Source organism: Pistacia vera, unplaced genomic scaffold (genome assembly GCF_008641045.1).
Source record: "Pistacia vera cultivar Batoury unplaced genomic scaffold, PisVer_v2 Contig174, whole genome shotgun sequence".
In the NCBI taxonomy this organism is placed as follows: domain Eukaryota; kingdom Viridiplantae; phylum Streptophyta; class Magnoliopsida; order Sapindales; family Anacardiaceae; genus Pistacia; species Pistacia vera.
Window position 1 is genome coordinate 1,814 of NW_022195833.1, and position 70,535 is coordinate 72,348.

General features: G+C 34.8%; 7 protein-coding genes, 1 non-coding gene and 3 pseudogenes across 15 annotated transcripts; 2 read left to right on the plus strand and 9 right to left on the minus strand.

The window, feature by feature from the left end:
• Nucleotides 1-3,429: 3,429 nt before the first annotated feature.
• Nucleotides 3,430-5,920, minus strand: LOC116126093 (annotated as a pseudogene).
• A 769-nt stretch (nt 5,921-6,689) lies between these two features.
• On the minus strand, nt 6,690-8,032 carry LOC116126068 (annotated as a pseudogene).
• Nucleotides 8,033-9,466: 1,434 nt separating this feature from the next.
• LOC116126066 (cationic peroxidase 1-like) lies at nt 9,467-10,925 on the minus strand. The gene is made up of 3 exons (XM_031411777.1): nt 10,682-10,925; nt 10,384-10,578; nt 9,467-10,168 (listed from the first exon to the last, which is right to left on the minus strand). The coding sequence occupies exons 1-3, from the start codon at nt 10,892-10,894 to the stop codon at nt 9,617-9,619; spliced, it is 960 nt and encodes a 319-aa protein (XP_031267637.1). The 5' UTR covers nt 10,895-10,925; the 3' UTR covers nt 9,467-9,616.
• A 3,239-nt stretch (nt 10,926-14,164) lies between these two features.
• LOC116126050 (peroxidase 70-like) lies at nt 14,165-15,831 on the minus strand. Its single transcript, XM_031411746.1, has 3 exons — nt 15,532-15,831; nt 15,218-15,412; nt 14,165-14,930 (listed from the first exon to the last, which is right to left on the minus strand). The coding sequence occupies exons 1-3, from the start codon at nt 15,742-15,744 to the stop codon at nt 14,373-14,375; spliced, it is 966 nt and encodes a 321-aa protein (XP_031267606.1). The 5' UTR covers nt 15,745-15,831; the 3' UTR covers nt 14,165-14,372.
• An 825-nt stretch (nt 15,832-16,656) lies between these two features.
• On the minus strand, nt 16,657-18,097 carry LOC116126051 (annotated as a pseudogene).
• Nucleotides 18,098-29,705: 11,608 nt separating this feature from the next.
• Nucleotides 29,706-30,953, minus strand: LOC116126072 (peroxidase 2-like). The gene is made up of 3 exons (XM_031411781.1): nt 30,741-30,953; nt 30,431-30,625; nt 29,706-30,254 (listed from the first exon to the last, which is right to left on the minus strand). The coding sequence occupies exons 1-3, from the start codon at nt 30,951-30,953 to the stop codon at nt 29,706-29,708; spliced, it is 957 nt and encodes a 318-aa protein (XP_031267641.1).
• A 3,019-nt stretch (nt 30,954-33,972) lies between these two features.
• On the minus strand, nt 33,973-35,922 carry LOC116126041 (cationic peroxidase 1-like). Its single transcript, XM_031411734.1, has 3 exons — nt 35,635-35,922; nt 34,795-34,986; nt 33,973-34,708 (listed from the first exon to the last, which is right to left on the minus strand). Exons 1-3 carry the CDS (start codon nt 35,863-35,865, stop codon nt 34,157-34,159), a joined length of 975 nt encoding a protein of 324 aa, XP_031267594.1. The 5' UTR covers nt 35,866-35,922; the 3' UTR covers nt 33,973-34,156.
• A 12,526-nt stretch (nt 35,923-48,448) lies between these two features.
• LOC116126087 (transcription factor bHLH61-like) lies at nt 48,449-50,065 on the minus strand. Of its 4 annotated transcripts, none has more exons than XM_031411798.1 (4): nt 49,882-50,065; nt 49,460-49,564; nt 49,122-49,292; nt 48,449-48,771 (listed from the first exon to the last, which is right to left on the minus strand). In XM_031411798.1, the coding sequence occupies exons 1-4, from the start codon at nt 49,957-49,959 to the stop codon at nt 48,688-48,690; spliced, it is 438 nt and encodes a 145-aa protein (XP_031267658.1). In that variant the 5' UTR covers nt 49,960-50,065; the 3' UTR covers nt 48,449-48,687. The 4 variants fall into 4 exon arrangements, with proteins under 4 accessions (XP_031267658.1, XP_031267657.1, XP_031267656.1 ...); XM_031411797.1 differs by having other exon boundaries at nt 49,439-49,564; XM_031411796.1 differs by having other exon boundaries at nt 49,122-49,295; nt 49,439-49,564.
• A 9,485-nt stretch (nt 50,066-59,550) lies between these two features.
• On the plus strand, nt 59,551-59,640 carry LOC116126097. The gene has a single exon (XR_004127434.1). It is a non-coding gene; the product is annotated as a small nucleolar RNA snoR114 (small nucleolar RNA).
• Nucleotides 59,641-59,840: 200 nt separating this feature from the next.
• Nucleotides 59,841-61,500, minus strand: LOC116126089 (G-type lectin S-receptor-like serine/threonine-protein kinase At5g24080). Its single transcript, XM_031411800.1, has 2 exons — nt 60,959-61,500; nt 59,841-60,872 (listed from the first exon to the last, which is right to left on the minus strand). Exons 1-2 carry the CDS (start codon nt 61,394-61,396, stop codon nt 59,874-59,876), a joined length of 1,437 nt encoding a protein of 478 aa, XP_031267660.1. The 5' UTR covers nt 61,397-61,500; the 3' UTR covers nt 59,841-59,873.
• A 5,911-nt stretch (nt 61,501-67,411) lies between these two features.
• Nucleotides 67,412-69,859, plus strand: LOC116126061. Of its 5 annotated transcripts, XM_031411770.1 has the most exons (5): nt 67,412-67,498; nt 67,635-67,765; nt 68,022-68,624; nt 68,810-69,151; nt 69,329-69,859. In XM_031411770.1, the coding sequence occupies exons 2-5, from the start codon at nt 67,637-67,639 to the stop codon at nt 69,602-69,604; spliced, it is 1,350 nt and encodes a 449-aa protein (XP_031267630.1). In that variant the 5' UTR covers nt 67,412-67,498; nt 67,635-67,636; the 3' UTR covers nt 69,605-69,859. The 5 variants fall into 5 exon arrangements, with proteins under 5 accessions (XP_031267630.1, XP_031267627.1, XP_031267629.1 ...); XM_031411767.1 differs by having other exon boundaries at nt 67,413-67,765; XM_031411769.1 differs by having other exon boundaries at nt 67,413-67,765; nt 68,061-68,624.
• Nucleotides 69,860-70,535: the final 676 nt, after the last annotated feature.

Below are 70,535 nucleotides of genomic sequence, written 5' to 3' on the forward strand. Positions count from 1 at the left end.
CAATAAATTTTTGACCTGTATAAACTTCCACTACCCTTCCTTCGAATTAAGTATGTAGTATCGAGAAGATAATGGAAGATATTATAGAAAGAGATTCAATTCCCATGACAAAATGATTTTGTTTTTGCCCACTTATGCTTCAATGAGAATCACGTTGGGAAGAAATGGAGTTCCTGATGGAAGAAATAGGACCACTGGTGGGTCTTATATTTTAATTTCCGCTAGTTTTGTTTGCAGAGAACCATGGATGGATGGTTCACTGGTTCTGTATATTTATGTCTGGTTTGGTTGGTTCATATCAGCATCAAATGGCGTGGCCCTACTGAGCCCTTGTCAGTCCAGTGGAGTTGTGTTGTATTCATTCTTCGTGGAAGATGCATGGAGCCATGGACCATGTGATGAAAGCTTAAATATTTGCCCTTTCATCAAATTTTAATATATATTAAGAATTGCCTTTAGAAGTTTTTTAAATATAACAAAAATATAACCTATATTCTTTAGGATGTGAAGGACCTACACCAAATTAAACCTTTTAAAAGGATGAGGGATCAGATCAAGTATATGAATTTTTTTTTTAACCTATGAAGTTAAAAAATTAGGTGATGGGCTATTGATTGAGGCCACTAGTTAAAATATAATTTTTAACTTTCTGTATAGCTCTACTTGCGTAGAGAGCATGAGATGCAGGTTAAAAGTATGAGAACAACACTGCAGATTCTCCCAAAACAGTTAAATTAATAGCAAATGGGAAATGGTCAAAATGGGAGATACAAAATCTAGGTAGTTTTGTAAGTAAAGGTTTACTAAGGGATGCCATATTATCAGAAATTTTTTATAAGAGTCAAAAATCAATATAATATCTATGCATTTTCGCCGCTCTATATAATATATTCTCTGACTTCAATGGCTGGTTCCTCAGTGTAGTCTAAAGCTCTCTCTTCTTCACAATCGACAATAACTTTCAATAATTCAAGTGTTTAGTAAGAGCACAGAGGTTTCACAAAATTCTATTCAGATAAAAGAAGATAACAAGTTCTTCTCCAGGCTTGTCCAAAGACACTCCATGGCAACCCTTCTTTTAGGTCTACTGGAGAGTTTCTGTGCAGTTCCTTTCTTGTGGGAGTCTCAACCGGGCACACCCAAATGTAAAATGTTAGTGAAACAACTCTCCCTCCTCTCAAACTCCTCCTTCTTATATTCTAAAATAAATAGATCAAAAACTGTCAAGAAACACCACTCGAGACCTTAGTTTCATAATCTCTGATCTCGTTCCCAAGATGATGCAAGAAAACCAAAATGTATCATCATCCTCTTATCTTCATCTTATCATCCATCCTCTTTGGTCATCTTCTTCCGCTTTTCAATAGGGGTTTCAATAAATAGTCCTCTAAAAAAATATCGCATGCAAGGAGCCGGTTTTCGAGCAGAAGTCACGTTATTGATTCAGGAATAGAGATGAAGAACCAGCTTTTGGATCACCAACTTCAACTCTACGCTTAAGCTTCGAGGTGCTATGGATGTGAGGTGACTATAAAGAAAAGGTCTTTATATTATAGTTACCTCTCCAGTTTGGCCGTGGATCTGGGAAATTATTCTAGCTTTCAGATCTCTCTCGTATAATTTGCTTTTTTTTTTTTTTTTAATTTAATTACAGAGGGTTCTATTGTTCTTTGTCTCTTCTCTGGTTGTGACTTGAACTAGCTGCAGAAATATGAAATTTGTCTGGTGTGTGTATGATGTTCGTCCACAGAAAACAACTAGAGGTCTGCGTTAAGTTTGGGTAATTTAGTCCAATATTACTTTCTCTTTTTTTTTTTTTTTTTTTTCTTTTAGGGTCAAAAAGAAAAATGCTTACTTAATTTCTTTTCTGCAACTGGTAGCTATTCACAGTTAAAATCAAAAGATCGGCTTGATAAAGAGAGAGAAGCCCTGTTCTTGTACTGCTAAGTCTATCTCATCAAAAGCAATAACAGATAATATTACGGTGAGCCATGCCAATTATTTGTAAGTTTCTGAAAGCAGAGCTGCATTTGTCAGTGCCTGACAAAAGAGATACTCTAAAGGACACTGGAAAATTTATGTGAGTAGTTAAATTTCTTTGAAAGGAACAAAAATTTTGTTAGGTGCAAAAGCTTTAAACAACTGGTTTTTGATTGAGGAAAAACAATGCCCACAATTGTTTAGTTTTAATGTTCCCTCCTAAGTTATGATTTTTATTTAATGCAAAAACGAAAGGCAGGTAGAAGTCTTAATATTAATATGGGGTTATCACCCTTTGCCGTTGATATCCTTTATGGCCCCTGCCCTGTTCTCATCACGGATTCAATGCTTGTATATTCAATTCTTTGTGAACATATTAGGAGTTGTCCCCATCAATCTCTGTCGCATTATAATAGAGTAAATGGATATATTTTTTATGTAATTTAACACTCTAAATAAATTAAAGGGGAATTAACCAGTCAAAGTCTCAAAGATTTGGGGACTTCCCTTTGACTGCAAAAAGTTGAGAAAAACAAAGGGGAAATGTACCAAAAGATCTCATTCTTTTACTTTGAATGAATCAGAAAGAAGCATAAGAAGGTAGCTTTACCAGAAGACGAGATGATGCCTCGTTTTTAATCCCGTTTGTCGGCAGTCTGACCTGAGGCGTGTGTGCATAGCTGCTCCACATGCACATGGGTCGTCATTGGATGGTAATTTTAATCAAATAATACGTCCTCACTGAGTTTCAGAATTTTTATTTCAATCACTCAACTAATTCTGGACTGCAAAAAGTAAAGTTCCATGGAGGTGGTGGTGACAGATTGCCCATTCTTGATCATCAAAACAACATATATATGAAAGCTTTAGGATTTAACTATCTTTGATATTTAAATGTAATATTGTGCCAGATCTGCCAACGAAGAGTAATGAAACTTGAAAGAAACGTGGGATTTTCGTGATACTTCAAATCCAAACAAGGGATTCATTTATGAAATCACTAAAGCTATGTACATGTTTGAGTTGTTAAGGTTTGAATTTCTGCTACAAGTGCATTGGATGATAATATAAGTAGTGTGTAAACAACTACGTAGTTTTCTATGTCTTCGTATACGATGTTGGCGGGACAATATGCATCTAAAACTTTCGGCATCAGATAAAATGATTTGCTAGCACCAATGTTGCAAGATCTTGGTTTCTTCTTTACCAGATCGGTGACTCATGTTATGGCATTGCTAGATAATGACATTGCCTGTAGTCACACACAGACCATGCTGCCCACACCGCACCACAGTTCTAGTTTAGTATAAGTCATTTCAGAGTATACTAGCAGTTTACGAACAAAAAGGGAAACCAAATCTTGATTCTTGTGGTTCTAAAATTAATCATGGTCGTAATAAATTAACCCTTATACAGCCATCACGAGTCATGGTATATGGAATTCCCTCGCTAGCTGCTCAACCTGATTCGGGTTAAGCCAGAGAAGAAAAATAAGCCAACCTGCAATGTCAATAAATGAATTTTGTATAGTTATGTTAGTGCTCCACTGTTTAATCCATTTCAGGGTGGTTGAAGCAGTATGAACAAAAATTCAATGTTAACTACAAACCTGCTTAGTTATATTTTCCCAATTAAGAGGAGAATCCAAATTCAAGATTCCTGTAGGGTTGTCCGCATTTTTTGTATGCGATATACAATCACTGATAACAGGGGGGTAAATTGAAACAATCAGGATCAAAAAAGATATTATAATATATCATAATGAAGAAGAGGAAAAATGTATATATACCTTCACTTCTTCAATCCAAAGTGACTAATACTGGATTAATCAGGATTGTTGAGACACAGTAACACACCATGAACAGGAGGACTGCCATACATTGCACTGGCAATCTGCTGCAACTGGTTCTAACGCAGCCCCTTGCTTTGAATGTTGCAAAGAATGCTGAAATCACAAATGTGGGGTTTGAAAAAAAAAAAAATCATTCATTGCCTTTTAGGTTAAACTTCTTCTAAATACAATTAATCAACTACCAGAAACAATTGGGGATAAATATAGGAGCCTTTCAATAAAATTATCCCAATTTTCAGTTTTAAATGAAAGTGCAATACATACATGTTCTCCATGACTAAACAGTAAAGCTAGATCACATGATATTTCTTACCTGAGACAGCCAACTGGTGTCCATACAATACCATGTTCTTTGCAAAGGACTGCGCACATCCTATAAATGTTCATCTTCAAGAAAAATCTTATTGCTCGGGCATCTTTCTCGAGATCCCCACTGGCGAAACCTTGATAAGCCATGTCAAAGAAGGGGAAATGATTTTTCACCTAAAAAATTACCAGATAATAATTAAAATTGATTCAACAATGGGAAAAAATGCAGCAAAACAGTACACATATCCCAATCACCTTGCATTGATATAGATTCTTTCCACTGATCCTCAGTAGGATCACCCAGTGGGTTTTGGGCACAAGGATGGAGTAAGAAAAAAGAACCATCTGGGCATTCTACAGAAACCATCAAACAAAAAGAAAACAAGACAGTAAAATATCTTAATGTTATACTGGCTTGGTTTAATATATAGATGCTCATATGATCAGCAATAATGATCAGGTATCATGGTTTCTACGAGTAGAATGCATATGCATATGTCTGTGCCTTCTTATATATTCAGAGTAAAAATATTTGAGGGAATTAGAAAAACAGAGTCAGAAAGGAAACTATTTCATTGGACATTGCAGTGGCAGGGCATTGATATTCCTTAGGACCGTTTGAAATCATAATTCTGTATTCAGAGAGTCACTGAGCCTAAGGCGTGAAGACTTTCATACCTTAATACATCTATGAGCGTGAAAAGTTTAAACCCTTCGAATCAGGATGGTAGTAGTGATATTTTTGCTGGAACTTGGGCATCCCTCAGATGTTGTGGTGGTGTACAACATACATTTGAATTTCAGTACAAGAAAGAAGAGATTCATACAGCAATCTCAGTATATCCAAAACATTTCAAGATTACAAAACCTGGACTATAAACTGTAAGGAACTAAAAGGATGAAGAACAAACATACTTGACCAAGTCGGATCAGGCAGATAATGCGTGATTCAGATGGAAACGCCTTTGAAACTCAGCAAACAGGCGGCATGCACAGTGCCAGATAGAGCTTGAACCCAGCAAAACTCCTTCATTAACAACATCTGAATCCTGTCCATAACAATTTTCACCTCTCCTCGACCATTTTGAACTAACTGCAGCAGAATTGGACTCCTGCTCAAAGATAGTTTAGAATTATCAGTACTTTTACAAGAAAAATAATATGGTTACAGAATCCAGTGCAATTCCAGGGCGTTCTATAGAAGTCAATCAAATAATTATAGAAGTCACAACTATTTCTTAACATTTTAATCGAATCCTAAAATCGCACCACTTAAATGACCTCCGGTCTCTTCTAAAGAAACAATAGCCCATAATTTCTAATTAAAGAAGGGATCTAATACACGAAGTGAAGAAACTAGAACTTACAAGAACCGACTTCCCGCAATCTGGCTCTGCTTCTCTAACACATGAAGCACAACAGGCCTGCCTTCATCATCCTGTAAGTCCCTAGAAAAAATAAAATAATAAATAGAGTAAATTAAAAGGTTTGACCAATATTAGTGACAAAGATTAGAAGAAGAAGCAAAAATACCACGCCAAGATTGATCTTGTTGGGAGAAGAATCAGCTGATATGCTTCAGTGACACAACAATGGGGTCCTTAGGAGCAGGAAGGACATGATCCACACGCAATGTTTTGGTGCTGCATCTTCTTCTTGCTGTGCTTGTAAAAAACTCCTCATTATTTGATCAGTCAATTTCTTACTCTCCGGCGACGTGAAAACCTGCTGGCTTTCTTTTGATTGACGAGACGAACTTAAAAAGTCCTTTGCTTCCATTCCAAAGGCGGTACTGAATCATTCTGTTATTTTCCAGTGGTACTGCACTGGTTTTATTTTATTCTCACCTAAGACAAACCGCTTTCCCTCCTTTTTGTACTTCATTCAACAGAAACGAGGTTTGACTCTTATTATCTGTTTCAACTTTCAAGATGGTTGAATTGAATCAGACGACTCAGTGAAACAGCCACAGTTTTTCTCTTCAAAGGCCAGTTTCTGTGGTATGAAAGAGCTGTGGTAAAGTGGGTCAAATTCTCAAATTGGGCTAAAGTAATTGCTCCAAGCATTGTGGCCCAAAACATTATATTTAAAAAAATTGTTATGAATCACAAAAATTGTAAGTTATAATAATGATATTGCTAAATGAGAAATTGGCCTATAACCACGAAATGTTAGAATTTGAATTAAGCCATGTCTTTATCTTAGTTATTGGAAAATTTGAGTTTGGCAATTTACAATCACTGTTAAATCTTAGGAGTAAGAAGGATATGAACTTGATCTGCTAATCTAACATCTAGAATTCATCTACCCGTTGAGCTATTTAAGACTTAAGAGGTGGATAAACCTTATTATAAGTGATTAGTAATTTTTTTAAATACTATTATACGTGTAATAAATTGAAGATCAGTACTTGATTTCATCGAATAGAAAATCATGTAGACACAATTTGAAAGACAATTCACAAATAAGGCAACGAAAATCTTCCATAGATACAACAAGACTTATTTCCAAAGCAATTTCAGTCATTCAAACTCAATTACAAACAGAATCAGTAGTTCACCTTCCTGCAGTTCTTACGATTTGACCTTGCTTCCAGTCAACACTTGTATGTTTCCCATCTTAATCATAGAGTTTGCAAAATCAGCTGAGAAGACCCTGGGGTTATAGCTATAAGTCTTAACGAGCCCATCAGTTGAGCCGCCACTGAAAAGTGCTTGATCAGATACTAGAAGCCCCTTCTCCTTTATCAAATAGGAGAAATATGCAGTGTCGAAGCATACAGGAGTTGGGTCTAGAGGAGCAAGGTTGCTGTCACCTCCTTCAGGTGGGCAGGTATTTCGTAGCTCTTTTGCAAAGCCAGTATTAATGTTCGTTCCGTTATAAATTCTGTCTCTGAAGAAACGACACTGTGAGAAACCAAGGGTGTGACCACCAGAGAGCGCCACTAAGTCTCTCTTGTCGAGGCCTTGCCTTCTGAAGTTGTCAATTAGTGCAGGGAGGTCCATGAATGGCGATGGAATGTCTCTGTTGGCTAACTCCCTGCTTGCTGTGGTTGAGTCTCTCCTTCCTAATGGCACCTTCCATGTTGGCCCTCCAAGCTGCGAAATTTTTAATATATATAAAATTAGCCATATGTAAAGAAGATTTAATTGTTAATCAAAGTTTCATGCATATTATATATCTCATTCCCCACTAATCTCCAACTAATTTTTTGGTAATTTTTCGTGTATCTTGAGATACATATTAGTCTATATTGCTGGACCAAAAAAGAAAAATATACCAAAAACAAGAAACGTTAGAAATGATACAAAGAGATAAGAGAAGGTTTACTGATATATACATACCGCAACGACAGAATCACGAGCTGCAACAGCCAAAATATCTGCACAAGAAACCAGAGGGCGTCCACAAATTTTGTCAACCTTGTTTTTAATCTTGTCGATGACTTCAAACCCTCTGATGGAATTTATATTGGGAAACGCATTCTTTTCACTATCGATGGTGGGTGTAGGATCCAGAAGAATGGAAGCATCACAGCCCTACGTTGCAAACACCAAGTATATAAGAGTGCATGCAAAGCTACTTAATTATAAATTAAAAGTACATGCATGAATGAAAAAACAAGAAAAGATATACAGCTCAGTTGGTGTTGTACTTGAACGAAACAATCATGGAAGTGTAGACGTAGTAAAGAAGCACCCATGCGGCGTTCTTCGTAAACAGCAGCTTCGACTATTCGTTTGATAGTTGGCAAAGCTTTGGGGCAAACTTTCTCATAGTAATAAGGAGACAGTGTTTTTGAAAAAGTTGTTGTTGCAAGGGCCAATATCAGAAAGACATGAAGCTGCAGGAATATGCTACGTGAAGCCATTGCCGGTAACTCTAATAAGTTTTAGGTCTATTACAGTATAGGTTATGACCTTACCTTCCGCTCATTTATATTAAAAATTTGAAGAGTGTGCAAAGTAATTAATTGATTATTTCAGGATTTGTCACTCTATTTGACCTGGCCAACATGACAACTTCTCAGAAGCTCACTTTTTACAGCTATCCTTATAGCCCGGCGAGGCAAGAAATCTCTGTAAGCAATGTACATTTCATTAATTTATGTACTTTTAAATGAATTTGAGGTTGACTAAAAGGGATTGAACATCACTTTGAGGGCTAAATAAATGCAAGTTAATCTATGTTCAATATTCAGCCAAATTGTATATATAAAAGATTAAAATAAAATGTAATATATATGATCCCAGCTGCATCATATTTGATTCATTCAAAATGGTTAGATATATATATCTTGACTGCTGTCTCTAGGTATTATTAATTAATCTTGATTTGATATCCTATCCACATCACAATTTGATCTAAAATTAATATCTAGATAGGAAGCTTTGTTGGATATCGACAATGGAAGAAAACTAAGATTGTGATTGGCCAGAGTAAGTAGTACGCTTTTGTTTTAAGTTTCTTCAAGCACGTTGCCGCTGAAGCGGTCCATTTCTTGCTCATCGTTGTAGCTGATCCTTTTGCACCTCTGACCTGTTCTTTTCTACATTGAGTTGATTCGATCAACTCTGCAAAAATTTAAGCTATTATTTACTGAAATAATTCTTGTATTTATTCAGTGCAGTGACAACCGACTAGATGGTGGCTTGACAATTGGCATAGTGTGGTTATTTGTTTAAGAAAGAATTGTAGTTAATTATGTTTAACAGCTTGAATTTTCTTTCACGCGAAAATGTGTTCATATCCTGAAGAATAAATCTTACCAAATGCCCAAGTCTAAAGATTCAGGAGATTAATCCTAGGTATAATATTATGTCACGCTTGGATAGTTCTAATAATAGGACACACGGTCTCAAGTCATTTACTTGAATTAGTTGAAATACATATAAACCGATTCAGATATCCTGTTTAAAAAAAAAAAATATACGTATTATATATATTTTTAAATTAAGATTGTTGATATGACTTTCAATAAATAACTTCTTTAGACTTTATATATTTTCATTAATACAACATTTTATGAGATGATGTGACAAATCATATAGAGATAATAATATTACAAATCATATAGCTATGTTTAATCAAGTACGGGCACAGTTGTATTATTTAGGATGCAAATTAATTGAGATATATATATATATATTTTTTTTCTTTTTATAAATATACATTAGTAAAATTATTTGGAACCACATTACTGATATGTTCATAATACAGCGTATTCAGAAAGGGTGAATTATTTTTTATATATAAACTATTATAATTTAATCGTTTCATATTTAAAGCAAGCAAACATCATTTAAAAATAACTAACAACCAGCATATTTCGGCTCAAAATCGAGCCTACGAAAAAATAAGCATTTTATTCAACAAGACATTGCTCCCAAACAATTTCACTCACTCAATTTTTTTTTTACACTTGCAAATGAGAATAAATGAATTGAACACAGAAATACAAGAACTATAACCACTCTAGTGATTCACCTTCCTGCAGTTTGAACGAATTTGACCCCGCTTTCCTGTCAATACTTTTATGTTCCCCATCTTAATCATAGAGTAGGCAAAATCAGCAGAGAAAGCCTTTGGGTTATAGTTATAAGTCTTTACGAGTTTATCAGTTGAGCCACCGCTGAAAAGGGCTTGATCTGATTCAAGAAGCCCCTTCTTCTTTATCAAGTTGGAGAAATATGCAGTATCAAAGCGTGCAAATGTTGGGTCTAGAGGAGAAAGTTTGGCGTCCCCTCCTGTACGTGGACATGTCTTTCTTCGCTCTTTTGCGAAGTCAGAATCAATGTTTGTTCCGTTGTAAATTCTCTCTTTAAAGAGAACACACTGTGAGAAACCAAGAGTGTGGCCACCAGAGAGCGCCACTAAGTCTCTCTCGTTGAGGCCTTGGTTTTTGAAGTTTTCGATTAGTGCTGGGAGGTCCATGAATGGCGATGGAAGGTTGCTATTGGCTAAGTTCCTGCTAGCTGTGGTTGAGTCTCTTCTGCCCAGTGGTACCTTCCATGATGGTCCTCCAAGCTGCACATTATCAATATACAAATTAGCCGTAGAAATTTGTTAAAATGTATAAAGACTTTTGGAAAAGTATAAGAAGAAAATTCATTCTCATTTCAGTTTCTTTCATTGGTGGGTGATTGCGTGAATCTTTTAGATACATATTAGTCTATTGCTTGACAATATACCCAAAAAAAATAAAAATGAAAAATGATAGAGAAGGATTACTAAGTACATACCGCAACAACAGAATCACGAGCTGCAACAGCCAAAATGTCTGCACAAGAAACAACTGGGAATCCACAAATTTTGTCAACCTCTTTCTTAATCTGGTCGATGACTTCAAATCCTCTGATGGAATTTAGGTTCGGACGTGCATTCTTTTCACTGTCGATGGTGGATGTAGCATCCAGGAGAATTGATGCATCGCAACCCTGAATAATGAAGACAAAAGTATATGAGAATGCATGACACTTATAAAAACCAAGATTATTACTTGAGTTAGAATGAGAAAAAGTTAACAGTTGGGTATTTTACTTGAACAAAACAGTCATGGAAGTGCAGACGTAGAAGAGAGCCACCCATGCGGCGTTCCTTGTAAACAGCAGCTTCCACTATTCGTTTGATAGTTGGCAAGGCTTTTGGACACACTTTCTCATAGTAATAAGGAGACAATACTGATGAGAAAGCTGTTGTTGCAAGAGCAAAGATGAGAAAAACCTGAAGCTGGAATATGCTACGTGAAACCATTAATGCTATAGTTATTAGCTTATAACTCTAAGTTTCAAGTCTGTTGTGGTGTAAGCTATGTTTGCCCTTCTTATTTACAGGGAGGAATTGAAAAGGCTAGCCATTGGAGAAGTAATTACTTAATTAATTTATGGCTTTGTCAAATCTTTGACCTGGCCGGGCAGCCAGCACTACTATTTCTCAGAAGCTCAAGTTTTACAGCTCAAAACAGTGTGACCAGATAACCCATCAGCCAAGAAATCTATGAGAAAACATATTATATATTAATTTATACATATTATATATTAATTTATGTAATATTAAAATGAGATTGGATTTGAGGGAATGAAAATCATTAGCTAGTGATGTATTAGTATAATAGAAAAATAGGTGCAAAACTCAACGTTCTACTATTTCGAATTACAAATCGATTAATAATTTAAAGTCAACCGAATTATATATAGAGAAAAATATGTTTCGTCATGTATATGCGATTTACCTATCATCGGTAGATTCAAAAGGAGGTGAGTTATATATATGTTATACTTTGTCAAACCATTAATTTAACTTTGTTTTTGATTCTGTCAACACAGCGCTCTGTATTAATATATATAAAAATTAAAATAATGCTCTTCTTTCAAGTTCTTGAGCAAGTCGATTTCTGAACCTGTCAATTGCTTTGTTATTATTGGTCGAATACTTTTTGCAGCCCTGGCTTGTTCATATTTACATTCAGTTGATTCACTGACTTTGCCGACTTTTGTACTTTATTTCCTCGATGAACTTCTCATCATAAATTTTGTGTAGTTATTTGGGGTGGGCAAAATTTGAGGGTAGAACGGAACCAACGGGTGACCGGTGTCAGTATGGATTTTTATTTGAACCGATCGTAATAATATAAGTTTCAGTTCTAAAAAATTAGTATTGATAGTGTGTGATTCCGGTTTTAGTTTCAAATTAAAAGAATCAGACCAAAACCAATATTAATAACCGAGACTAAATTGATATAATATTAAAGAATATAATTTTTTTTTGGTATTTTGTGTATAGGGCTTTTTTGATATTTTATATGTCATATAAATATATAAGAAAATTTTAGTTTTTTTCTATGTATCAAAAATCTTATTAATTTTCATTTTCAAAATATTTTTATTAAAATTTAAGCTTAACTTATTATTTGATTAATAAATTAATATATATTAAGATATTTATGTTAAATAATAACTTTTAAATGTTTATTATGGATGAAAATAAATAATTAAATATTTATAATCAAACATAAAATATCAAATAAATATAAATAAATATATTATTTAATGTTTGACTTAATTATTACATGTGTAATTATAATTTTATAAGGGTTTATCTATATTTTTTTCAAAAATAATATTATAAATCATTAATTTAACTTTGTTTTTGATCCTGTTATATATAAAAATTAAAATAATGCTCTTCTTTCAAGTTTCTTGAGCACGTCGATTTCTGAGCCTGTCATTTTCTTTGTTATTTATTGGTCGAATACTTTTTCCGGCCCTGACTTGTTCATATTTACATTCAGTTGATTCACTCAACTTTGCCGACTTATATCCTTTATTTCCACGATGAACTCTCAGATATTTTGTGTAGTTAATCGATATTCACAGGACGATGGGCTTGGGTTAGGTCCTGACATATTGATCTTTCATGCAAGCATAATGGAAAACTGTTTTGCATCGGCAGATAGGCCCGACCCCGGCACCTAGCTAGCTTCGATGCACTCACCATACTTTTCTTGTTCATGATTGGTTTGTTAGATTTTTTTTTTTATAGTAAGTTATATTGAAAATCTAATTTTTAAAACTCGTAAAATACATCTTTAAAAAAAATTTAATAAAATAATAGTTTTTTTCTTCTAAAAATTAATATCATCCACGTGATTAATTAATAAATTTTATGGTATTATTAGTCTTAAATTATAGTATTATATAATCAAAATTAATCGTAAAATTAAGAATTTATATTTTTTCCTCTCAACCATTCATATCATTTCTAAGATCAATATCAATATTTATATCTCTATTTGTGTTGTTATTATCATGCAAAATGGGTAATACATCTTCCTTTTTACTTTCTCCATATAAAATTGGTAAATTTGGGTAGGTTTTAGTGAATTGAGTTGGGTGACTCGGATCCGACCTGAAATTTTTTGTGGGCCTTTGGCCCAAATTAATAAAATCATATCGATTTGTATCGATATTACGAACGGATATATATCGTATCGTAAGATACATATCAACGTATCGAAAAGTTTAGGATACACTCTCTGATACGTATTGTTGGTGACTCGTATCGTAGGATATGTATTGCGTATCATAGGATACTAATAACCATTGTTCTGATTATTGTTTTTGTATATGTTTACGATGTTACACCCCCTCTCGGGTAGTCCCTATCCCATCGAATCTAGGCGCTCCGAGGGACCTGAGAGGAAGGTGAATAAATCAAAAAGTCATTCATTAAATCCATTTATTATAAAATAAATTAAGTGAAACAGTTATCCATGTGCATAAAAGTAGTCTTTGGAAATGTAAATACAGAAAGTCAGTTACAAAACATAGTATCAGAGTACACTAAATGAACACACATCATGAGGTAGAACATGCATCCGTAGGCCAACCTAGAGCGTACAAGTAGCTCCACACGAACCTTGTAGTAAACCGTAGGGGGAGAAAACATAAAATAGTGAGTTGGGAAGCCCAATGAGTGGATAATACATTTATAAAGAAAAATACTTGTAAGAGAAAAATATATTTCATGTAAAAGCTTGATAAATGTCACACAACCACCGATCCATATACGTACTCATACTCACTACCACCATACTAGTACCCAGGGGACCTGGATTACAACTCTAAAGTATAGGTCCTTAATACATACAATCCACTAGACCACTCATATTCTATCCTCGGGGTGGCACCATCCACTGTCTATCCTCAAGGTGACCAAAAATTTATTAGAAAAAAACTAAAAACTGTCACTTAAGGGTTGTGAGAAAAAATTTATGAGATTGGATTGTGAGTATAATATTACCTCTTCGGAAATGGGTTTCTTTAGTACATTAATGTGGTGCTAATAGCTTCACTCTTTCTCTTTAAAGACCAATTTCTTTGGCACAAAAGAGCTGTGAAAAATTGGGTCCGACTTTGATATTGGGCTAAAAATAATTGGTCCAGCCATGATGACCCCAAAAAGATGTTATTTGATGAACTATAATGACCATTATGATTTAAAAGAGTAAATATTATTACACAAGATTTTAATTGATTAATAAAAAGAAAAGAGAAAAGCATGTTTAGATACAATTAAACTGAGTACTTATTCTCACAGTTCACGATGAGGCTATGAATATCTTCCGTGCACACTTATTACGGAACATACAGAAGCCTCTTATTTAACAAATTCTTTCCAAAGCAGTTTCACTCATTGAAAACAAAAACCGAAAACGACGAGTGCCAGTGCCTCAGTAGTAGCTGTTCACCTTCCTGCAGTTCTTACGAATTTGACCACGCTTTCCTGTCAACACTTTTATGTTCCCCATCTTAATCATAGATTTTACAAAATCAGTGGAGAAAGCCTTTGGGTTGTAGCTATAAGTCTTAACGAGGCCATCAGTTGAGCCATTACTGAAAAGTGCTTGATCAGATACAAAAAGCCCCTTCTCCTTTAACAAATTGGAGAAATATGAATTGTCGAAGCGTGCAGGAGTTGGGTCTATAGGAGCAAGTTTGGTGTCTCCTCCTTTACGTGGGCATGTCTTTCTTCGCTTTTTTGCGAAGTCAGAGTTAATGTTTGTTCCACTGTAAATTCTTTCTCTAACGTTACGACAATGCGCGAAACCAAGAGTGTGACCACCAGAGAGCGCCACTAAATCTCTCTCGCCGAGGCCATGCTTTTTGAAGTTGTCAATTAGTGCAGGGAGGTCCATGAATGGCGATGGAATGTCACTGTTGGCTAAGGTCCTGTTTGCTGTGTTTGAGTCTCTCCTTCCTAATGGCACCTTCCATGTTGGCCCTCCAAGCTGCGAAATTTTTAATATAAAATTAGCCATATCATATATAATAACTTTTATCGATAATCACGAAGACTCTTGTCCCACAAATAAAAAGAAGATTCAATTGTTAATTAGAGCTAATTTCATGCATATTATATATCCTATTTCCCACTACTCTCCAACTAATTTTTGGTAATTTTGTGTGTATCTTAAGATACATATTAGTCTTTTGCTGGATCAAAAAGCAAAATACCAAAAACAAGAAACGTTAAAAATGAGACAAAGAGATAAGAGAAGGTTTACTAGATACACACCGCAACGACAGAATCACGAGCTGCAACAGCTAAAATATCTGCACAAGAAACCACAGGGCGTCCACAAATTTTGTCAATCTTTTTTTTGATCTTGTCGATAACTTCGAATCCTCTGGCGGAATTTATGTTGGAAAATGCATTCTTCTCACTGTCGATGGTGGATGTAGCATCCAGAAGAATGGAAGCATCACAACCCTACGTTAAAATGACCAAGTAAATGAGAATGCATGCAGAGTACGTTAATTATAAATCAAAAGTACATACATGAAATGAAAAAAAGTTAAAACAGTTAAAAGTTTTATTTTTTGTTGTACTTGGACGAAACAATCATGATTGTGTAGACGTAGTAAAGAAGCACCCATGCGGCGTTCTTTGGAAACAGCAGCTTCGACTATTCGTTTGATAGTTGGCAAAGCTTTGGGGCAAACTTTCTCATAATAATAAGGAGACAGTGCTTTTGAAAAAGCTGTTGTTGCCAGAGCCAATATGAGAAAGACATGAGCCTGGAATATGCTACGTGAAGCCATGGCTGAAAATTAGCTAGTAACTGTATCCTGTAACACGTTTTTGGTCTATTGTGCTGTAGGTTGTGTTTTCCTTCCGCTTATTTATAGGAGAAATTGAAGAGCTATCGAAGTAATTAATTGATTAAGGGTTTCTCAATTTGGACCTGGCCGAAATGAATTCTTCTCAGAAGGTCACTTTTTACAGCTAACCGTGTAGCCCATTTTACAACTTTTTGTACTTTTAAACGAGTTTGAGACTTAAAAAAAGAAGGTAATGAACATCATTGTGAGGGCTAAAACCACTACCTTCTCCACTTTAATATAGTTATTAGTATATTAGTATAAGAGCTAGTGAAAGCCTTAACTTTATATATATACACATAGTAAGTGCAAATAAAAAAAAAAGGTCATATATTTGATCCCGGCTGCATTATTGATTTATTCAAAAGGCTGATATATATATATATATATATTGGCTACTTTCACATTGCAAATTGTTCTAAAATTAAATATTGTTAAGAAAAAGGATTGTTGAATATCAACGATTTGGGCGGAAATCTATGAAATAAAAACTAAGAATATGATGGGTCAGAGCTAGTATTATGCTTTTCTTTCAAGTTTCTTGAATCACATTACTACTGAACCAGTCTATTAATTTCTTGCCTATCACCGTCGCCGATTGTTTTGCACCTGTTCGTTTTTACATTGAGTTGATCCGATCAACTTTGCTGAAATTTATATATTTAATGAAATACTTCTTATTGAGTATAGTGACGAATGATGATCGGCTAGATGGTGAATTGCTTTTTATGTATAAACTATTATCATTTAATGGGGAAAATTTAAATGATGTAATCTTATACTTCTATGTTTATGGTTTACTATTCTTTGAAATGTTTATTTAAAGCAAACAGACATCATTTAGAAATAACTGAGGTTAATATCAAATTTGTGTCCAACAATTTCGATTGGCTGGAAGGACTAACAACAAACCTATTTCGGCGAAAATTTAATAGAATAAGCTTTTTTTTACACTTGTAAATGAAATAAATGAATTGAACCCAGAAATACAAGAACGGCAACAGCCACTCTAGTGATTCACCTTCCTGCAGTTCGAACGAATTTGACCCCGCTTTCCTGTCAACACTTTTATGTTCCCCATCTTAATCATAGAGTTGGCAAAATCCGCAGAGAAAGCCTTTGGGTTATAGCTATAAGTCTTTACGAGTTTATCAGTTGAGCCACCGCTGAAAAGTGCTTGATCTGACTCAAGAAGCCCCTTCTTCTTTATCAAGTTGGAGAAATATGCAGTATCAAAGCGTGCAAATGTCGGGTCCAGAGGAGAAAGTTTGGTGTCTCCTCCTGTACGTGGGCATGTCTTTCTTCGCTCTTTTGCGAAGCCAGAATCAATGTTTGTTCCGTTGTAAATTCTCTCTTTAAAGAGACCCACTGTGACAAACCAGAGTGTGGCCACCAGAGAGCGCCACTAATCTCTCTCGTTGAGGCCTTGGTTTTGAAGTTTTTGATTAGAGCTGGAAGTCCTGATTGGCGATGGAAGGTTGTCATTGGCTAAGTTCCTGCTAGCTGTGGTTGAGTCTCTTCTCCCACTGTACCTTCCACGATGGTCCTCCGAGCTGCACATTTTCAATATACAAATTAGCCATAGAAAATTGTTGATATATATAAAGAAAATTCATTCTTATTTAAGTTTCATGCATTGGTTGGTGATTGCGTGTATATTCGGATACGTAATCGTCTAACACTTGACCAGAAAGGAAGATACCCAGGAAAAAAATAATAATAAAAGATATGATAAAGAAAGGATTTCTAAGTACACACCGCAACAACAGAATCACGAGCTGCAAGAGCCAAAATGTCTGCACAAGAAACAACTGGGCGTCCACAAATTTTGTCAGCCTCTTTTTTAATCTGGTCGATGACTTCGAATCCTCTGGTGGAATTTAGGTTCGGACGTGCATTCTTTTCACTGTCGATGGTGGATGTAGCATCCAGGAGAAGCGATGCATCGCAACCCTGCATATTAACAATGACAAAGTATATGAGAATGAATAACACTTATAAAATCCAAATGAGAATGAGAAAAGAGTTAACAGTTTGGTATTTTACTTGAACGAAACAATCATGGAAGTGAAGACGTAGAAGAGAGCCACCCATGCGGCGTTCTTTGTAAACAGCAACTTCGACTATTCGTTTGATAGTTGGCAAAGCTTTAGGACACACTTTCTCATAGTAATAAGGAGATAACACGGATGAGAAAGCTGTTGTTGCAAGAGCAAAGATGAGAAAAACCTGAAGCTGGAATATGCTACGTGAAGCCATTAATGCTAGTTATTATTAGCTTGTAACTCTTAATAAGTTTTGAGTCTTTTTTGGTATAGCTTTGTTTTCCCCCCTTCTTATTTATAGGGAGAAATTGAGAAGGCTGAAGTAATTAATTAATTAAGGCTTTGTCAAATCTTTGACCTGGCCACGCAGCCAGCAATACATACTTCTCAGAAGCTGACGTTGTACACCTCCAAACGGTGTTACCGTGTAGCTCAGCAGCCAAGAAATTTATAAGAAAACATATAATATATAATTTATGTAATACCATACTGAGATTGGATCCCAGAGAATGAAATTAATTAGCCAGTGCCTTATTTAATTAGTTTGATATAGTCAGTGATTTATTAGTATAACAATAGGTGCAGAATTAAGTCAACGTTTTACTATTTTTATTTATTTAATTACTTTGATATAATCAGTGATTTATTAGTATAACAATAGGTGCAAAATTAACTCAACGTTCTACTATTTTTATTTTTATTTATTGTCATGTGAATTCGATTTACTCCTCATTGATACATTCAAAAGGTGCATGTATGTTCTAGTTTGTCAAATCATTTATTAGAACTAATTTGATATGACTATATCAACATCCCGCTCTGTATTAACACATCTAAGAATTAAAATTATGTTCTCCTTTCAAGTTTCTTGAGCAAGTCGATTATTGAACCTGTCAATTTCTATGTTGTTATTGGTCGATACTTTTTGCGCGCAGCCATGACTTGTTGTATTACATTGAGTTGATTCACTCAACTTTGCCGAATTTTAGGCTCTACTTCCTCCTACATTTTGTGAAGACGATTGACGATTGATATTCACTAGACGATGGGCTTTCTTAGCGAGTTCAGGCAAAGGATTCGTGTGAGATTGTGAAATATGATGTTGAATTTGTAATCGTAAAAGATAATAAAAATAATGCTTGAACGAAAATAAAAGAATAGACAAGAACAATTTTTAAAGTGGCTCGAATGCAAGGCGCAATTCCTACGTCAACTATTATTTTATTGATGTGTTTATAGAAGATATTTGCTCAAGAGAGATAATTGCTCTATAGCTATTGAGAAAAATGAAATTCCAAACCCCTGATTTGGGATGGGAGAATCTTATTTATAGTGTTGCATCGGTGGTCTTGCTCATGTCTTATCGCATGATGCCTGACAAATTGCCTTGATTTGAGACTTAATAGTGAAGCCGTTCTCTTATAAGGTGTCATGTAATCTGAATATCAGCTCAGTTGTGGCCTGTGAATCTTACTGTTGAAGCAAACCCTAGCAATCTTACAGAGAAAGTCATCCTTTCTTGATATAACACACGACCCAAACATTTGCATGGTCACAGGACACGTGGCAGGAGTTTATATACTAATTGCTCAGTCATTGGACTTGTGTTGAGATTTCATTCCTTGCGAATTTAATGTATAACATAGGTTTTGGCTAACCCCTTGATACAAACAGATTGAATTTTAGCCCATTGATATAAATAAGTTCAATTTTCTATTATTCCAGACATATTGTTGATGATATTAAACACTATATATTGTCTTCCGTTGAGAGAATCATATTATAGTGTTGCATCGGTGGTCTTGCTCATGAAGCAACGTTTTTATCGCATGACGCCTCACAAATCACCCTGATTGGAGACTTAATAGTGAAACATTCTTCTTATAAGGTGTCACGTGATCTGAATGACCTCTCAACTGTGAATCTTACTATTAAGGCAAACTATGGCAGTCTTACAGAGAAAGCCATCCTTTCTTGATATAATACACGGCCCAAAAACTTGCATGGTCACAAGACACGTGGAAAGAGTTTATACAGTAATTGCTCAGTCATAGGACACGCGTTGAGATTTCATTCCTCACGAATTTAATGTATAACGTAGGTTATTTGGCTAGCCCATTGATACAAATAGATTGAATTTTAGTCCATTGGTATAAACAGGTTGAATTTTCTATTATTCTAGACATATTGTTGATGATATAAAATATTTTATATATTTGTCTTCTCTTGATTGAACATTAATTACAAGTTATGGGGGACTAAAAATGAAAAAAAAAAAAAATGGATGAATGGTCTAATCTACTAAACCAATTTAGAAAAGGTCAAATTGTAATTTATTTTAAAAAAGCCCTTTTAAATAGTTTTTCCTAATTATTTACCTCTAACCCAGGTTGTACTGGGAAAATATCGGAATATGGATAATTTTTTATTAAAAATTTTAATTAGACATAATCAATTTTATATGATTGTCGGACATAATTGACACTATTACACATTGTGGATAAACATAGTGTTACTTCTCAGAAGCTGACGTTGTACAGCTCCAAACGGTGTTACCGAGTAGCTCAGCTGCCAAGAAATTTATAAAAACATATAATATATAATTTATGTAATACTATACGGAGATTGGATTCCAGAGAATGAAATTAATTAGCCAGTGCCTTATTTAATTAGTTTGATATAGTCAGTGATTTATTAGTATAGCAATAGGTGCAGAATTAACTCAACGTTCTACTATTTTTATTTATTTAATTACTTTGATATAATCAGTGATTTATTAGAATAACAATAGGTGCAAAATTAACTCAACATTCTATTATTTTTATTTATTGAATTACTTTGATATAGTCAGTGATTTATTAGTATAACAGTAGGTGCAAAATTAACTCAAAGTTCTACTATTTTTATTTTTATTTATTGTCATGTGAATTCAATTTACTCCTCATTGATACATTCAAACGGTGAGTTACCTGTATGTTCTAGTTTGTCAAACCATTTATTAGAACTAACTTGATTTTATTATATCAACATTCCGCTCTGTATTAACTTATCTAAGAATTAAAATTATGTTCTCCTTTCAAGTTTCTTGAGCAAGTCGATTATTGAACCTGTCAATTTCTATGTTGTTATTTGTCGATACTTTTTGCGCGCAGCCATGACTTGTTCATGTATTACATTGAGTTGATTCACTCAACTTTGCCGAATTTTATGCTCTAGCTATTTCCTCCTACATTTTGTGAAGACGATTGACGATTGATATTCACTAGACGATGGGCTTTCTTAGCGAGTTCGGGCAAAGGATTCGCGTGAGATTATGAAATATGATGTTGAACCTGTAATCTTAACGGATAATAAAAATAATGCATGTACGAAAATAAAGAATAGAAAAGAACATTTTTTAAAATGGTTCGGAAGTAAGGCGCAACTCCTACGTTAATTGTTACGTAAAGTCTGCTCTGTATGAGTGAACACTACCTCCCAAAAATAAAGAGAAAGAAGAGAGAATAAAGGGAAAGAAGAGGCTTTTATTAATTGACTGATAAATCACTTTCCAGACCTCTACTCTATTAAATACCCAACAAACCACGACTTCCTAATGAAGTTAGGAATCCTATTTAATGTAAACTACAGATAAAACATAATCATCCTTCCTAATACTAAAGAATTCCTACTTAACTACTAGTCTGATCAGAATCCAAAAACAACTAAACTACTTCCATTGCTGCATAATCCTTGGACCACATTGGAGGCTGCCGAACTCTTCTTGAAACTCTTCTTTCATTGTCAGCCTTGTCATTTGCATCTTCCTCTGGTCTCCTAACATTGCCCATCCCATTCGGCACAACCTTGTCCTCAAGGTTGGAAGGCAACCCCCTAGAATCAATAACCAAATTTGCAGCATCTTCCCAGGACGCATCCTCCAAGGGTAGTCCATTCCATTGCACCAATAGCTGCTCCACCAACCTACCTTTATGTCGCACCACACGACGGCCAACCACTACCAAAGGCGAAACCAGAGGTTGTCCTTGATACGTCGAAGGCGGCAGCCGTACTGTATCCTACGGTGGCACAGCATGACAGGGTTTCAATAAGGATATGTGAAATACAGGATGAATCCGAGAGTCCGGTGGTAACTCCAGCTTATAGGCAACCTTCCCCACCTGCTTGAGAATCTTAAATGGACCATAGAACCGTCTCCCTAGCTTGGAATATGTAGCACCATGAACCGAGAGCTGCCGGTATGGTTGCAGCTTCAAATAGACCAAATCTCCCTCCTAAAACTCTAAGAAACGCCTGTGCTTGTCGGCTGACTGTGCCATCCGTTGTTGTGTGTGAAGCAAATTGGATTTCAATTCCCGTAGAATGCTATCACGAGTGGGAAGAATACTTTCCACTACATCCAACTTAGATTCCCCTGCAGCATACGGACGGATCCAAGGTCATGACCATATACTAACTTCAATGGCATAGTGCCCGCAGCTGAATGGAAGGAGGTGTTTTAGGAAAGCTCCACCCAAGGTAAGAAGTCAAACCATGTTAGACCGATCGTCACAGTCTAAAAAATTAAACCTAAATACCGTAGTAGCGGTAAGCAGGATCGAATCCACAGGGAGCAAGACTAACAACCTAACGTATTTTAAGTAGCGAAAATGAAATTGACAATGGATTAATGAAACTAAATAGACTAAATGCAAATAATGAAATAGTGCAATTAAAACTAATAAAGAGTTTATAATAAAAATGTTGCCGTTACGGTTTTGGTTCGACACGAGACCGACTCACACAATTTCTCCTCCACCCTCTACGATCCCTAAACCTACAAGGCAAGGTAAATCAATGAAATGGTTTCCCGACACTCTAGGTATAATCTATCCTGTCTCACCCGATCACTCAAGTTCGATGGGCTAAAGACTATCTTGAACGTCGATAAACGCTACAAGCAATACCACTAGTTGGTACCATCAACAATACAATCTGTCAACACGTAATATCCAATCAACCACTTCACAATAAACGCAACAATAGTGAAATTAAATTAATCCAAACACAACTCAATTAACATCGATGCGAAGTAATGTAAGCAATATTCATCATTTAATTATTTCAAACCAACGTTTATCATTCAGCAAGTTCCATGAAACATTAAATCACAATGGACAACAATATCATCACAAGTATCCCAAACATATTAAAGTATCGAAATCATCATGACGAAAACAATATAATCCGAAGCACAATACTACCAATGTCCTATAATCGGGCTCATCCAACTAGTCAGAGCTGATGAGGGAGTCGTGGAGTCATCCGATCTCGCCTATGCCGTAACAGACAACCGAGCTTAGCCGCTCATGATGGTGATGACGGAGGCCGAAGCGGTGGAAACGAGCTGACCATGGCGGAGAGGAGGTAACCGACAGCGATATGGTGCGAAAAAGGGGCGAAAACGACCAACGGACAGCCCGGAATACGAACAGCCGCGGTTCGCCGAAAACGTTAATTTTCCGCGGGTCTCGAAAACGGTGGCGGAAATGGATCCGAAGGTACCGTGGAAAGCTCTGGTGTGAGGGAGTCAGATCAGTCCCGGGGAGGTGAGAAGTCGCCGAAATGAGCAGGATCTGGCCTGGAAATGAAGAGTCGCGGCGGCTAAATCACGGATTCCGGCGGTTTTCGCGGCGGCTGAAGCTAGGGAAGTGTAGATCCGGCTGTGGGGAAGTGAGATCTACCCTTGGGGACTGGAACGTCACCGGAAAATGGCCAAAACTGGCTGGGAAGACGAAGAGTCGCGGTGGAAGACGAAACGCCGCGGTGGTGCTTGGTTCACGGTGTGATGGAGGGATGATGGTGACCGGAGCAAGGGGGAGGTGAATCGTCGCCCGGAAAAATGAAGATGAACACCCCTGGACGCGATCTGCACTTTGTTCTTTTATAGCACATATTGCAAAATTTCAGTTTAGTCCCTGAACAATTAAAAAGTGACAAAATCAGCCCTTTAAAACATGACATTTTACCCCCTAAACAGCATAAATGAGACAAAATCACCCTTAATCCATAAACCACAACCTAATATCAACTCATATACTTTCCTAAATCATTCCAAACATGTTAAATTCATAAGAAAAATATTAGGAAGTGATTTTCATGAATAAATTCATAAATTCTTTAATTGTCTCAATATACCTCAATTTAATCACAAATGGGGTATTTTTATCACCAAAATAGAGTCACTTTCATGACTCTAACAAACCACCTCTTTGGCTGGTCCATAGTGAAACAACAGAGGTACTGCTCTAACATGCGGTTGGTAACTTCAGTTATGCCATCCGTCTGTGGATGATACGTTGAACTATGGCTAAGTGTAGTACCGCTGAGCCGAAATAAATCCTGCCAAAAATTACTTAGAAAAACAGGATCACGATCACTCAATATGGACTTGGGTAGGCCATGTAATTTGTAGACCATATGTAAGAATCAATCAGCAGCTTTGGTTGATGTAAACCCCTTGCGCAGTGGGCCAAAATGTGCATACTTTGACAATCTATCAATCACTACCATGATCACTGTGTAACTTGCCGATATCGGTAACCCAGTGATAAAATCCATCGCAACATCATCCCAAACTTGAGCCAAAATTGGCAGGGGTTGAAGAATGCCGGCTGGAGAGAGAGCCTGATGTTTTGCTTGTTGACAAATGTGGCAATTTTGAATGAAATATTTAACGTCACGGCCTAATCCTTTCCAATAAAAATTTAAGGCAATCCTGCTTTCCATCTTGCGAATGCCACTGTGACCTCCTATGGGGAAGAGTGAAACTCCTCTAGTAACTGCTGCCGTAAGTCGTCTTGAGGTGGCACCATAATATGCCCCTGGTAAAACAACAATTTATCATGAACAGAATACCCCAGGTGCAAGCTTGGATCTCTTTTTACTTGCTTGATCAACTCGACACATGTGGTATCTTGAAGAAGGGCCTCTCGAATCTGCTGTAAAATGTCAAAAACCAAGACTGTTAAAGCAAGTACTTTCGGTTCCTCAGTTTCTTCATGCTAGCGAGACAAGGGATCGACGGCAACATTGTCTTTTCCTGGTTTGTAAGTGACGGTAAAATCAAAGCCGAGCAACTTGATAAGGTAGTTGTGTTGTTCGGGTGTCTAGATCACTTGTGAGAGAAGATTTCATAAACTCTACTGATCAGTGCGGATGAGAAAATTACGCCTTAAAAGATATTGATGCCAACGCGTCACAGCCTCTGTTACCGCGAATAACTCTCTCACATATGTGGAAGCTCGTTGCAATCACAGCGACAATTTCTTACTAAAGAAAACAATCGGGTGGCCTTGTTGCATGAGAACAGTCCCTATGCCTGTGCCCGAGGCATCAATTTCAACCACGAACATGTCTTGAAAATTCGATAAGGCCAAAACGGGCGCTTTAGTCATTGCCAATTTTAGATTATCAAAAGCATTATGAGCATCCATGGACCATGTAAACTTGTTCTTCTGCAATAGGGAGGTAAGGGGTGCCGCCAACGTAGCATAAGACTTTACGAAACGCCAATAATACCCTGTTAACCCCAGGAAGCCACGCAATTGTCGTATTGTGCTTGGGATAGGCCAATCGGATATGGCTTGAATCTTTGCTAGGTCAGCTTCTACTCCTTCAGCCGAAACAATATACCTAGGTACTCCAAACGATTGATGCCAAATACACACTTTTCCATTTTAGCAAACAACTGATTTTCCCTCAAACACTGTAGTACCATTGAAAGATGGTGCACATGATCCTCCAGCCCAAGACTGTACACCAAGATGTCGTCAAAGAAAATAATAACAAACTTACGCAGAAACAGACAAAATTCGTCATTCATTGTGCTCTGAAATGTTGCGGGAGCGTTAGTGAGACCAAACAGCATCACCACAAACTCATAATGGCCCTCATGGGTGCAAAAAGCTGCTTTGAAAATGTCATCCTCTGCCATTCTGCTTTGATGCTACCCAGAATGAAGATCAATTTTAGAGAATATAGTCGCACCAAATAATTTGTCTAGAAGCTCATCCACCGTAGGAATGGAAAATTTGTCAGGAATGGTATTTTTATTCAAAGCCCTGTAATCCACATAGAAACGCAATGAACCATCGCGTTTTTTAACCAATAATATCGATGAGGAAAACGGACTTCAACTTAGGCGAATAAACCCGCTATCTAGCATTTCGCGCACCATGCGCTCTAACTCACCCTTCTGAAAATGGGGTTACCGGTATGGCCTAACCTGAACAGGTGGAGCAACAGCAGGAAGAGGAATCCGATGATCACTACGGCGTTGAAGAGACAACTCTGTAGGGATGTTAAAGACTTATCCATATTGTTTTAAAATGCTGTTGATGGCTAGTGCAGGAGCATGATTTTGTAGTTGTGTACAGGACGAAAAGGAACCTAAAATATCAAAACATTGGAAAGATTCATCAATGGAATTCATATTGAACAAACGTTCCAATCGATGGAACTGAATTGGGGTAACGCGTTGAGGTTGTTGGCCTTGCAAAGTCAAAGATTTGCCCTGCCAATCAAAGAAAATGGTTAAAGCCTTGTAATCCATAAGAATAGGACCCAAAGTCGCCAGCCACTGCTCTCCCAAAACAAGATCTATGCCACGGATTGGGGGGGACAAATAAATCCACTGGAAATTCATGGCCATCCAGTTGCAGAGAAGCATTTGCACACACCCCAGAACAACACATGTGATCTCCATTGCCAATCATTACGTTAAAGTTGGTAGAAGCCACTATAGGGAGACCCAAATGAATAGCGACTCTTTCCTGTATGAAATTATGGGTAGAGCCGCCATCAATTAACACTTCTACTTGCTGGCCCTGAAGACGCCCACTCATCCGGATGGTACTTGGATTGCGCTGTCCCAGTAAGGCATGCTGACTAATTGCCGCCATCTCTGGATCCCCTAGATTGTCAGCCTCTTCGTGGTTTCAATCTCAGGTAACATCTCTGTATCCTCTCAACAGTGTGTAAGTATAACTTGAACTTACAGCGATGTCTAGGATGAAAACGTTCCTCACAATTAAAACACAGTCCTTTTTCGCGGCGCACCTAGATTTCAGCTGGGGTTAAACGCTTAATGGGAAGCGAAGTGGTATGCCCATTCGATGAGACCTCTGAATGTCGAAACGGCTATGGTGTGGGTAGAAGGGGCGGTAGCCCGAATGATGGAGTATATCCTGGTCTCTGAGAATCCCAACTACGCGAACCCGCCATACGTAACTGTTGTCTTAATAAACCCAATTTATCCTCTTGAAGCCGAGCCAATCCCATTGCTTGCGTTAAAGAAGTCTACTGAAACGAGCGAACCTCATGCTGAATATCAGATTTGAGTCCCGAAATAAAACAACTAAGGAGAAAGGAATCAGAAACACCTGCAACTTTATTAGACAACTCTTCAAATTGATTCTAATACTCACCAACTGACCCTCTTTGTGAAATCTTGGCTAACTGCCCCTAGTAATCCACAAAAGCCGATGGACCAAATCGAGTTTGTAAATCTTGTAGAAAGGATCGCCATGACCACAGTTGTCCATTGGCGTGCATCCAACGATACCAAGACAAGGCCGGTCTCTCCATATGGAAGGAAGCGATGGTTAAGCGCTGCATATGTGGAGTATCATGATGATCAAAAAATTGTTTAGCCTGAAACTGCCAACCGTTAGGGTTTGTACCATTAAAGCGAGGAACTTCCAACCAAAAAGGCTTGAAAGGAATGTCCCTAAGTTCGTGTGTTGGGATCCTGAAGCAGAAGAAGAAGTAGCATCACCTGTCTGATTACCATTCGTACCTCCTATCAGCGTTTGCGCACTTTGCTGCCTGTCCACGCATTCTGCATCCAAAACAGAAACCTTCCCACCAAGTTCTTTTAAAAATTGCCCCAAGGACTCCAATTGTTCAACCATAGCGGCTTGACTTGTCACCAGTTGACTAACCTGTGCATCAAGAGTTTTCAAACGAGTATCGTCAGCCATTGGACGAAAGCACCAATTGTTATGTAAAGTCTACTCTGTATGAGTGAACAGTACCTCCCAAGAATAAAGAGAAAAAAGAGAGAATAAAGGGAAAGAAGAGATTTTTATTAATTGACTGATAACTCACTTTCCAGACCTCTACTCTATTAAATACCGAGCAAACCACGACTTCCTAATGAAGTTAGGAATCCTATTTAATGTAAACTACAAATAAAACATAATCATCCTTCCTAATACTAAAGAATTCCTACTTAACTACTAGTCTGATCAGAATCCAAAAACAACTAAACTACTTCCATTGCCGCATAATCCTTGGACCACATTGGAGGCTACCAAACTCTTCTTGAAACTCTTCTTTCATTGTCAATCTTGTCATATGCATCTTCCTCCGGTCTCTTAGCATTAACTATTATTTTATTGACGTGTTTATAGAAGATATTTGCTCAAGAGAGATAACTACTCTATAGCTATTGAGAAAAATGAAATTCTAAATCCCTGATTTGGGATGGGAGAATTCTATTTATATTGTTGCATCGGTGGTCTTGCTCATATCTTATCGCATGATTCATGACAAATTGCCTTGATTGGAGACTTAATAGTGAAGCCATCCTCTTATAAGGTGCCACGTAATCTGAATGTCAGCTCTGCTGTGGCCTATGAATCTTACTGTTGAAACAAACTTTAGCAATCTTACAGAGAAAGCCATCCTTTCTTGATATAACATGAGGCCCAAACACTTGCATGGTCACAAGACACGTGGCAGGAGTTTATACACTAATTGTTCAATCATAGGACCCATGTCTAGATTTCATTCCTTGTGAATTTAATGTATAACATAGGTTTTGACTGACCCATTGATACAAACAGATTGAATTTTAGCCCATTGATATAAACAAGTTAAATTTTCTATTATTCCAGACGTATTGTTGATGATATAAAATATTTTATATACTTGTCTTCTGTTGAGAGAATCATAATTATAGTGTTGCATCGGTGGTGGTCTTGCTCATGAAGCAAAGTTCTTATCGGATGACGCCTCACAAATCACCCTGATTGGAAACTTAATAGTGAAACAGTCTTCCGCTCAATTGCGAATCTTACTGTTAAAGCAAACTCTGGCAGTCTTACAAAGAAAGCTATCCTTTCTTGATATAATATGTGGCCCAAAAACTTGCATGGTCACAAGACATGTGGCAAGAGTTTATACTATAATTGCTCAGTCATAGGACACGTATCAATATTTCATTCCTCGCAAATTTAATGTATAACGTAGGTTATTTGGCTAACCCATTGATACAAATAGATTGAATTTTACCCCATTGATATAAACAGGTTGAATTTTCTATTATTCTAGACATATTGTTGATGATATAAAATATTTTACATATTTATCTTCTCTTGATTGAACATTAATTACAAGTTATGGGGGACTAAAAATGAAAAAAAAAAAAATGGATGAATGGTCTAATCACTAAACCATTTTAGAAAAGGTCAAATTGTAATTTATTAAAAAAAAAGCCCTTTTAACTATTTTTTCCTAATTGCTTACCTCTAACCCAGATCGTACTGGGAAGATTAATATCAGAATTTGGATAATTTTTTATTTAAAATTTTAATTAGACATAATCAATTTTATTTGATTGTCGGACATAATTGACACTATTACACATTGTGGATAAACATAGTTTAAAAAACCAAAAAAAAAAAAAAAAATTGGCTTCGTAGAAGCTGCATCCGGAAGGAACGAACAAGCAGCATATTTTGGGCTCAAAAAGAATAAGCCTTTTATTAAACAAATTTAAATGAAAACCGAAATGCAAAACAAACTGCTTTATTAGTTCACCCTCCTGCAGTTTGAACGAATTTGACCCTGATTCCCGGTCAGCACTTTTATGTTGCCCATTTTAGTCATAGAGTTTGCAAAATCAGCAGAGAAAGCGTCTAAATTTTGGCTGTATGTCTTCACGAGTTCATCAGTTGAGCCCCCACTGAGAAGAGCTTGGTCTGATTTAAGAAGCCCCTTCTCCTCCAACAAGTTTGAGAAGTACCCGGTGTCGAAGCGTGCAGGTGTTGGGTCTAATGGAGAAAGGTTGCCGTCTCCTCCTGTACGTGGGCAATTCTCTTGGAGATCTTCTGCAAAGTCGTCGTCGATGTTTGTTTCGTCGTGAATTCTGTCTCTAAAGAAACGACATTTTGCGAAACCAAGAGTGTGACCGCCAGAGAGCGCAACTAAGTCACTCTCGTCTAGTCCTTGATTTTTGAAGTTGTTGATTAGTGCAGGGAGGTCCATGGTTGGCGCTGGGATGTCATTGTCGGCTAAGGTCCGGTTAGCTGTGGTTGAGTCTCTTCTCCCAAGGTGTACGTTCCATGTTGGCCCTCCGAGCTGCCGTTTTTAACATACAATTAGACATAAAAAGAAAAGCAGCAAATTTTCTGCATTTCTCAATTTAATTTCTAATTGATTTTGGTTGGTGAATTCTTTGATGGAGATGAGCATTAAAGAAAAAAACCCGAAACAAAAATGTTAAATAGGCTAGAGCTGGGTTGCTATATACACACCGCAACAACAGAATCACGAGCTGCAACAGCCAAAATGTCTGCACAAGAAACCACAGGACATCCACAAATTTTGTCAACTTCGTTCTTAATCTGGTCAATGACTTCAAATCCTCGGGCCGAATTATTATTCGGGTTTGCATTCTTTTCACTGTCGATGGTGGATGTAGAATCTAGAAGATTTGAGGCATCACAGCCCTACATACATTATAAAGATAAACTACATTAGAATGTATGCAACGAAACTTAATCATAAATCAAAAAATTAAATGCATGGAATGAATAATAAAAATTTAACAGTTTACAGTTGTACTTGAACGAAACAATCATGAAAGTGTAGACGTAGTAACGAAGCACCCATGCGGCGTTCTTTGTTAACAGCAGCTTCCACTACTCGTTTGATGGTTGGCAAAGCTTGGGGACACACGTGCTCATAGTAAGAAGGAGACAATGTTGCTGAGAAAACTGTGGTTGCGAGAGCCAAGATGAGAAAGAAATGAAGCTGGAATGTGCTAGGTGAAACCATTGCCAGTAGTAATATTAGAAACTCTTACAAGTTTTGAGTATGTTGTGGTGTAGTTTTGGTTGCATTTCCGCTTATTTATAGTAATTAATTGAAAGAGATAGAGAAGTCATTAGCTTGGTCAATCTTGGACCCGGCCAACAAAAGTTTCTTCTCAGAAGCTCAAGTTTTACAGCTTGATTAAAAAATGCAACCCGTATTTCTCCATCTGGGGAAGAAATCTATTTCGGTTTACAAAGGTCTTCAATTCGTCCCATTTTAAGTAACCGTGTAATCTAAAAAGGTCAATTAAATTTAAGTACATGGTTAAAAAATAACGTGACAGCGGTAGCTTTATCATTGATTGATTCAAAAGCAGTGAGATATATATATACACATTTGGACTGCTTTGTCAAATGCATTAATTTATTTTTATTTGATTCTGTCATTATCGACAATCTTTTGTACCTGCTCTATGCTCAACAGTATTGTGAAAGGAAGCTTGTTTAAATTGACAATGGGCAGATATATATATATATAAAGGAAAATGATAGTGTTATCGAAAATTACACACTGAATTTGTGTATTGAATGACATGGTAAAATCCTAACCATTGATTAATATTAACTTATAATGAATCAACGGTCAGGATTTCGTCATGTTTTTTGGTGCACAAATTCAATGCACACCCTTCGATAACTATAACATTATTCATATAGAAAAGAGAAGTTGGAGTAGGTATAGCTGCTCTATCAAGTTTCTTCCTTCTATAGATCAATCCATTTTTCGGTTACTCGTACCGATTCATTTACCTGTCGGACCAATTCCAAATTTTATACTTCTAATTTATTGCTCTCCCGGGAAATATAAATCGTGTTCGTAGTGTAATTATGTATGGGTTAAATTATTGTAAAATTCGAACTGCAAAAGGGTATAATCAACAGCTCAAGTTTGATTCCTCGTTAAACGTAAAAATAATATTAATTTTTTTCTATGATTTATATGAGGGGCATAACAATGAGTTATCATGGGATAGCTCTCCCTAAATATTAGTCAAGATACATATAAATTAATCCTAACATATGCACGTAGTCACATATAAACACGTGGGTTTAATTGAATCCACTGAAGTTAATGAAAGAAAAAATAAAAGTCTTTACATTTTATGGAATTTAAATTTGACTCTAATTAAATTCATGTTGACCCCACAAAAATAAATTATTAATTAACACTTTAACTTTTCTCTCTTTCTCATTTTCTCTCATTTTCTCTTATATTATCTTTTTCCTTTGGTGAAATGCTCAAGAAAGGTTACTCCTTTAAATTACAAGATAAAATGATGCTCATTTTTTTTTTTTTAACCTAAAATTCTTTTCTTTTAGCTTTCTTAATTTATGAAAGATCGTAAGCTATAAATTTTTGTTAAGTTTAATAATTGAGTTTGAAATTGGAAAATTAAATCCCTAAATTTTGATATAGGTTTTAATTTAATCTTTGTTTATGTTGAAATATAGGTTAATTAATTATTGTTTTAAGTTGGCTTTGATAAATTTTTGTTAGTTATTGAGTTAATTTTGAATGAGTTTGAAAAATTGATGAAACCTCAAGTTGTAGAGATTTGAAGATTTGATTTAATTTTGATATATATGTTAATTGCTTGATAGTTAGAGTTGGATTTGATTAGTTTTCATGAATTTATGAGTTGAATTTTATTAGGTTAGTATAAATTGTTTGAAAAATCTAAATTATAATATTTGAGACTTTGGTTTATAATTGATATTTTAATCCTATTGACTAAAAATCCTGATTACGTCCCTGTCCAGACACCTCAGTTATTTAAAAAAAAAAAAATTATTGTCAAATTTCTTAATGTATGAATGTAAGTACTAGAACCATATCAACAAGTTTATAGTGTACAGTGTACTGTACTCACAAAAGATGTAACGCTCTTCAATACTACTGTCATTTAATAGAAAAAGAAGTCTACTTGTATAAACCAATTCCACAACCACCTCGGTAGCCAGACAGAACCTGTTCCTATAACTTCGATTTACCGAACGCGTGGCAACTCGACAAAAGACTGGCGGCTGGCGGCTGTCTGGAAGCTATTTAAATTCTTAACAAGGTAATTAAAATTCCAGTGTCCTGATGACGATCAATTCTATTTTACTTTTATACTTTCTCTCTCATTTTTAAAGTTTAAAAGGTCTAAATTTATATCAAACATTCACTTATTGACTTGTATAATTTTCTATAATTTTGACGTGTATGTTGAAATCTATAGGAGATTTAAAATTTTACACAAATGAAGCTTGATGTTGTGGCTTTTTGAGTTATTGCCTGCTTGTAAGGGTGAGATATTTAATTTAGAGACTATATTACACTTACAACACAATCACACAAACTTTTTCTTACAATTTCAACTTGACAACTCGCAATTGATCAGTCTACAATGGGTCTCGTCTGTCTAATAATAGGTCCCATATGTCTAATTGCAAGCTGTCACATTAGAGTTGTAAGAGAAAATTGGTAAAATTAAGTTATAATCTAATCTTCTTTTTTTTTTTTTTTTTTGATAACTGGGGTGTCCAAGCCAGTTTACGACTTATAATCCAATCACACAAATTTTCTCTTACAACTCCAATATAAGAACTCGTAATTTGTCAGTTTATAATGAGTCTCGTCTGTTCAATAATGAGTCACGTTTGTCTAATTACAAACTACCATATCGGAGTTATAAGAAAAATTTGTAAGATTTAAGTATCATCCCATCTTTATTGTTTAATTAAGATAAAGTCTTTTGTAAGAATAATTGCAGTGTAGCAAAAAGAAGATTACACCTATCGGCTTAATATTGACTTGATGGCTGAAAAGAAGAGCCCAGAAAACCATTACGGGTTTACGCACTTCTCTCCAGAAACTAATAAAAAGCAGGCCTATTTCGACCCAACAATCAATCCCAACTAAAAAAATGGGCCTCTATTATGGGCCTAGTAAGAACGTACTCAACGTACGCAAACAAGCATGATAATTACTCTGAACTAATTTTGAAATTAAGCATCGACTTTCTCTATGTAATTCGTGATAAGAGTTTCTTCGACTTACATCAAAGCTGACAGTACAAAATCAAAACACACCATGATTTCCATGCACACTCAATTCAAAAACATTGACAGAAATTTCCTTATTTCCCAAACACAAAATATATAATATCTTTCGGCCTAAACTTAGTTGACTTTCCTGCAGTTGGTCCTAATCTGGCCACTGGATCCAGTGAGTGGACTGAGGTTTCCCATCTTTATCATGGCATTAGCAAAGTCTGTCTTGAAAGTTTGCAAATTGGAGCTATAAGCAGTGACTTGTGAGTCAGTAGAGCCATTATTAAAGAGCTGTTGGTCCGAATGCAAAAGACCCTTTTGGCTCTGCAAATTCTTGAAGTAAGCATTGTCAAAAGATGTCGGGCTCGTGACATCTAGCGGAGAAAGTGTGTTGTCACCACCAGCACTCGGACAATTTCCTTGCAATGATGATGCGTATGAAGAATCGATGTTGGTCTCGTTGTAGATCCTAGTGCGGAAATTTGTGCATCTAGCTTGGCCTATTGTGTGAGATCCTGAAAGAGCCACCAATTCTTTAGCCGTAAACCCTTTGTTTGAGAAAGACTGGATTAGCTGACTGAGGCTCGAAGTTGGGGCGGGGATGTCAGTGTTTGCGGTGCTTAAACTTGCGGTGGTTGAATCTCTCCTGCCCAATTGAACCGTCCAGGTAGAACCCCCCAACTGAAACAAATGTGAGAATTAATTATCATGTGGTAATGGTTAATTATCCGTTGGTTTAAGCAATGTACTGAACAAATTAATCTTACTGCAACAACGGAGTCACGAGCAGCAACGGCTAAAATGTCGGCACACGAAACAACACCAGCGCATGAGCTCTCAAGTTGAGATTTGATGGTATCGATGACCTCAAATCCCCTTACTGAATTTACATTGGGATTTGCTGTTTTCTCTCCTGTGAAAGTTGCTGTATCGTCTAACAAAATCGATGCATCACATCCCTGTTACAGAAACATTAAAAAAAATACGTTAATAAAGTCAACTAAAATATTTGTATAGAGCTTTTCTGTGTGCTTAAAAAGTAAAATCAGAAATATGTACGAAGTAATTTCTCTCTACGACGGTGTTGTAGTCTTCTTTAGAAACAACAGGAGACGTGGTCAGAATAGTGCCAAGCTACAGCCAATTATTCTAATGATATGATGGACACATGCAAAATACAGTTGCACATGGAGTGCAATTAATCATTCAAATTAAAAGTCAATTAAATTCGTTGAAAAATTGTTAACTGATTTGATGTCTTCATAAGAGAAAAAGTGGGTTTAAATCATTTTAATTAGTTGTGGGTGGGTTGGGTTTGGGCTTTGCCTCTTCCAGCATGTAACACTCTTCTTGGGCAGGGCGGCAGGGGTGCTTTCCATACAAGTTACTCAAAAAAAATTAATTTTTTGTTAAACAAAAGTTATTATGCAAGGTGGAAACTGGAAAATTAAAGAACAAAGATTAAAAAATAAATAAAATAACGCGGATTTACAACTATTCTATGGTGGAAAATTATGAGTAATTTTGAGTTTCGGTTGGCTGAATGCGACACATGCAAAAATAAGCAGAGAATATGAAGAAAGATAACGAGAGACAAAAAGACTTGCATTAACAAAGCAGTCATGAAAATGAAGACGGAGCAAGGATGCCCCCATGCGTTTCTCTTTTGCTACAGCAGCGGCCACTGCTGATTTAATGGTGGAAAGAGCTGAAGGACAGGTTGTGGCATAGAAAGTAGAAGATAACTGAGCAGAGGCTGTGCCAATAAGGAACGAGAATAACAAAAACATGAATCTAAACTTAGTTGGCAGTGATGAGGAGGAGTTTTTGGGCGCCATGGCTAAGAAATTAAGAAGGTTCCCTAAGCAAGAGAAGGACGATTAGTATCTTCGGTTCTAGCTAGCTTGGTTTGTAGTTTCAGTACGATATCATGTATATATAGAGAGATTCATCTTGGATTCTTTGATTGAGTCAACGTTATAATAGTTTATTAATAATGAATAAAAGTAGTACAAAATATAAATAAAAATACATTAAATATTATTTATATGTGAAGAAATAGTTTTTAAATAAGATGGAGTCTGCCAGGCTGAAGACGATGACAAAAATATTAAAGAAAGAATCACTCCCACTTACCCATTCAACCTTTTTCTTTTATTTCCTTTTTTAATTTGTTCTTCTTTCTGCCCTCTCTTATCTTAGTTAATAAATTTTCATGTTTTCTTTTACTTTAAGTGGCTAATTTTAATATATATTTTCGGAAGCATTCTTTTTTTTTTGTTTTTTTTTTGTTGATCGAAGTCGTTTGAAGCAGCTTGTACGCACCGTAACTAATCCTTCAAAACCTTGAAATTGACGACCGAATAAATCTCCTCAATAGTCACTCCTATTAGGACTTGTGGGGACTCGAACTCAAGAATCATGTTGAACCTCTTTATTCTTTTACCATCAGACCACCATTTCTCAAAATAATTCTCCAACTAATATCTGCAGTTAAAGATTTATTAGCTTGAAATTTATACCGTGAGAATACGTATGCATTAAGTTTTGCTAAAAGAAGAAAAAGGGTCATTGTAAGTAAAACTAAATAAATAAAGTATTCCCATTAATTGATTTACACATAATAGTATCACTGATTCGTTCAATATCAGAAATACCAGTGTAGATGGTCAGAAAATTTAGATGTGAAACGTAGTTTCATACATGTTTATAGAGATATTCAATGGCATGAAGAAATCTTAGCTTATCATTGTTATTCGAAGCTTCCCAATGAGAGAAAGCTGTGGCTATCACCCGATGACTTATTTTTAAGTGCTTAAAGCGGTGTTTGATATTAGCTGTAATGTAAGTCGGTGGAAACGCGTGTCAAATTCAGTAAGTTGGAAACTCCATCAAGAAGCTATTGCCCGATGCGGTGAAGACAGAAGACTCAGGAGATTCATTTGGGTTTCATCTTATATTAGGAAAACAGAATGTGAACTTTTTTTTTTTTTTTTAAATGATTGAGCTGTTCAGACCAGTTTACGCATAATTTAACTAATTTTTCAGAATTCTAGAATTATCGATCGGGTAAAAACTTCTGTAACTATCCTATTAGCATTCGGGAGGAACACAAACTCAAGATCTCTTAAGTAATACACATAAGAGTGTTTATCGAACAACTCAATCACCTAAAGATAATTACAAAATGTGAACTTTGACTAAATCACATCAGAACAAATCTCTATTTAAAAATTGTTATATATTATAATCAACATTGAGGCTCCGTTGGTTCATTATTCTGATACTTTTTAGAATAACAATTTGACAAAAGTAAAATTGGATGGATATTACGATGTAGGATTTGAAAATTAATTAAAAAACCTCATACGTTTGTTTATTTACTAAACACCCTTATAATAAAATATTAAAAATTAACAAAAATACCCTTAACTCACCCATTAAATATGAACAGCCGGCCACCACCACCAAAGGGTGGCTGGAGTCACCATATCGGCGCATGACCAGCTGGATCTGGCCGATCGTGAGCCGATATGGCCTTTTTCAGCCAAATCCAGGTGGATCTGGTCGAAAAAGGTCAGAACTACTGCTAGATCTGACCGTATTTGGTTGTCAATGACAGCCAAAGATACGGCCGTCGTTCATGGTCAACGACGTCCATATTTTAGCCGTTGTTGACAATTGGCTATGGCCAAAGATCTGGTTGTTAACGGTCAAATCTTTGGTCGTGGATCTGGCCAAAAATGCTAGATCGGTGCACTACCGGTTAGATTTAACCGCTAGTACGCCATTATACCAGATTCTAGCCAACTTCCGGTGGTGGTGGTCGGAATCTGGTAAATATGGGTTGTTGGGGTGTTTTTGTCAATTTTTTTAAAAAATTAGGAGTGTTTAATTAAATTAACAAATTTAGGGGGTTTAAAAAAAATTGAATAATATAGAATAATATTTTGAGAATAAGAGAACCAAAAACCAATTTTCTATTTAACTTTATTGGGAAAATCAGAATATTATTTTAAAGAGTATACTAAACGGAGGCTTATATACTCTAAATAATATTATAAGAATAGTATTGTCAATATATTATCTTAAGATCAATGTATGTTAAGATTATAAGAAAACAATTTCTTTTACTATTTATAAGAAGATAAAGAAAACAAGGGTAATTGAAGAAACAATAGCTCAGCTGATCGATCATAATCACGTCGGCGTTTGTGGCCGACCAACGACAGAGTAAAGCCTAGTGTTCTTTTTGAGTTCTTTTTTCTTCTATTAGGCACACAATGACCAGGACGTAATTAATTAACCAAAGTCAATTGCACAAACAAAGAGCTAACAAATCATCGCTTTATAACTATATGACGCAAAGCCAATCGCCGAGTTCTGTATTTTCTTCCATTTTGTTCAGTTTTTTCTTCGGTTAGGCGTACAGTGATAAGCACCTCATTAATTAATTTGTAACAAAAGTCTATATTACGCTAACAATTCACGAAATTCATCGTTTTCAACAAGTGGGACAAAACCTTTTGATTCTTTTTTGGAGCTTGCATGCTGTGTCTTCTGACTCTGAGAAGGAAACTAAATTTCAACTGGTTGAACATTGTGTGCCTAATAACCAAACACACTGTAGAAGTAGAATCTTGGATATGCAAAACCTTTAAACATTCTGATGCTGACTCCAAATTAGGATGATGCTTATTTATCTATTCAAATTCAGTACAATATTGAAAGCAATATTACTATGTACTAACCTGCAACAGTTACAAGAACTGCAGATAGCGAAATCTACCAAACTAATAATAGAAAATAATTACTATATGGAAGATTTATACATGCTGTTCATTCTCATGATATCATCTTCTATGAGTTGAAAATAATAATAGTTTGGGGGTGATATCTTAATATTTACTGGCCGTTAGTCAAGGTTTTTTACATCACCCTTGTAGCGTGAATGGAATTTCAATAGAGAACAGCCCGTTAGGTCAACTGAAATAAGTATTGCTAGGATCGCACTCAAAATATTATAAAATATTATATATGCTTGGTTCTTAAGTTAGCAATTTACCAAATCTGTAGAGACTTGTCAAAAAAGATTATGCTCTAATTAAGAAAACTGATCATTTGACCCTAATGGTGCTACTTCATGTCATTGACCGTAACACAAACTTTATGAAGCCACCGAATTAAACTACTTGATACTGAAGACAATTGCTCACAAATTAAAGCAGCGACAGATCAACATAATGATAATTAAGATAGTTTAATTTTATTTAGTCAGATTTAGAGGAAACTGACATATGTTAAGTAGTAATTAATTAACATTGTCAGTGTAGCTTTGATGAGTTTAAGGATATTAACAGTTAGAGTAAACGAATTTTTTTTCATCCAAATAATGGTTTAATGATATTTTTCTACCCATAGACTTTTAAAATACCATTTTATTATCCAAATTTATATTCCGTTTCCGATTCCAACATCGTTGCAACCCCACATCATCACTATTCTCTTTCCCGATCATCACTCATCAAAATCACTCAAACTCTACTCCTATCGACCCCGCCAATCACAGACAATTGAGCGATTATGGTTTGCGTAACCGTCCCTCCCAAGTCAAATTCTGATCAATCTTAATCATCAAAATCCAACCTTCTACCACCAAAAAACTCACCGGTCTCCCCTCTTTAAAAGCTCCAATAGTCTGGACTAAGTTTTCTCTTTGTTTGCTATCAAAATATAAATTTGGATAATAAAATAATATTTTTAAAGTTTATGGATAAAAAAGTGTTATTATACCATTATTTGGATGGGGAAGAGTCGTCAACTCTAAAGGGGGCGTTTGGTTCAGGAATGTTAGATTACTGGGAATATTGGATTACTGGAAAGATAGATTACCTTGGAAGATTACTGGGAATCTTTAAGAAAATATGTTTGGTTAGTTGGTGGGTATGTTATATTAATATGTTTGGTTATGGGAATAAATTGGTGGGTATGTTATTTAAATTACTAAATTGACCCTCTTTTAAATATTAATATAATATTATTTTTATTATTAATTTTTGAATANTCTATCCAAATTCAGTACAATATTGAAAGCAATATTACTATGTACTAACCTGCAACAGTTACAAGAACTGCAGATAGCGAAATTTACCAAACTAATAATAGAAAATAATTACCATATGGAAGATTTATACATGCTGTTCATTCTCATGATATCATCTTCTATGAGTTGAAAATAATAATAGTTTGGGGGTGATATCTCTAATATTTACTGGCCGTTAGTCAAGGTTTTTTACATCACCCTTGTAGCGTGAATGGAATTTCAATAGAGAACAGCCCGTTAGGTCAATTGAAATAAGTATTGCTAAGATCGCACTCAAAATATTATAATATATTATATATGCTTGGTTCTTAAGTTAGCAATTTACCAAATCTGTAGAGACTTGTCAAAAAAGATTATGCTCTCATTAAGAAAACTGATCATTGACTCTAATGGTGCTACTTCATGTCATTGACCGTAACACGAACTTCATGAAGCCACCGAATTAAACTACTTTATACTGAAGAAAATTTCTCACAAATTAAAGCAGCGACAGATCAACATAATGATAATTAAGATAGTTTAATTTTATTTAGTCAGATTCGGTGTAGCTTTGATGAGTTTAAGGATATTAACAGTTAGAGTAAACGAATTTTTTTCATCCAAATAATGGTTTAATGACAATTTTCCATCCACAGACTTTTAAAATACCGCTTTATATTAACCAAATTTATATTCCGTTTCCAACATCGTTACGACGCCACACCATCACTATTCTCTTCTCCGATCATCACTCACCAAAATCACTCAAACTCTACTCATGTCAACCCCGCCAATTACGAACAATCGAGTGATTATGGTTTGCGTAACCGCCCCTCCTAACTCAAATTCCGATTAATCTTAACCATCAAAATTCAACCTTCTACTACCAAAAAACCCATCGGCCTGCCCTCTTCAAAAGCTCCAATAGTTTGGATCGAGTTTTCTCTTTGTTCGTTATCGAAATATAAATTTAGATAATAAAATAACATTTTTAAAGTCTATGGGTAAAAAAGTGTTATTACATCATTATTTGGGTGGAAAAAAGTCGTTAACTCTAACAGTTATCCCCTAATTAATATATACACTTAAAAGGTCAAACCTTCCTACAGAATTTGAATCTTTAAGCAATGTAATGTTTTAGGTGTTCCACGAAAACGAAATAGTCATCTTTGGTCCATATAGGATGGTTTCAACAACATGGTTCTGGAACTAGTGGAGAAGTAGCTGGGGTGGAGCCAGATATTTTGAAAATATAAAAGCAGGTTTAAAATTTATATAAAATATATATAATAGGGGTAATATTATATAAAATTTATATAACATTATAAAAAATATGGAAATTTGTTAGAGAAATAATTGACTATGTCTATAAAAAAATATGGAGCATTATTATAGTATTGGTCATGGTCTAAAATCAGGAAAACACATTAAATGCTAAATATTTTATCTAAAACGTTGTAATTTATTGAATTTAGAGGTGTTTTGACTATTTTAAAGTATTAATTGTTAATGTCAATACTAATTCCAAAATCGCCCCAAAATTGTCATAAGAAATTAAATTATTACAACAAATGAAAGGGATACTATTTTCTCACAAAATAATCACTTTCCATTGTCTCCTTCTGAGTTTTTCCTGAGTTTTTTACTTAATTTTCTGTGGGGGGTGGTTGAGGAGGCCACATCTATTGAAGTCAAACAACGAGTTGATGCACCTGTTTGATTTCATTGTTCTTATCCTTCCTATAAGTAATTTCCCATTAGAGCGAACAACTTTTTTCCACCCAAAATTTGCCTTAATGATACTTTCTCATCCAAAAAGTTTCAAAATACCACTTTTTCACCCAAAGTTAATATTCAGTTACTACCCAAAGTTGATTCTAACGACGAAAATTCTTTCCGTTACCACCATTTGAATCTTCGGTATCCTCTCTATAAAACCCCTTTCACTTTGGCAGCTAATTTTTCATCGATTGCTGGCCACCGCAAAGCTAGAGTTTTTTGTTCTTAACTGATTTTCGGCTAATTTCGACAGCGAATATTTAATCGATCACCACCATTCGATCCACAATCTCCACTCTACAAAGACTCTCTTACTCTGGCTCTCAGTAACTCGTCGAACGCGGGCTGAGAAAATAAAATTTATTTTGGGTATTAATGGAATATAAATATTGGGTGAGAAACTGGTATTTTGAAACTTTTTGGGTGGTAAAGTGTCATTAAGGAATGGTTTACTCTTTCTTATTACCACAAGCTCACTCAAGAATCCAGTATACTTTATCAAATTTGGTTTCTCCAGTTCACTCTTGTCCCTTAGAAATCTGACCAGATTCAAAGCGTAATTTTTTGACATTTGTTCTATCTTGATAATATGGATTACTCAAATGATTAAAGCAAACTCTGCGTGGATCATAGACATTGAACAGGGCCATGCATTCACATTGATGGAGGCGGAAATTTGCAACCCCACACGGTTGCTTAAAGTAAGAGCTGTGATTAAATTTTGAGCTTCTTCTCTCTAATTTCCTCTTAATTTAATTCTAGACAAGATTGAAAGCTACATGTGATTCCTATTCTGATAAATAATTTAAAATTGTGTTTGATGCATGGACACAAAATAATCATATCTCATACGTTTAAACTCTGAATATTTGAGTGACTATCCAGTACTTGTAATGATAGACTGAGTAGAATTAATTAATAATAAGAGATTAATTTAATAATTATACCTTAATTCTTATATTAAATTCAATTCATGCAAATCACCGAAACCATTAGCGTAAAATATTTTCATTTTCAAAGAAGTAGTTGGGTTTTCCGATTATTTTTGTCTTGATTTTGCCATTAATATAAAATAAAAATAAAAAATTCAATGACCCTTTTGGTTTTGGGTTGTGCATCCTCTCTTGGGTTGCTCTACCTACTTGCTCATTTTACAGAGTAAACGGCTTTTTCCCACCCAAGGTTTGCCTTGATAAATTTTCTACCCAAAAAGTTACACAATACCACTTTCTCATCGAAAGTTTATATTCCATTAATACCCAAAGCCAATTCTAGTGACAAAAATTCTCTCAATCATTACCATTTGAACCTCTAGTCTTTTCTCTATAAAACCCTTATCACTCCGCCATCTGATTTCTTGCTGATTATCAGTTACAGCAGAGCTAGAATTTTCTGTTTTTAATTGATTTCTAATTGATTCCGACAACGAATATTCAATCAGCCACCACCATTCTATCCACCGGCCTCCACCCCTCTTACCTTGGCTCCTGGTAACCCACCAAACATCGGATGAGAAAGTGAAGTGCATTTTAGGTATTAACATAATATAAACTTTGGGTAGGAAAGTGGTGTTTTGATACTGTTTGGGTGGGAAAGGTCATTAAGGCAAACCTTGGGTGGGAAAAGTGTTTACTCCATTTTACATTTAATATTCACACATAAAGCCGCGTTAAGATATTGAATAGTCAAATTTATTTTATGAGGAAGCTATTGCTGAACCAGAGCAGGTAGAGTTGCTAGCTATTCTTCGTGGACTTCAGTTCTGTGCAAGCATGGGCATTGTGAAGATTCAAAGTTGAAAGTGATTGTTTCCTTGCTATAGATGCACTGCTTCAAGACAACATGGACAGTTTAAAATTTGGTGGTCTTTACTATGAAATTAAACAATTGTCCTCTTGTTTTGGTGAATGTATGTTTAGACATGTTTATAGAGAGGCCAATGAAACTGCTCATTATCTTGCTAAGTATGCTAGAAATGTTGATAGAATCAACATGTGGTGGGATTGTGTTCCGGACTTTTTATCTCACACTTTGTGATTTGATTTCTATCGTAATTTTCCCTTTTCATTAATGAAGTTTTGTTAAAAAAAATAATAATAAAATAAAAGATATTCAATAATCAAATTTATTTTTTGATCAAACCAAATAAAATAAAACTTCTAAAATTGTAAAGTCGTAAGTAGCAACTATATTCTGTAATTTTCGAAAATGGATCAAATTAAAAAACAAATAATAATATTAATAATAATAATAAGAGAGGTAAGATAAGATTATGAGAAGTCGTCTTTGTCTCTTTGCTATAGATACTATATAGTTTATTCAAAAAACAGTGTATTATTCAAAGACCTGGCAAAAACCAAAAAGTAACAATATTGGGGCCATAAATTAATTAATGGTCGACATTTGACTTTGCTCGTGTGAACCAATTCTCATTCCAATGTTGAAAATAACCTTCATGGCGTGTTAATTGTTTAAGCACAAATTCAACACGGTATTCACTATTCAACTCCTCCTGTTGAGTCGTCCATGTCTCTAATCTTCCTAAGTTAATTTAGTTTGTTTTATTATAAATTGCATCATATGATAATTAACTTATTCAGACATTCAGAAAATATTGACCATCAAACATTGATTAGCTAAACAGGATTGACAAAAGAGATCGAAGGATCAAGAGTCCATTTAGATTCCAGGAAGGTGATAATGATAATCACAAGACTTAAGCTTTTTATCTGATTATCGTTGAATTAACAAAGATAAACAGTTCATTAAAAGAGTCAACAAATTAAGTCACCTTTATATCCTAATAAAACTAGAACTTTAGGCCCTAGACTTGTTTATAACCTTTTTTTCTTTAATCTTGTAAAACATGAACATGTTGTTCAGTTGATTTTTTTTTTTTTTTTTTTTTAACTTTTATATTAAAAAAAAAAAAAAATTTTGTTTTCCCTTTTATTTGAGAAGTCTATACTCCAATTACAAACCTCTTATCTTCAACAATATTATATTCCGAACATTATTAAGTGGAAACCTAAAATTTGGACTAAAACTTTCACGTCCAATTACAAACTTATGCATGAAAACATTGACTCGAGGCTAGCATGTAAAACTTGGAGCAAGGAAATTTTATTTTAAGGGCCAAAATGTAATTTTCAATGAATGAGGGGTCACGAGCCAATTAGGAAGTTATATATATATATATGTGTGTGTGTGTGTGTGTGTGTGTGTGTGTGGGGCAGGGGTTGCTCATTGCCATGAACATATCTCTGCCAATGCTCGCATTAAAGGTTTTTATTTTTTTTATTTTTTTTTTTTTACCGAGAGTATCCGGACCAATTTGCGCATATCTTAACTAATCTTTCGGGGTCTTAAAATTGACAACCAAGTAAATCCCCTCAATGGCCACTGCTATTAGCAATCCAGGTGGATCGAATTCAAGATCTCTTAAGTAATACATTCAAGAGTCATGATTGACAGCTAGACCACCCAATGATAGTTTATTATTATTATTATGATAAATCTCTCATAAAAATAGTAATTTCCTCAATTGGTTAATGCTTCCATGGGGAGCTCTTTTTGAAAGGAGAATTATTGAGGCGGCGTCTATATAAATTGGGCAAGAAATTATTCTGAATAATCAGGTTTTGAGTGGATGGGCCATGGGGTTCACGGTTTAATTTTTGGCAACACAAAGAAACAAAACCTGTTGGAACAAATCCAATCTTGATTTAGCCTTTCTTCTGCTGTGGGCCTTTCTTTGATTTTGTACTTGAAGGATTTCTTTTCATAATCCTCCGAGCACCCTGCAACACGTTGCCCATTGGCATTTTAGGCCACAAATTTGTATGAACTCTGGAAATCCAATTATTTTTTGTCCAATTTCTTTGAGTTTTACCCGCTTGAGAGGCAAGTTTGTTGTGGGGTTTTTTCTTGAGGGAAAAATAGTGCTAAAGCAGAAGGCAAAATAATTAAGATATGGTTAGTGGACTGGGCCCAATTAAGCTTCTCCAAGGTATGGAGGCCCATTTCATGATATATAAAACTTTCACATATTAAGAAACAATAGGCAGTGTACCTGTAAGACAAAATATTCTTTTGGTCATTATTATAAATATTTTTTGTATTTATTTTATAACATAGCTATTGTTTTAAAAAAAAAAAATTTAATAAATGAAAACTGTAAATTAACATTTCAATTTAAGCCAAAAGTTTAATTAATACCTTTTGTTGGTGTCAAAATCACACATCTATTAAGAGACAAGGGTTTTGACCGCTTATATAACACAAGAACACTCTTACCACCTAAAGACATCTATTTTGGACAAAATCATGCGGATCTTGATGGCCAAAGTGGTTAACACCTCTGAGAACCCACTTACGTCTAGATCCAACATACATCAAGACCTTTTTTCTTTTTATTATGACGTTAAAAGTTGAAACTGTTAAATAGGTAGATGAAATAAAATTTGTTTCCTCCTTTAATTATGTCTATTTCGTCTAATACATTGGATCATCAATTTTTTTCTAATCCACTGTAAATCATATGAAATCTAAGCCAATAAAACTTGTGGAGAATATTGCCTTTGTACACGAGCTCTTATTGAATAGTATAAAGCTTGTCGCCAACTTGACTACATAAAAAGCTTTGCATAGGCTTCCATATTTAACAGTTTCCAGTCTATTTTATTGGAAACATCCCTCCAACATTCAACAAGCAAATCCCATTTGTTCCCTTGTACCTTTGAGCCTTTCATCAATAATCATTTTATTTGTGTCTAATTAATATTAATAGTTCCTCAAACATAGTTTCATCATTTCAGTTTAAGATTCCTTCTAATAACTCTAATATCATCCACCCTAAAGATAAGAAAATACATCATATTTAAAACTGTATATATATATAGTAATTCTCAATTGGTTTTTTTCCCATATATAATTCCTTGAAGTGCCCCCACTCTTGATCATTCCAAGATTCTAATCATTTCACCCCTGTCATTCTTGTTTCCATCTTGTTGGTAGCCTTATGAAATCACGAATTTTGATTTTTGCTGTTACACTTCCGCAATGATCTTCATTTTTTTTCTCGTTTACAGAATATCTTATCTCGTACCTTGTGTTGGAGTTGGCGACCACTTTGACATTTAGGGGTTTTCGAAGCTTTGACCTCGAACTACTACTTCGACGTTAATAGGTCAAGCAGAAGCATTCGAGAGATCATGAATAACCGTTATAGGATTCCTATAAGGAATTGAACTCTTAATAGGGTTTGCTGTAAGAATAAAAGTCCTAGTAGTTTAGGGCTTCTCTTAAACTAATATTTAAACATATTATTCTCTTGTATGAATGATGTAAAAAATCATAACAAATACATTCATTGTAACGAGAGAGGAAAGGTACTACTACAATAATATTGAATTTGCTAGATGTAGTCTAGATTTGAGTGAACCAGGATAAATCGTACGTTCTGTAACTTTACTATTTTTCATTATTTATGTGTGGTTAACTTTACAATGATTTCAAACGCTATTTAGATTGTTTCACCTAGTACGTAAGCATCTTGTTTCATGCAATACCAAACAGAAACAACATAATGATGAAGCTAGCACTTCAGTTGTTGGAGTTGGTTAAGGATAAATAATTCCCATTCCGAGAAATTAAAAAATGATAGGCAAGATGAATAGCAAGAATTTATAGAGAAGACAAACATTTATGTTAGAATATATATACTATTTCCTACAGTGCATGTTCTCTTTCTGGCTCTCATTTGCTCATTGCATTACCACAACGGTTGCCAACCTGTTCATTTCCCACTTGTAGCATAAGTGTGAAATTCATTGACATTTCTTAAACAATTCTCTTGAATTGATCTACTTTGTTTTGTTTAGAAATTAACCTTTATGAAAATGCTGGTACCGCTGAATCTCTACCAGAAAACTAGCAGCCGGTATTGTTTCTTAGTTGGAGAAATATTTTATAATAATCGAAGGGTTGATATTATAGTAATTAAGCAGGTGCGCGCATGCATTGACGGCCCCAATATATTACCAAATCATAAAAAAGTTACTTTTATTATATGTTCACGAGCCAATTGAATGTATATTTCTCCCTCGAGATTTGTTTAATGAGTAAACTTTGTATGCTTCTATCCAAATGATATGACAAAACAAACATAGTTGGAATTAATTATGGAAAATCGTGTATTGACCAATGTTATTTGAGGTGAAAGTCAACATAGATTTATGCATGTTATGCAATACCTTGACGCCTTAATTATCTCCAAAGGAAAAATCATAGAACCAGACAGATAAGAAGGAGTTAAAATATGGTTCAAACTTGCTGAAATGATGAATTATTCTATTTGAGAGTAATTAAGATACTTTAAACGAGGAACTAGTTTAGTTTCAACTGTACTATTTCCCACGCTTCACGATGCTTCAATTTTTATCCACATTTTAGAGATTTGACTCATAACTAGGAAACCCAATATCTTGAAGGGTGTAGCTCATGCTGGCGAGGAAGGTTTTTGATCTAATGTTATTGCTAAGAATAAAACAATTAGAAAGTTTCATTGTAGCAATATATTCCTTGTGTAGAAATCAAAAAACGAAAATCTCAAACTGGGCTAAACACTTACATATATGTAGATATCATTAATGGTTCTAGATTGAACTGGTAACTTAATTACTTCTTAGAAGCACTGAATCTTCCCTTCATTGAATAACATATTTTTGGATTCAAGAAGGGAAGAAGACGTCGAAGAGGAAGCAAAACTCAATGTATTACATTTGCTCATGAATGGCTTTCACTCCTGTACATTACTGATAGCCTGCAATACTGCTTGTTTCACAACCTGAGCATCCATGCCCTCGGCTTGCCCTTCAGAACTCTGCAAGATCCAAGAACATTGGTTAATCAATGAAAGAGCACACAGGATAGACATATCCAGTTATATAAATACAAATACGGATAAAGCGAAATAATGTCCTAATGCTAACCACACATTATTGTGTCAGTATGTGTGATTAAAATCCGAAATGTGTGGTTCAAAACTAGATTGTACAACTCACAAAGATGAAATAGTTTTCCTAAGTACAGAACTACAGGATGCTTCGGTCAAATATATACAATTAAATAATGTGCACCTTTTCTGATTATAAATTTACAACTAGCAAGCAGTGGAAATATGAAAAATTCACTTCGAAATTCAAAAGTAAAAAAAGAAAATTGGTTGCTTACGTCTCCTCCAACAGCTTCTAGTTGGAAACTGTCAGTACAAGAAACCCTAGCATCAAGAACTTCAAGGCCAAGTTTCTCAAAGGCTTCCAGTATGGAAACGAGTAAACCGGGGCAATTCTTTTCTGAATAAACATTAATAAGGAAACCCTTTTCTAGGGCTTCAACAGTAACCTGCTGAAGTACAACAAACGGAATAAATGTTAGTTAGTACTCTTGTAATTTGAATATATGCAAACGAGTGGTTGTGTGTGTAAATTTCATATTCAAGGCTAAATAACAACAGAAGAAATAAGGATGAGATTGTTGTTAATATGCACCACAGGTAATGAATTTTGGACCGTTGAAATTTCTGAGGTCCCGATCTCTTGGTTCAGACTTTCCACTTTTTGCTTCAGCTCCTCTATATACTTGGTTGCATCTACTACGATTGAGGTTTTGTTCAGCTGCAAAACAAGAATTTAAAAAAAAAAGAAAAAAAAATCATCAACAATTAAATAAATAAAACAAACAGTACTTGATCCCTGGTCGTACCATCAACTTTATAAAAAGTTTTCACTTTCTAAGTCTCATTCTTGATGGAGTACCCAGAATCTATTTAAAAAAAGGAACCCTTCTTGATTTCGTTTCCAGCATTTATTTTATCTGTAGATAGGCTGCTTTAGGGTATCTAGCTCAATCTACAGAGGGAGAGATATTCATAGAAAGAGAAGAAAACCCAGCGAAACAGAGTGTTTAGAGAAATATAAATTAGGGTTATTACAGCAGTAGAGTTGGTAACATCGCGAAGCTGCATCAACTTCTCATATAAAGTGGCTTTCTTTCGCCCCCTAGAAGACATGCTTTCTCTGCTTCTCCTTACCTCCCGGCTGATCTGTCTTTCCCCATTTTTTCGCAGTGAGCTTTAGGGGCTTTTAAAGAAGACGAGCTCACGAACCCAAATGATATCTTTGTTTGTTTCCTGCATGAGTGCCTCCGTTCCCCACAAGATAATATTATTGATCATAGTAAATTTACAACATTGACCTCATCACTTTCAGCCCCGGATTCATTCGTAAAATTACTAGGGTTCTGACAGTGACAATGCACATAAAAATATGAAACTCATTTCACTTGCATTTATTAAAAAGAGTCAATATTCACCGCCACTCGAAGTTTATATACGTGATCAGCATATCAGCACGATTCATCAAAGAACATGTGATGGTTATTGGCAATATCGACATCAATCAAAATGCCCATTAAAAATGACAATCATAAAAACATGGGAATATGGGAAAATTATCACTTTGTGTGAATAATAAATACGGTAAACTTATTTAATGACGTCATTAATGGTTATTGGACTAATATAAGATTGAATTTTACTTATTAGTTTAATTTTTTTTAGTAGGATGATAACTTAACATGATGTTAGAGCTAAAAGTGTAAAGTTTAAATCCTCCCATTCAACTAGATACAAAAATGAAAAAAAAAAAAATTCAAAGCTTCGTATTTAACTAATATAATTTTTCACCTACTTTATATATATATATATATATTGATGTGAAATTTTCGTAGATTTTGTACTTGTAATACATCTTCGTTCTATTTCTCCAAGCAAAATTCTCCACATTGCAATACTTATTGTGTCGACTTGACTTTTCATAAGTAGAGATAGAACAAAGCGTCTATAATAAAGACGTTTAGCGTTTACTCTTAAGTCAACACACTTCCATTATAGTGTCCAAGTATATACTTTTACTTTATCTCGAATTATAGTAATATTATTTGATCAGATCTTTGAGTTATATATATACTCTTTGATCCATGGAAATGAACAAGCAGCAACTATTGACATACAAAAATATATGTGTTAATGAATAGAACAACCAATTGAAGTTATAGTAGGATAAGAAATGAGAATGTGGAGGGGCATTTAGGTATATAGAATGAGGCATTAAGCAGGTGAAGGTGAAACTGAAATATTGAATGGGAGAGGGACAAAAGGGTGACGGCGAGAGAGAGAGAGAAAGAGATAATACAATTCCCCGTGAGAAAGAGCATTAGAATTGTTTTGGAGGGATTGACAGCTAAACAAAACTTGACGCTTCCTTCGCTTCTTTCGATATATACGTCTCTACAATTTGTTCCATTCCATCTCTTCTCTCTTATCACGAGTCCAGATTCTTTCACTTAAACGCGTTCCTAAAACGTAACAATTTTACCACCAGTCCCCTCCATCCCTCCACCTGTCATCTCTTACTTTTCTTCCCGAGAAATGGGTAAGAACTTTGGCTCTTCTATTATCTACCTATCATCCACTTTCCCTTCCAGACCAGCTACTCTAATCAGTGATTAAACAGTTAATTTATTGTGTATCAAGATTAATTAATACAGCGGTTTGTTTTAATTAGTTAGATTGTCGAAATAGAATACTGAATACCTATGACTATCTTCAAAACCAACATCTCATAAACATAGGTTTTCCTAGCCCAAGGCTTATCCTTAGGTAGGTTTTTTAAGTTTTTTTTTTAATCCTATCACAGGACATATCCTGTGGTAGAATATATTTGTCTTTGTCTTTCTTTGCTTACTCTCCTCCTCTTATCTCTTATCATTCTATGCTTAAGATAAATAAACAAGAGGAGTTTAGGTTCTGAGTCGATTAGACTTATGTTTTTGTTCCTATCCAAGACATTGTCCTAAGTCAGGATGGTTGATTTTTTATAGTTTCTCTGTATAATTTTTCTCCCTCTTAATGATACTACTTACTTACCCCAACCCCCCCCCCAAAAAAAAAAAAGCCAGTATTGATATCCCATTACGTGTATTTAGCAATTTTTTTGTGCCTCAACAAATATAGATGCTGATGTTTTCTAGGAGTAAGGTGTGCATGTTTCCGATAATTAATCATGCTTCTTCAGATTAAATGCTGTCTAGTTGAAGAGATTAGACAAGAGGATTGTCATTTTCGACACCTAACAAAGCAATTAATGTAGGAGACATTGGTAATATAAGAGATAATTAAGCTTGGGAAATAATGTCCTTTACAGTCACTCACGATACTTTTTAATGTATATGATCTGCATATATATACATAGGCAAACGTGTATAAAAAAAGGGGATTTAATTACTATTTTTATTAAAAAAAAGGGATTTCATATTAGAATTTCCCGTTCTTCTAGCAAAATTGTCTCCATTCCCCACAAACAAATCTCTGTTTGTACCCTATTCACATGTGTGCTCTTTAATCATCACAACAAAACAATTCACCACATAAACAGACTGCTCCAACCTTGTCTCCTGCCCAAGTTCCAATCTCGCTCCTAGTCCTTTAGGATTATAGGAGCTATATTATGTGTATGTATTCTTCCGATAATTTTCTAGTATTATTTTCTTCATATTAATTTATAACTCAGATATGCATATATATATAAAAGTAATTATTTAGTTACTTTACTATTAGGATCTTGAGATTATAACTCATGATTGTTTATTGAATATTAACATTGTGAAACTTCACAAACTTCTGATAATAAAATCAAAATTTTCTTCCTACTTTTACAAGCAAGAAAGATGGCCCGCATGAAATGCATTATTCTATGGCATCATGCAGAAGAAGAGTAAGTAATTGAAGAATAATCACCAACACGTGTTAACGTTCTCTTTCTTTTTTTATGGCGAGGTTGTCTAGGTGTAATGATGACTTGTTTGTCATGGTTGCTGTAAATTTGATCATTTAATTTGTATTTTACTCGAAGAAATTCTAATCTCCCGCCTTTAGGCTGGATGAATCGGTTGATAATTGGACAACTTTGGTCTTGGAAATTCGATAAAAACAGTCTGCCACCGCTCGTCATTTGAAGGTGACTTCGAGCTTATCAGCATAATGCTGTCACAAAATCAATTATAATCAAAAGGAAAAATATTAGGTAGAACGGGCGTAACACGCCATTCACTCATCGTTCAACAAATCAATATTGATTGCATCTACAAAACCTATAGATATTCTCTCCAAAAACCTGTAGTTATTGTTCGTTTGACACTGATCTATAGATCATTAAATGCAAGCGATAGGTAGGTTTAATAGACTTCAACGAGGCAATTTTTTTCTCCATTTGATTGTTTTCATCCCATGTTTAGAGAATATAATTTTTGTTGTTAGAGACTATGGTACTGGGGTTAATAAAAAACCATCATATATATTACATGGTAAAGCTTGATACGCCATATATATACTTGTCCTTACCATGTTGCATAGAGAAATTAAGAGTAATATAATTAACAGTTGAGGCATATTGTTGGTGCCTTGCTGATCTGTAGACCATTTTTTTCTGATTATTACGTTTACGCGCAAAATATAAATACACAGTGAAGAGAATGCATGATTGAATGTCCAATCAGACAATACGGATATTGCTACAAACAGTGCTAATTTGGAAAGGTGTCTCGTGACAGAACCTTTTTTTTTCTGAACCTACTTTTCTGGCAAATGAGATTCCAATCCCTTGAAGTTTGAAACACCGAGAGACAATACCCTAGACCCCGATGTAGGAACTCATTTACAAAGGTTAAAAACTAAACCCTAAGCACTGGTAATAAACCCGTCGACTGATCGATCGAATAAATATTTACTTAATCAATTTCATAGCTTTTGCAGAAAATGGATGCCACTACAGAGTACAGACAATAAGATAATCAAATCATTTGAAATTGTGTTATTTACATAACGATTATGGCTTCATGTAAGCCAACTGCATCAAGCTGATCACATAAACTGATTGTTTCAAATGCTATGGGGACAACTTATATTATATCAGAAAAATCAAATTGTACTTCAAACCCCACCACAGATAACAATTGCGTTGGTGCTGTTGACGTTTATACTCTAAAGTTTATAGCCTTTTTGTTACTTCTTATCCGCTGCAACTTCGTTACATGGTAAGGGAAAGTTCTAGGTTTTCAAACGCATGATTTGAAAAAACATTAATTTGTTAAAGTTTGATGCAACTCTCTCACTTTTTAGAATAACTTTTAATTAATAAGCAGGTCCCTTTCTATTTGGAAAGTAGCTTAACTTTCCTGGATCCTTATCTTTTTTTATTATATATCGGTGAGCACTAGTTTTGTATGCAGACAAGGTAAAACCATGCTCTCAATCAAGCTTCACAATCCCTTGACAGCTATATGTATTTGTCGACATTGAAGTTTACAACTAATATTATATAACTCTCTGCAACCTCCCAAACACGAGAACCTCCTCTTGATAAGACTTTTCACTCAAACAGCACACCAGATAATAATGTATCATGAAAATACACGTTCATATCCATCCGGTTGAAAAGTAAAACCCTAAAGAGGAAATAGAAATAGAAATTTCTTTGGTTAATTTCATCGTGCTAGAATGGTGAACCATGATTAGGACTTTCAGGGTTGTGTTTTGATTTCTTAATTGTAGCGAACTGGTATGGGAAGGAACTGTATATCTATAGATGGTTAAAGGGTTTTGTTGTGGGGTCTTTGAGTGTATGACAACTGATACACAGAAGCGCGTTGTGACGTGAGACTTGGTGACAATAAGGTTCACGGGCTGTGTTTTAGTTTCGAAAGAGAACAATTTGATTGGAAATATATGTAGGAAGAGAAAGAAAACTGATGGAGTATATTGTACAAAAGGGAGTCTCGATCTCAATTCCTCACATGTGGGATGCCCAGCAAATTACATCCACTGATGAAAACAAACTATCCTGCATGATAACCGTTGGATCTTTTATCAGGGATCATCTATATGTAGGACCACTAGCCCACCAGACAGCTAGCTAAGATTGTCAATTACTTTTTAAGTTGATGTTTTAATCCCCCACAAAATAGGAGAAAGACTCTTTTATCTTTATGATCGATGCTGCTGCAATGCACATTGCCGAAGCTTGTGTAATCCATCAATCAGTGACTGAAACGATAAAGAACTATATAAAATGAATTCCTACTTGGATTTTTCCTTTTTTTTTTTTTTTTTTTTTGGTGATCAAGAGTGTTTAGGCCAGTTTGTATGCACCTTAATTAATCTCTCAAAACTCTGAAGTTGATGACCAAATAAATCTCTCAATGACCACTCTTATTAATGCATGCCAGGCTTTGAATGATTTAGGGTTCCTCTTTTACTCTGAATGGCGTGGTGGGTTTGATTTTTGATGATCCAAAAACCCAAGAGCTCTTTGTAAATTTGTCCCACTTGGAATTGGTCCAGGCTAAAAAAAAAAACGTGGCTTTATATTGAATTGGCAGCCCATTGAAGCATACGATCTATATTCTATTCTTTCCATCGAGAATGTTGTAACTGAAAGAGGCCTAAAATGGGCGGACTCAACTTTGCATGGATCCAAACCCACCCACCAATATTTTATTGTGACCTTAAAATATTATGTCAATGGATCCAAACTAGAGGTGGAAAAGCAACCTGCTCAGTCAGACCCGACCCAACCCACAACGGGTTGCTATTAATGGTTGGTCGGTCCTGACCCGCCCGGTAACATTGGCAGGCCAGGTTAGGCTCACCAATGTTAGGGAATTGGCTGCCCCAACCTGGACCGTCAACCCTAACCCGTCGGGTTAGGTCGCAGGTTGGGCCGGGTTAACCCTCTTTTTTTTTTTTTTTAATTTTGTTTAAGTTTAAATGTTTAATTAACTTTTCAAATGAATAATTAACAATTTATAAATGAATAAATGTAATTGTTTTTAGTTAATTGTTAATTTCTTTTCAAATATCAATAATTAAATTAAATTTTTTTTTTTTTTTGGTTAACATTCCAAATATTAATTCAATTTTAGTACATTAAAATTGTAATATAAGAATAATTAAATTTATTCATTTATTAAAAATAAAATAAAAATTACAATAATTTTGCCTCGTTAAACCCTCACCAAGAAAATCTATAGGACAAAAACTTGGTAAAAAAAAAAAGTGCAATAATTGACAATTAATTTACAAGTTACAATTTATAAAACAACTATTGGGGGTTCACTAGGACCTCCCTCATCCGTATCATCTATATTAAAAATTGAAATGATTCTATTAAAGTATCATCGACAACCTCGTATTGACCTTGATGGCGCGACCGTTCTCAATCTCGAAGATATATGAGAACTTCAATCTTTGTGGTGAAAGTTTAGTCCTCCTTTCATTTAAATTCTTCCACTTGCCACTAAATATTTGTTCGGATGAACGGTTGAGCAGAACAGCGAAAACATCCAAGGCAAGTCTTGATAATACCAAAAAATACATTTTCTGGCTCTCCAATAGTCTAAGAGATCAATGTTGGCTCTCTGTTGTGGATCTACTAGTAACATTTCAGGGGTTGTCAAATATTGTTGAAGCTCATTACTCTGCACTGCATGGAAGACGATATATTAGTTGTTGTTGTTGGTGGAGCTTCTGAAGAGGAGGTTGTGCTTCGGATTCGGGTCCTCTTCGGCCTATTCAGTGCGCCCCAAGAGTAAAGTCTTCATTTTTTTCTTCTGATGCAGCTTTTGTGGATGTTTCGCCTCTTTGCGGGTTCCCATACCTATTTTCATACTGAATATACTTCGAAAAGTGTATTTTTTACCTCTCCTATTTGATTGGCATATACTTCGGTTTGTAAATTTTCATATAAATTGTCAAAACCATTTTCTAAACCTGCTAATTTAATTTTAGGATCAAATATAGCACCTAAACAATAAAAAAAGAATGGGTTCCCAATATTTTTTTTTTAAAAAAATTCATTGCCTTTATTGGTGCATTAAAATTACATTGTCTTTGTTTTTTATAAGTAACTCAGAAATTTTATAATTGCATTGTATTACCAATGGACTAGTAGGATATTATACACCAGAAAGTTGTGAAGTGGATTAGTAAAAAGTTTTAAAAAGAATGAAATACTTAAACTATTGCCAATAATTTTCTACCAAATAATGAGACATCTATTATTTGCTACAAAATAACTAATTATATTACATAAGTAAACATGAATCAAGCATTAAATAAGTACTATTCCATCTAACAGCATGTCTAATGCAAAAGTTTTAGGAGACATATTTGATTTTATACAAGCACTTGAAATTCAACATTTTTTTTATTACTACTAGTAATCCAACTAAACAATCTCTAATTCTATTAATATTTCTTTAATTTTTCATACCACTTTTCACAATTAAATTAATAACATGACATTCACAACGTTGGTGAAAAAACTTCAAATTGTTAAATAAAGGATAATTACTTTGAAAATTATTTATAGCTTTACTATTAGAACTTGCATTATCTAAAGTTAAACTTATCACTTTACTACACACATCATAATCTTCTAAAACTTCAACAATTTTATTATAATTTGTTCACCACTATAATCAACTCCATTAATCTAAATCCTAATAAAGATTTATTTAATTTACATTCATTATCAAAATAATGACTAGTCACACAAATATAACCTTGTTTAGCTCTACCACTCTAAATATCGGCAGTTAGAGCCACACAAACATGATAGTATGTATTTTTATTTTTTAATTCTAATTTCATTTTTTTAAACAATTTTATTAAATCATTTCTAGTTGCAGTTTTAAAATAACTTTTAAATCCTAGAAAAAATGAATTTTGAACAAATCTTTCAAAATATTTATCTTCAGCCATATTAATAGGTTGATCAGTTGCAGCAATATATAAAGCTAAATGTTCCCTTATACATCAGAATTATAACGCCAATTAGTACCCATATTATTTTGAGTTTGATTGCTTTCTCTATTTCCATGTTAATTATATGTTTATTAGCATGCCTTTTTAAAGTACTAGTACCATTACCGAATCAGCTTTATAAATATTGCCACAGTATTTGCATCTCGCTTTCTTGACTGAACGTCATTTTCTGTCTCGTAAAACTTGTTGAAATGCGCCCAAACGTCTTTGTGTGCTGTCTTCGCTTTCAACGCAGTTATGATCCCGCCTCAGCTTGAGATGAAGTTGGACGAGCACGATGATTACGGGACGATTTCTAGAACCACCGGAGCTGTTGGAATCGGGGGCATATTTTGAGGTGTATCGAATTCTGAGAATGGAAAGCGGGACTATTTGAATCTCCTCCTCCTTTATGTTAGTAAAATTAGCTGGACTAGGACTGGATAGTAGTTTCCTTCATCATTGTAATTGGAGAGAGAAATACTATCCATTGTAGTTGAAAATAAAATTGATGTAGAAAAAATAAAAATTAAAGAAAGAGAATTAGAATATGGAATTTAGAATTTGGAATTTGGAAAATTGGAAATATAAATTAAAAATTGCAAAAATTAAAATACGAGCAAATTGATAACAAAGAGATTAGAAATAAATGAATAATTGAGAGATTAGAGTTAAAGAATATGAGAGAATGAGAGATTTGAGTGTGAGAAAAATGTAGAGTTTAGGGCCAATTTATAGAAAAAAAAAAAGGGAAAGAAAAATTATGAAAGACTCCTCCAATGGCTATAAAATGCTATATTTCAAGGGTAAAGGTAATTTTAAAAAATAATAATTTTTTTTTTTGGCCAACCCACTAGTTGGCTGTTGTCAACCCACGAGTGTGCCGTTATTCCATAACATCAACCTGCCGGTTGACAACAGCCAACCCAGCGAGTTGGCGGGTCTCTTTTAAAGAGACAAAACAGCAACCCGCTAGATTGCGGGTTGCCATTTGTAACTCGACCTGTCCGGGGTTACTATCGGGTTCAACTTACTTCGTTACGGGTCAGGTTAAGGTTGACCTGCCTAACCCAACCCATTTATTCCACCTTAATCCAAACCCGCCCACTAATATTTTATTCTACCTTAAATATTATTAGAAACTTTATGTCGATGTTAGCCTTTTCCACCTATGCGAGGCTTTTGGACCATTTGAAATATGAAGGAACGCCTTGAATTTAGTATCATTTATGAGATTAAATTAGGCAGAATTTAATGCAGAATAATAGTTGCTCTTCTTTTTTTTTTTTTTTTTTTTTTTGTGGTTTTTTTTAGATATCAGATGTTTAGATTACTTACTTAACCTTAACTAATCTCTAAATCTATTAAACATTCTACAAACCAAAAAAAAAGTAAATACCAATGTTATTGTGAAAATACTCTAAAGTTTGAACCGAGAACTCAAGAATAATGCAAACCTCCTTCTCCGTCACACTATCTAGTTATGATTAGTTATTTTCACCTTATTTCCATAGATTCTAATACAGGATCTATGCTCAGGTATCGGGGAATTTAGCAGACCAATATATATCATATTCTGTGCGTCTTTTTCACTTTTTAACAGTGGGATCTGAAAACGGCCTGTCGTTTAAAGTGTTCGTTAAGACTGCAGAAAGAGGATGACTGAACCCACTTGTCCCACATGGGAAAGTTACATCAACAAAAGAAGACTATGGTTAAACTGTCAGGCAGATAGAAACCGAGCAGTGATTTAGATTGTGCGCCCATGTGAAACAAAGGGTCTTTCTCTGTCGTCTCTTTAACAAGGCGAGAACGTGCGCATCTGAGCTCAAATCACTTGTTTTTTGTCATTTACTTTGCTGAAACATGCACCCATTTGGGCTGATGATTTTGGTCTTTATTTTGTGCATATTAATAGGACTTTATTACGCTAGTAAATGTAACTTTAAAATTCGAACTGAATAAACTCTTTTCTGTGAACATCAGTATGTAGAAAACAAACAAAAAAATGTTTTTTTTTATCTCTGTAAATAACCAAAAAAAGAAAAAAAATTACAATGTTTTCAAGTAGTGTTGTTGTCAGTCTCAGTAGCCAATAACTTTTTTCTTCTTTTCTGAACCAAATAGTAAGTGAGCCCTCCAAAAACAAGTAGAATAATCAAACCATCAACCACTCCCACCAAGATTATAACCCACTTTTTCAAATTTGACTTGCCATGGCTTGTCTGTGTACCTTTTGGAACCTTCACCATATAACTCAATCCATATCCCCTCTCAATTTGCTTTACCCCAATAACCACTCCATAGATTTTGCATTCTCTTACATCAGAAGAATATAATGCAGCAACACATTCACAATCATCTATGCACAAATTTGCACATAAATCCTTGCTAACGTTAACCCTTTTAGGAGCAATTTTTAGCACACTGGTAACTCCATGGAGTTCAAGCATTTCAACCTTTTCTCTTCCACATAAAACTTCTCCAGGAGCTCCTTCACCACAACCAGAATTACCCTTGTCTTTTTGTGTTAACAAATGAATAGAAGAGCAAGAATTGGAGAAAGTACATATGCCACAAGGTTTACAAGCTAGGGGAAGATCACAAGTGTTGTTAATTGCTTGAAATGCTGCCTTAAAATTATGCTCATCGTCTGAGTAATAATAGAGTCCTAAATTTCCTGTTTTGTTTCCCAGTGTTAAAAATCTCAGAGGGTCTATTGGTGATGAAAAAATCTGAGCGATTTTTTTAGCTTTATCATTGTAGATCTCTAAGCCTTTTGTACCCAAAAAAATATAGGTGATGTTTCTGTTCTTGGAAGGCTTAAATTCCCAGTAAGAATAGTTCCACTTACCTGAGTGAAGGTATAAAGCAATCTTGTCATGTTGAATTTCAAACGTGTAGAATTCTGTTGAGTTGGTGGGGAAAGAAGTTAAGCGAGTGGCCACATTTAAACTCTGCCCCCAAAGGATTACATCAGTAGGAAAATTGAAACTTTGCCACTTTACAAGATTCAGTGCATCCAATAGAACTAAATTACCCGTCTTTAAAATCTGTAATCTCTGCATCAAATGAAAGAAACAAGAGATATCAAATACTATGAGAAAAAAATGACTGGTTTTATCATGCTTAATTAAATTATAATTACCTCCACACCTTGTCGTGAAGTCCCAGTTCGCCACCCAACTCGATTCTTTGGACCTTTTAACAGTAAATCCCCGCGTTCAGTGAGTTGGAGGACACATTTTTCTGACACATAAAACTGTGAATAATGTCCGGAGTTCCACACCTTGACATCTCCAAGAAAAACTTCTAAAGAACAAGAGTATCTCCCATTAACGGCTTCAACACTCAATGCAGCTTTAAAATTTGGTGCCATTTGATTAGTCTCCATCAGAAAAGCTCTCCCAATAAAACCTACACTATATTCAACAGGTACAGCAAGCGTTAACCTGTATCCATTATGAATATCTGATTTACAACACCCATGATGAAAACTCAACAAGAAAACAATGAGAAAACCAAACAAGAAGAAGTCTGAACATAAACTTGGGTGGTTTTTCCGGCTGGTGGATTCGCCGTGCATTAGGATTTCCCGGCGGATATTGATGGGAAGAAGAAGAAAGTGAAGAAAGAGGTAGGCATGAGTGTACTGTGCTGAGCACTTTCCTAATCCCACTACCCTAACTCTCAAAAAGGATGGGAGCTTTCATTTTGGCTTTGTTATTTGTCTCAACAAAATGCGTTTTCAATTCATTAGTGGGGTTACTCAGCAACATCATGACGTGAGGATTCATACTTGTCAAAATTATGTTTAATAAATTTACTAATTAAAGGATCAAAAAAGTAACGTACCAAAGGGTGGTTGTTGTACACAGCCTGTCTTTGTGAGGTTGTTCTACTTGTACACCATAAAATTTGCACTTCCATTTATAATAGCGTTTTTAAAAACGGAAACATTTTTTGTTTATCTAAATTAAAACAGAACATTTCTAAAATATGTTTTCTAATTCTCTGAAGTAAAGTTTTATTTGTAAAAAAAGGGTTTATTTTCCAACTCATGCGTCACACCGAGTTTCGAAAACTACATTTGATATTTTATAGGGTTTTATGATATATTATATAAGTCTTTTAGTTTTAGGGTCTGTTTAGGAGTTTTTTTTCACTGGTTTTGAGGGATTTTTAATTAGATTGGTTTTAAAGTGTTCTAAAACCAATATTTGTCAGATTTTTTATGCACTAGTTTTGATTGCCTCAAAAACCCCCCAGAACCAGTGTAATATATTTTTGATGGGTTTGTAGAACACCCCAATTTTTTTATGGGGTGTTTTTGGTTAGTTTGAAAATTTTATTCCACAAATATCATATCCACTATAAAACTATCCCAATTATATCCCAAAAAAAAAAAAAATTAACATATTATGCGCGTCTCCAACCATATTAAATATAAAATAATTTTAAGCAATCATAAAAAAAAAAATTATTAAAATCTCATTTCTAGATACTTTCTTGGAGAAATTAAGCTACAAATTTTCAATCATTTCAGATGTTACAAAGAATGGCGAAGAAGGATAAGGAGATTTTATCACATTTGAAGTTATAAAATATTAATAAGTATAAAACAAATAAATAACTCTTACCTTATAATTGAAAAAACAAAACTCTCAAGTGCTAGTTGAAGTTGAAGTATTTTTATGGGCATATATGTAAATTTATCATTTTAAAAAATTGTCAGAACCGTTGGAAAATAAACTTCTAAGCATAACCGCTACTAAAAACCTTTCAAAACTGTTATGGTGGTTTATCCTTATAACTGTTACCATGAAACTCCCAACCGAACCCTTAGTATTTTTTAGGGATATCTGATATTTTCTGAAAATCGTTGATACGTTTGATACTTAATTATCATTTCTCGTAAGAAAATAAAATTAATGGGATATCTAAAAAACAAAAACCTCCCATATGATTGCCGCTTTCGGATAGCACAAAAAAAATAAAATATAATTACATTTCTATATTGTCTCTAAAACGGTAAATATTTAATAAAAATATTCAGATTGTGAGTTATTATATTTTTTTCGGTGTTATCAGTAAAGTGGTAAGCATATGAGGATTTTTTTTTTTTTTTTCGATTATCCTTACAATTAGAATAATTTTGTAAAAATAATACTACATTTATACAAAATTTATACAAAATCTAGTAACACATTAAAATATGATTGGATAAATTAATATAAAAATCATTTATCATCATTTAATATGTATTTATTAAATTAATTTTTATATTAATCCAACCAATCATATTTTAACATGTCATTTTATATAATCTTTATAGGCGTTATATTAATCCTAAAATTAACCGTACAAAAAGTATTAAAAATAATTGAAGTTTGGTTAGTATCGAGGTAATGTAGCGAGTTACTGCGAGTAGTTTAAGGTGATGGAGTGCAAAGAGGAAGAGTTGCGGGGAGTTAGCAGAAAAGAGGTGGGGCCAGGGGTGATCCAATTCACTGGTCCAGTAGGGTCAATTGAGTGCTTCTTTAATAAGTGGGCTGCAGGCTCCTTTCGAGTGCGATTATAGATGTTCTGGTTCTGCCTGCCACGTGTCATTATGGCTCTCGGCTGACACTGCTCTCACGCTTTGCTGACGTATTTATTCCACGTCAGCAATCTTTGTTACACTACAGTCTATTTTCAGAAAATCACTTTAATAAAAAATAATTTTTTTTTTAAATAATGGAAATAAAGTGTATAAATATAAATTTCTTGGAATATAATTAAAAATTATTAGAGTAACCCAAACTTCGGCTTCTTCATATAAATATAAAATAATTTTTTTAATTATCCATTAGTTATTTATAAATAGTAACTAAATAACGATGAATAAGTAAGTAACTTTTGACATTAATAACACCATCAAATGCTAAATTAACTAAAAATATTTTCGAAAAATATTAAATACCCCTAAAAATTACTAAAAATCTCGTTAAAATATCATCACTAGTCCTATAAATAATATAAAAAGGAAAAATATTTACGATATTTTTAATACTTTTTGAAAATCTTTGGGCATTTAAACCTCACTTTGAGAGTTGATAAACCATATAAAACGGGTATTAAATTAAATTAATCACTAACAAGGTCATACCCCCATAATGAAAATTGGTTAAAGATATGTAGGACACTTTGGTTTTCTTCAGGCTCGACAATATCATGTTGTTGAAATTAATTGGGAATTCAATTGAGATCTTTAAACTTTCACCAACCGTGATTATGATGCACCACTTAATTGGTATAGATCAAAAGGGGTAGGTCGTCCATATAGCCCATGAAATTGCACTAAAATTGCAATATATCAACTCAATATAATATATATTTTCAATATCATATTTTTATTTTCAACAACAATTTCGTTATGAGCCGAAACTTTGTGTGGTAGACATTTCTAAGAAAGGGATTTTGTTTGATTTTTTTTAATCAAGTTATTTAAGTCACTTTATGTGTACCTCAACTAATTCTTGGAGGAGATTTGTATAGTAACCTACTGCCACAGCCCCCACCTACATAATGGATGCTCATATAAGGAATCGAACCTAAGACTATGCGTTTATTCATACCATCTCCAATTTATCATAACAATTTGGGCTACCCACGGATGGGTGGAAATGATTTTTAGCTCCCATCAAATTGATAAATATATCATTTTTTTTTTTTTTAACAAGTTTAACCTTAATGAAAATTACTATTATAATTTATAAATACACCTATACTTTATTTTATGTTATTGTTTAAAATTTGTAACTTTTAATTGTTACATAAACTTAACTCTTAATGGGCTACCCACGGATGGGTGGTGTTGTGCGGGAAATCCGGAGAGGATAATTCCGTATTAGGAGAGAAGATATTTAAATTGGCTCAATTTAGAAGAAAGATATTCAGATTGACTTAGATTCCAACTAAAGTAGCCGAAAATCATACAACTTCCTAATCCTATATATTTGAATCTTACCTCAACTCTATCATGTAAATGGATGTTATATAAACCCATCATAACTTGTTTTCTAGGGGCTGCGCAATTATTCCAAGAAAAGATTCATTATTTGTAATTCACATTCAATAAGAGAAACAGCGGATGGAGGCTCAAGATTCAAACTTGCCGAACCACTTTAAAAATTACCTCTTGTCATCGCTCATTTTTTCTCTTTAATTATTCAATTGCTGGTTATCCGTAATCACACTCACATCCGTTCCGATTCCACTAAGGTCAATCGGATCTCTCTAGTTGGTGCAAATTATGGTATCAATAGTTTTGCACTAGAGGAAGGGCTTGAACATTTCGAGCTCTCTCTGTTTTCCAACAGTTTCTCTTCCATCTTCCAACCGCAAAGAACCAGCCATGGCTACAACCCATGTCACCAAATCAAACTCTAAAATTGAAGCCGCTTCCAAATAAGGAGTTTTGAGTGTGATAAAGTATGAGTCTAGCACAATAGTAAACATAATAGTTGTAGATATTCAAGTAAGCTTTCAACGGTTCAAGAATCGTCCAAATATGAGGTCTGCAGTTCAAGTTATTGTCAAATTACTGAAGCATATTCCAAACTTGCCATAACTCATTAATGAGAGCGCGAACTTGCCATAACTTGTAAATGAGAGCGCGAACTCACCATAACTCGTACATGAGAGCGTGAACTCGCCATAACTTGTAAATGAAAGTGCGAACTCGCTATAACTTGTAAATGAAAGCGCGAACTCGCCATAACTCATAAATGAAAGTGCAAACTCGCCATAACTAGTTAATGAGAGCGCAAACTCACCATAACTCGTTAATGAGAGTGCAAACTCACCATAAATCACCAATGAGAGCACGAACTCACCATAACTCGTTAATGAGAGAGAGAACTCGTCATACTCGTTGATGAGAGTATAAACCTGAGCATGATAAAATATGGCAAAATGTTAAAAATAAGAGTTGTAGCCCTTCAAGTAAGTTTTTCAATGGTTTAAGAATCGTCCAAATCCTAGGTCCACAGCTCAAGTTATCATTAAAATACTGAGGTATGTTCCAAACTCGTTAACGAAAGTGCGAAGCTCATCGTTTCAGAGCTCGTCATTTTAAAGTTCTTTTTGAGAGCTTGTCGTTTTGAGAGCTCATCATCTCAGAGCCCGTAATTTTAGAGCTCGTCATTTTAGAGCCCATTTGATAGCTCGTTGTCTCAGAACTTGTCATTTTAGATCTCGTTTTGAGAGCTCGTCATTTTAAAGCTCATTTTGAGAACTTGTCATTTTAGAGCTCGTTTTTATAGTTCGTCATTTCAGAGCTCGCCATTTTATAGCTCATCATTTCAGAGCTCGCCATTTTATAACTCGTCATTTCAGTCGAGCGGTAAAACATCGAGCAATAAAGTTTAGAGCGGTAAAATATCGAGCAACAAAGATTTCGAATATCAGAAACTTCAGGGTTGAACGTGAGGTTTTTGACCCCCCAATAACAACACGCCTTTTAGGTCTCTTTTAGTAAGGGATAATCCTCCCTTCTATAAATCTAACCGAGTTAAATCTTTCTTCTATAAGTCTAACTGAATATAAGGTTGATTCCATCAGTTTCTAGTACGTTGAAGGATTAGGATGCATAAACTTAGAATGGAATTGAGATAGTACATTTACCCACGATATATTTGGGTAATATTGAAAAAAAAAAAAAACCGCGATCCGTTAACAAGATCCTTTTCTAAGTAGTAAACATTAAGAGTAACTTATTCTCTTTGTTATCTACATTCGAGTTGTAAGTTTGAATAGTTTGGTGAAATTTTTAACGGAAAACAGTAGGGAGTAAAAACGACTTTAATTATTCAATTGCTGGTTATCCGTAATTACGTCCACATTCATTCCGATTCTGCTAAGATCAATCGGATCTCTCGGGTTGATGCGAATTTTCATATCAACAGGTGGAAATGATTTTTAGCTCCCATCAAATTGATAAATATATCATTTACTTTTTTTAATTTTTTTTTTTTTTTGTTTTAACAAGTTTAACCTTAATGAAAATTATTGTTATAATTTATAAATACACTCATGCTTTTTTTTTTTACGTTATTGTTTAAAATTTGTAACTTTTAATTGTTACATAAACCTAACTCTTAATTTTCTAAATCATTGATTTTTTTTATTTTTTGTATCAAATGTTTATTTGTTTGATTAAAAATGGTGTAAACAGAATCCCTAATTAAGTTTGAAATTGGGGAAAATTGGTGTAAACAAAAACCCTAATTAGATTTAAAACTGGGGAAAGGGGGTGCAAACACAAAACTTAATTAATTAAGGTCATTTTTTGTATCAAATGATGATTAAAAATATTTTTTAAAATGAAATAAAAGTGTATTTAGTAATAGGGATTAGGGATACTGATCAATTTGAGGGATTAAAAATCTCATCCCATTTCTAAACCAATGCCGAATCAATTTACAGTTGCTACTTACTACAACGTGAACTTACACAAACGGGCCCAAAAGAATAAAATGGACAAAACTGGCTGGGCCTAGGGTGGCCCAAAATATGAAAACCTTTGTGATTTCTCACTGTTTTCCCAGTTGAATGGCGGTGGTCGTTGTAATTCAATCGTCGTCGTTGTCACTTCTCAAATCAAGTTCTTGGTGAGCTGAACCGGCACGGATTTAATTAAATGAAGGCTAAACCCTAGCTTGACAAACACGCACAAACTCTCGCATTCTTGTATTTCATTTAACCGTATTCTGTCTCTTAGATTTGTATAATGTTCTTCTTGTTCCGTACAATTGAGGCTAATCTTTGTCGCTTGCCATTAGCGATGGCGGGAAAAACGAATGTTGTGAGAAACTGTTTCAAGGGTTCTAGAACTAGTAGTTGTGCGTCAATTCAATTTGGAACTCTTCGATCAATTCAATTTGGAACTCTTCGATCAATTCATTTTGGAACTGTGAGTGTCTCTTTCTTCCTTTTCTCTTTTTCTTTTTAATTCAATTTCGAGGAAGAAGTCAATTTTTTATGAATAATGGCTGTTTAGTGTTTATAACTTAGATAAATAAAGTTGCTTTTCATTTTTGTATCAGCTCATGTTTATACAAGGCCCATCAGATAAGTTTTTACTAATTGATGAGAGTAAAATTGCCTGTAATTATAGGGAGTTTAACTGTGGGAAAATGGGGATTGATAGAAATATTGATTCATCTCAACTTGAGAACTCATCTGTTACAAGTTCTATGAGCCATCAGGATGTTCACTTTGAGGGCAATTCTATTCATGTCCAAGCATTTACGTCTAGTCAAAGCCACTCAAAGCGTGAGATGGATACTGAAAATGAGGATTTTTCTGAAGGGTCGCCCAATGTCAAACAATTTCCTGGAAGGAAAAAGAGAATTGATCTGGGGTCAGAGCGCCGAATAGGAAACGTGGATTCATCCCAACCTGGGAACTTAAGTGTTTCAAGTTCTAAACCTTTTCGGGACAAGGGCAAGCCTAAGTCCACTCGAGTAAAAACATCTCCCTATAAGAGCTGTTCCAAACATGGAATGGATTATAAGAAGAAGTTAGATTCTTTTGAAGGTTTGGGTTTGTACGAACATGGAATGAGTTATAAGAAGTTAGACTCTTCCAAAGGTTCGGGTTCGTTTAATGTCGGACCATTTGATATTTGTGTATCCAGAAGTGGGCGTAGGCATTATATAGAAGACAAGGAAAGCCATAATGAAGAGGAGCAGATTGATGACAGCATTAGACAAAAAGTGTTGAGGCCTGGGATGTTTCTTTTAAAACAATACCTTAGCCTTACTGAACAGGTGAATCTTTATTCAATACTTTCATTGTTGCATGAGCTGAACTATATTGTTTATTTTAAGGTTTTTAAATCTTTTTTTCTAGTAAAAAAGTTGTGTATATGAAAATTTTGCTTTTATTAAAGTTATTTGTTTGCTATTCCCTTGATTTTATATGGTAATTCTGTGGAAATCTATAAATGTTACAGATAGAAATCGTGAAGACTTGTCAAGAACTTGGTAAGGGACCTGGTGGATTTTATCAGCCTGGTTACAAAGGTGGAGGAAAACTCCGGCTGCAGATGATCTGCCTTGGTCTTGACTGGGATCCTCAGACACGAAAATATGAAAGACAGAGGCGTGTTGATGGATGTGAGCCCCCTCATATTCCTCAAGCATTTAATCAGTTCGTTCAGAGAGCAATCTCGGATGCACATGCTCTGATTAAAAAACAATTACTAATCAATGTGGAAGACATACTTCCTGCAATGTCTCCAAATATATGTATTGTGAACTTCTATAATACCAGTGGGCGACTAGGTCTCCATCAGGTCTGTAGCTACATATCTCTTATTGCCCATTGTGCAATTTAGTTTTTTTTTCCCCTAGAGTCAGTTGAAGATTTTTGTGCTGTGTTAGTTACTCTGAAGCTTCCCAATTGACTTGATTGTTTGAAGGGTTTTAGGAACTTTATTCTCTGTTACTCATTTTTGTATCTTCATTCGTAGGATCGTGATGAGAGCCGTGAGAGTCTCTGGAAAGGATTACCTGTTGTATCCTTCTCGATAGGTGATTCAGCAGAATTCCTCTATGGGGATGAGAGGGACATTGCCAAATCAGAAACAATTGATTTGGAATCAGGGGATGTTTTAATATTTGGCGGTGAGTCTAGACATATATTTCATGGTGTGTCATCCATCATCCCCAACTCAGCTCCTGGATCTCTACTAGAACAGTCTAATCTTCGTCCTGGCCGCCTCAATCTAACCTTTAGACAGTATTAAAAACCATAATATCCACAGGTACAGCAGAATTGATTAAATTGAATGCAGGTTACAAAACTCAGCATTCATTCACAATTAAGTATGCAGGTTAGAACATGTATCTTGGTTGTCATTTTGTAATTCATCAAATGGAAGAACAGTGCATTTTGTTGGTGCAAAATGGTGAAGGCCTTTGTGGAATATTTCATACATTTTTCATGTAATACTGTCTTGCATCCATGGTCAATGAGGCTGTTTTCAGCCATCCCATCATCGAATTTTGACTGGTGAATCATAACAGAATACAACGACAGCTTAGACTGAAGTCTGAACCTTCCTCTGCTGCCAAAATTTTGCAGTAAACAATATTTTCCACACTCCTCCCCTCCTCAGTCTTCCTTCATGGACCTAATGTCACGTCTAACAGTGTTGAACCACGTACACTTAAACTTTGAACTGTACTGGGAATCCAACCGCTTATATATATGTACATATGTAACAGTCCATTAACTTAGCGACTTAGACAAACTCAACTGAAACTTCAATAAAGATAACATTTTCATTAACAAATTTAATAGTAAGAAGGTTGAAGCGTGTGAGATATGAGATAAGTTAAAACAATGATTTGATAAACAAGACACGTACATCAGTGGGGCTACCAAGATAAGATGCTCTGTCCAAAAAATTTTATTGTCCAGTCGGTGCATACCCATTATTGCAATTACGTTTCGTTTCAAATTCTATATAAAAATATTCCTTTTTATGTAGTTGGCATTATCATTAATCACCATCAATCTTTATCTAAAGTTGTTGGTTTCCTAAAGAGTTTCCTTCTCTCAAATTATTGCTTCATCTGACTGGAAAGTTTGTCCTCGAGATGGGATGCCAATGGAAAACCAATTCTTCAACAACTAAATAAAAAAACAAACTGCTATCTATCCTGACATATGCA

Coding starts and splice junctions, on each gene's coding strand:
- LOC116126066 (XM_031411777.1), bottom strand. CDS start 10,894: ATGGTTTCACGTAGCATATTCCAGCTTCAGGTTTTTCTCATCTTTGCT. Junction 10,579..10,681: donor TCCATGACTGTTTTGTTCAA/GTAAAATACCCA, acceptor TTCATTATTCAG/GGTTGCGATGCATCAATTCT. Junction 10,169..10,383: donor CTCGTGATTCTGTTGTTGCG/GTATGTACTTAG, acceptor GATAATGTGCAG/CTTGGAGGACCATCATGGAA.
- LOC116126050 (XM_031411746.1), bottom strand. CDS start 15,744: ATGGCTTCACGTAGCATATTCCAGGCTCATGTCTTTCTCATATTGGCT. Junction 15,413..15,531: donor ATCATGATTGTTTCGTCCAA/GTACAACAAAAA, acceptor ATTTTAACGTAG/GGTTGTGATGCTTCCATTCT. Junction 14,931..15,217: donor CTCGTGATTCTGTCGTTGCG/GTGTGTATCTAG, acceptor AAAATTTCGCAG/CTTGGAGGGCCAACATGGAA.
- LOC116126072 (XM_031411781.1), bottom strand. CDS start 30,953: ATGGTTTCACCTAGCACATTCCAGCTTCATTTCTTTCTCATCTTGGCT. Junction 30,626..30,740: donor TTCATGATTGTTTCGTTCAA/GTACAACTGTAA, acceptor TAATGTATGTAG/GGCTGTGATGCCTCAAATCT. Junction 30,255..30,430: donor CTCGTGATTCTGTTGTTGCG/GTGTGTATATAG, acceptor TAAAAACGGCAG/CTCGGAGGGCCAACATGGAA.
- LOC116126041 (XM_031411734.1), bottom strand. CDS start 35,865: ATGGCGCCCAAAAACTCCTCCTCATCACTGCCAACTAAGTTTAGATTC. Junction 34,987..35,634: donor TTCATGACTGCTTTGTTAAT/GCAAGTCTTTTT, acceptor TTTCTGTAACAG/GGATGTGATGCATCGATTTT. Junction 34,709..34,794: donor CTCGTGACTCCGTTGTTGCA/GTAAGATTAATT, acceptor CATTTGTTTCAG/TTGGGGGGTTCTACCTGGAC.
- LOC116126087 (XM_031411796.1), bottom strand. CDS start 49,959: ATGTCTTCTAGGGGGCGAAAGAAAGCCACTTTATATGAGAAGTTGATG. Junction 49,565..49,881: donor ATGTTACCAACTCTACTGCT/GTAATAACCCTA, acceptor CTTGTTTTGCAG/CTGAACAAAACCTCAATCGT. Junction 48,772..49,121: donor TAGAAGCTGTTGGAGGAGAC/GTAAGCAACCAA, acceptor TGGATCTTGCAG/AGTTCTGAAGGGCAAGCCGA.
- LOC116126089 (XM_031411800.1), bottom strand. CDS start 61,396: ATGCACGGCGAATCCACCAGCCGGAAAAACCACCCAAGTTTATGTTCA. Junction 60,873..60,958: donor CTTCACGACAAGGTGTGGAG/GTAATTATAATT, acceptor CATTTGATGCAG/AGATTACAGATTTTAAAGAC.
- LOC116126061 (XM_031411767.1), top strand. CDS start 67,583: ATGTTCTTCTTGTTCCGTACAATTGAGGCTAATCTTTGTCGCTTGCCA. Junction 68,625..68,809: donor ACCTTAGCCTTACTGAACAG/GTGAATCTTTAT, acceptor TAAATGTTACAG/ATAGAAATCGTGAAGACTTG. Junction 69,152..69,328: donor GGCGACTAGGTCTCCATCAG/GTCTGTAGCTAC, acceptor CTTCATTCGTAG/GATCGTGATGAGAGCCGTGA.